Here is a 72,089-nt window from a genome sequence, read left to right as displayed (position 1 = left end):
AATTATATACATTTATTATTTTACAGTTGAGGAAGCCAAAACTTTTAAAGCAGTGTCAGCAGGGACATCCTCCATATAAAGTCTCTAGGGAGATAATGTTCCTGCCTCTTGTACTTCCATGTTCCAGTAGATGCATTCAATTCTTGGCTTGGGCTGCTTGACATAAAACTTTGGCACTGTCTTCATGCAGTCTTTCCCTATGTGTCCTCCTTTACTCTCTGTCTAAGGCCCCTGAGCCTCACTTTTGGAAGGATTCCTGGCACTAATTCTAAAGCACATGGGGGCAGTACTGAATGGTTTTATTTTGATGTTTTATTTTAATTATGCACACAGTTGACTCCTATTCAAAGTCACACTTAGGTACTAAGAGTCTGAAGTGAATATAAATTTTGGAAGTAATTATTTGTGTTACAGCATGTAAATAGAGGAATGCAATATATTAACACTTTTATGGATAAATTTTGAAAAAAGAGAGAAATGCATCAAGATTTCTCTGGCATTTTTGTCAAAAAGAGATTTACTTTGTATGTCAGATTCAAACACAGAACAGAAATCATAATTTTTAAAAAATTGGTGTATAAAATTATTAACTATTACAGTAGATATCGGTAATAGAAGATTGGGTTATACAAAAGTTAAGGGGAATGGTTATTGTTGCAGAAAAGGCAACAATGTAAGAAAACTCATTTGGGGGGTTGATAGGGAGCACACAAGGAAAAAACCCTTCCCTACAACATGATGGATGTGGCCCTCCTTCAAATGATAAAGAGGGCAAATTAAAGATTTCTAAATAGTGAAGGATTGGTCTAGTACAATACATGATGCCAGAATTGACTACAAAATTTCCTACAGGCATATGACCAAGAGCCAACTAGGGAATGGAGTAGGTACTGAGGAGAAGTGGTCTGCAGGGATCCCAGGAGGTTGCTGTGTGCATAATGAATTTGATCTTAAAATGAAACCATCCATTACAACCCACTTACTAAGGAATCTACATGGAGACTGAACTGTCTATGGCTATATCTGAGCAGGAGGTCTAGGTCCTCTCTATGCATTGTCTTCGGTTGATGCATCAGCCTCTGCAGTCCCCTCTGGGCCCAGCGTGTTTGGTTTTGTGGTTCTCTTCTGGGGCTCCTGTCCCCTCCTGTTCCTTCTATCTTTCCTTTATTTATACCTCATTTCACTAACTGTTCATTATCCTATGAAACAGAAAAGATTGTTGCCCTTCAATTCCCACGGGCCAGCATAAGGTCACTGAAGCCTATGGAGTCAAGTGTAACTTCTTATTTTCTAACATAAATATTGAAACCCAAATTCTAGCATCAAATGTCATCATTTTAGGTGAATTCAACACGGTAGTATATAAAAATTTAAGTTAATATCAAACACTAGGAATTTATTGTTATTATGGCTGATACACATTCAAAATTACGAATGTAGAATTTTGTTACTTGCCCCCAAACTATATTTTTACTTAAACAGAGTATCATGTGCATACTTTTATGGAATATGTGCCTGAAATTTAATTGGGACTTCACATTATATACTTAAGGAAAAACATGAGTAAGTGAGCTAAAGCTTGTGGTTTTAATATTTGTTTCCCATAATCAAAGCAGAAAATTTGGCCACTTCTCTGTGGAAACTATACATGTTCGTCACAGTATATAATGTTATAGATAGCCTCCAGAGTTCAAGAATTTGCATGTAAGTCTCTCTTCCTGATATGTTTGTCTCTAGAAGCTCTTATTTAATCTTTTTTACTTTTTTTTTCATTTTTCTAGAATCAGAATATGTAGTAAAAGGGATAGCTGGTTTATACCGAACTCACTGAATGCAAATCCACGTTCATATTTATAAGATAGAGAACTGTAGCAGAAGCAGTAAAACCTGATTCAAGATACATGATTAGCTTTAGTAATCTTAGAGCAAACTTCATGAAAGAATTAAACATACTTTTCAGTTATTTCTTCCACAGAGCCACGGAGCCTCACCTTTAGAAGGATCCTGGAGAACATGGGGGCAGTACTGGCTGGTTTCACTTTGAGACCAAGTTAATTACACACACAGTGACCTCCTGGGGTCCCCGCAGACCTCTTCGTCCTCAGAACCTTCTTCCTTCCCTAGTTAGCTCTTTGTCATATGCCTGTAGGAAATTTTTTAGTAGTTCTGGCATCATGTATTGTACTAGATCAATCCTTCACTCTTTAGAAATCTTTGATGTATCCTCTTTATCATTTGAAGGAGGTCCACATCCATCATGATGTAAAGAAGTTGTTTTTTTTTTTTCTTGTGTGCTCTATATCAACTGCCCTCTGATGGGTGTTCTTATATTGCTGTACACTCTTTATAATTTGAAGGGCTAAGTATAAAATTAGGAATATCCAAGAAAGCACAAAAGGGGAGACAAGACAGTCTTTAACATGCACTCGATTGCTTGTTTCTTGATCACTTCTCCCTGATGGGGGCACCTAGCCAGTCCACAGAGAAAGAGGATCCAGAAATTACTTAATAAAATCCTCTTTAAAAGGGTACACAGGATATTGAAGGCCCACAACAATCTATACCAATATAGTTTTAGGTGGCAAAGGAGGGGATTAGTAATATCCAAGGTAGCAAAAAGGAGTCCTATTACTTGAATCAAATATCTCAGACTAGAATAATAATGTCCAGTATAGTAATAGGGATAAGAGACACTATAATCTCTAGCCCTCCAGAATCCACACAAATTCTCCATGAGCTCTCTTCATTCAGTGACACTGAATGAAGTATTCATTGTACATTCAATGTACATCTCTCTATCTGCAATGGTCTCTGTGAAGCCAGCTTGCTCTTGGCAGCCTTGCTTAGGGTGGAAAAAGGTCATGGCCATAGAACAGCTTTCCATGTATGCCGCTGGCACATGCTTTCTGGCTGTTATAATTTGTTATAATTTATCAGCACTGAAGCCTTTGTCTCTCCATTATCCACATCTAGCTACTGATAGGGTCCTATGATGAGCAAGCGATCAAATATATATATATATATATATATATATATATATATATATATATATATATGACAGTAATTTACACCATATACTCCAAGGTTATAGGTAGAGTATAATTTCCCACTTCTAATAAAAACAGCCCTTAAAGCTATACTATATTTTAAAAATATATAATTTTTTTTCATATGTCTTCTGCAAACTATCACTAAATGTTTAAGTTCTTCCAGAAACTCACCACCACAACATTTGGCTTTCATTTAATTGTTCTGAAGGGACTCTTATTAGACACAAATTTTCCAACATTCACCTTTTCATCCTGAACAGACTTCTTTGTTTGCTTTGCCCTTCTTTCATGCCCTCTTGACCCTTAAAAAAAAAAAAAAAAAAAAACCTTATAAGCCTACTTGACATGCTTGTTTAAATCATTCATATCTGACAGAACATCTCCTACCTCTCAATGAGCACATCCCACCATTGTGCTCAACAAAGCCACTAAAACCAACACCAGCCCAATGAGCCTTTCTCCTAGCTTTCCCCCGTGCACAGCTCTACCTAGCCCAATCTGGTAAGCATGAGACCCTGCCTCTCTCTTTTAAACCCAGTTTTCTTTTAATGTCTGTATTCTTTTTATTGCCTTCCAGTCCCAGCTATTGATGACCTCAGCTGTACATAACTACGCGCCCTCATCTTCTTTTAATCAATCTATCATGAACTGGTGTCCTTTCTGTCGCCTCGTATCACGGAGCCTTTTTCTTAAGAAGTAGAAAGTACAGGAGTAAACAGCACCTTATGGGTCCCATGGTTCTATGTGTTGCTTCACCAGTGTTTAGACAGTACAGACCCAGGGACTCCTCTTTGTTCCCATCCAGCGGCCTTACAGTCTTTCCAGTTGCTGCCTGCAGGATTGGCTCCTCAGTACCTTCGGCTCCCAGGACCAGGACTTTGCAATTAGCTCCGTACTACCAATCAGCCATGACCTCCAATATTTGTCAGAACTATTTCACCAAAGTGGAAGCTGCGAAGAGCCATCTGATCACCTTGCACTTGTGGGCTGCTATTTTAATCTGGATGATGTGGCTCTGGAGCCGCCTCCCCCAAGAATTGGCCTAGAAGAAGCAAGGTTGTCCTCAAGTTACAGGTAGTCATGGAGGTACAGTCACAGGATTGTGGGGTGGGGTGGAGTGGCGGCGCACTCTTCCACAATTTGCCGAAGCCATCTCAAGATGAGTAGGGTAAAACCTAGGAGGCTGCCCTGGCCCCAGAGAAGAATCTGAATCAGACCCTCTTGGATCTTTATTGCCTAGGTTCTGCCCACAAAGACCCTCCTCCTTGTGACTTCCTGGAAAACCTGGAGGTGAAGTTTAGCAAGAAGATTGACAACCACCTGACCAACTTCTGTAGGCTTTTGGGCCGCAGCCAGCGCAATCCACCCTGTGCCAGCCATCTACAGGCAAGTTTATCTTTGAGCTCAGTGTCAGCCACCACGAGGAGGGCTCCTTGCTTCCCAAGGGCTTCCCTCCTCTGCTCTGCAACAGGCAGCTTCAGGACCTCCACTAAATGATCCTTTCAAGTCACTAGGCACATCTGTAACTGCCCTGCAACTGCTCGCAAGTCGTGGAACAAGTAAAAAAATAAAGCTTTTGAAATAGTGAGGGAGGGAGAGACAGAAAGAGCAAGAGAGACACAAAGGGAGAGGCAGAGACAGGTGAATAATAGATACGTTGTTTACTTTTTCTAATTTATTATTATAAATAAGATTTTCTAGTTTCTTGTATAACATGTATTTCCCCCTCCCTTGTGGTAAAGATCTGACTGAAGAACAATCTTCCATCACTTCTACCATGCTGTCCAGCTACTTCTGTCTGATTCCTACAAGATACCCTGCTGAGCACATTAGCACAGATCTAACTTGCATTTTCGTTCTTTCCCATCTTTTCAGGTGTAAAGCAAGGCTAGCCAAAGCTTCATCCAAAATCCTCCCCCCCTTTTATGCTTCCGTTGACAAATCAGGATCTATTGTAAAAGAAAGCATTCATATATCCTTTTTCTTCTGCAATTCCTCCCTTAAGCTTGCAATTTGATGGGTATACCACTAAGCTTCAAATGCATATTTTATCACCCACAGTAAGGTGGGCAATAGATAGCAAAAGACTGTCACAAACTGCTTATTGTGTCCCACGTATGGTACTAATTGAAAGGGGGACTGCTATGCATTCTCTTCCACATCAGACATTTTGGTGGCATCCCGATATTTTCAAGGCAGGGAGGTAGGATGCTACCTTACACCACATAAAGAAAACATCCACCTCGGAATTCTTTCAATAAAATACTGTACAGTGGGTAAACTGATTCGTTGCCACTGGTCACATATCCTTTTTTTTTTCTTTTTTTATCTCATATATTACATCCTGACCACAGTTTCCTCTCCCTCTGCTCCTCCCAGATCCACCCCCTCACTCCTTTCTTTCTCCTATTGACCTGGCAAGCCTCCCAAGGATATCATCAATATCTTATTTTCCCCATCTACGAGGATTGAGAGCTTTGTTGAATATAGAAGTCTGGGTTGGTATCTGTGGTCTCTTAGAGGCTGCAAGACATCTGTTCAGGCCCTTCTAGTTTTTAGAGTCTCTGTAGAGAAGTGAGGTACATCTGCTTTTGTATATTACTTGGCCTTTTCCCTTGCAGCTTTTATTATTATTTCTAGAGATTTAGTGTTTTGATTACCATGTGGTAGAAGGCATTTTTTTTTAATCTGGTCCCATCTATTTGGTGTTCTGTAGGTATTTGTTTTGTTTTGTTTTTGCATTTTTAAAATTTATTTATTATTAATTATAATTTATTCATTCTGTATCCCAGCTGTAGCCCCCTCTCTTGTCCCCTCCCAATCCTACCCTCCTTTCTCTTCTCCTCCCATGGCCTTCTCTCAGTCCACTGATAGGGAGGCCCTACTCCCTTCCATCTGACCCTAGCCTCTCAGGTCTCATCAGGACTGGGTACAATGTCTTCCTCTGTGGCCTGGTAAGGCTGCTCTCCTATTAGGGTGAGGTGATCAAAGAGGCAGCCACTGAATTCATGTCAGAGACATGCTTCCATTACTTGGGAACCCACTTGGAGACTAAGCTGCCATGGGCTACATCTGTGTAGGGGTTCTAGGTAATCTCCATGCATGGTCCTTGGTTGGAGTATCAGTATCAGGAAAGACCCATGTGCCCAGATGTTCTGTTGGTTCTGTTGCTCTTCCTGTGGATCTCCTGTCCTCTCCAAGTCTTTCAATCTCCCCCTTCTTTCATAAGATTCTCTGCATTATACTCAAATTTTAGCTATGAGTCTCAGCATCTGCTTCAATACCCTGCTGGGTAGAGTCTTTCAGAGGCCCTCTGTTGAAGGGACAAGGACTGCCCATGCTGTAGGTGTCTTGTATGCTTATAGGCATCTCTTTTTTCAGGTTAGGAAAATTTTCTTTCATGATTTTTTTTTTCACTTAAAAAATTTAAACTGATAAAATATTCTACAACAGGTTCCATTTCAATACACATAGACACTACATATTTAAAGCAGGTTAGATAGTTCTATCTTTTCAACATTGCCTTATGGTAAGACCTAAAAAATCCTTTCTAGAGCTTTGGAATATTTAAGAAAATTTTATTTTAATAATTTGTCCTACATATATACTTTTTAATAGTATCCTAGTGGTTTCTGTGGTTGTGTTAAAACACTGACCAAAATCAACTTGGTAATAAACAAGAGAGGAAAGGTTATGGATTAACACTGCTGTGTTTATGTGTCAAGTTGACAAAGGATCAACTGTTTGATGGTGAAGACTATTCTCAGTTGTCATCTTGATTGCTCCTGGAATTAACTAAACCCCAAACTGCAGAGTACACTTATGAGAGATTTTCTTGATTGTATCATTGGAGTTGGAAAACTCCATCTTGAATCTAGGCCACACCTTCTAGTGGCAGCCTATATAAAGAACATGAAAGAAAGAAGCTTTTGGTTGTTGCCTGCTTACCCTTGCTCTCACTAGCAAGTTCATTCTTTCAACAGCATTAGAGCTTTCTTTGTATTTTCAGCATACACTTAAGATCAGCTGAGACATGCAGACTTGTGGACTAAACACTAGATTCTTGGACAATCATAACCTATGACTTATAAATTCTGTTACACACACATACACAGACACACACACACACACACACACACACACATACACACATTTCCCCCTCCCCCCATTCTATCAATTCCTAGAACCCTAGTACATTGCTGGTCAAGATGGAATAAACTAGTGTAATCATCTGGAAAGATGGAACATCAGTTGAGTAAATGGTGTTAGATTACGGACAAGCACAATTGTGGATGGTACTACCCCTGGGCAGGTGGTCCTGAGCTATGTAAGAAAGCAGGTTGAGTAAGCCATGGAGGAAAGAAATCCAGTAAGCAGTTTCTCCATGGCCTCTGCATCACTTCCTGCCCTTTGATCTGAGAATTATAGGGTAAAATAAACCATTTTCTTCCTGAAGTAGTTGCCATGCCTTATCAGAGAAAGAAAACCTTAACCAGACAGATGGGTAAATGCTGTAAGAGGTTAAAATGTCCACCTGAGTCTGGGTGGTACCTCATGGCTGAGGCTCTGGGTTCTGCTCGCAGGAGTGATGTCCATCAGAACTGTTTGCTAGCCATAGCTGTAAGGGAGTTGTCCCTGAACATGGTGTAGCTGTCACCCCCCCATTCAGATTTCAGAGCAAGGTAAGGGAGCTTTGATGAGCAATGTTTGCAGAACAGGTACTTGCTCTAGTCTATGTTGGCCTGAAGCTCATGAAGAACTGGACTCAAACATGTGTCCCTTCTCCTTCTGTGCTAGGACACAGGCATGGGCCACAATACCTGGATTGGACAGACAGAACTGTGAGTTGCTGCTCAGCAACATCATGAAACCTCCCGTCTCAAAAGTAAACTCAGCAGTGCTAGGGCTGAGAGTGGTGGGTGCGGGTCCATGGCTGTCCTCTGATACAGGTGAGTCCCTAGGGCGTGAGGTTGAAGAACAGAGGGCACTGGTGCCTCACAGCTTCCTCTGTTTAGAGGTGGGCAATGTCAGTTTAACCTGTTAAGGGGAGGAGGGAAGGGTGGTGACCTCACTGCTTGAGAAGCAAAGGCAGAGTTATCCCTGCACATCCCAGGCCAGGCTTCTCCACAGCGACTACCAAACCCAACAAGGCCACAAAAGGATATTCTCAGTAATGTCTTGCTGTATTTAATGAAATGTTTTTCTTGGCCTTCTCTCTATAAATTTAAGCAAATATTATCTTTTAGTACCTAGTACCTTTGATGGATGAGTAATATGAGTGATTAAAATGATCTATTTATCTAATCAACAACAACATAACTTACAACTGATGAAATGAAGATATATTACCATTCAATTCCTCTAATTTTACTAATATTTAAATTCTGATCTATATGCTAAAGGTAACTTATAATTCTCCCTTTTCAAATATCATCTGCTGCCTTTAAAAATACTACAGTTTTTCAATAAAAATTTTAAATCTAATAAATTACCAAACTCTGAATACTGATATTGTGAAATGATATTAAGTTGGAAATTACTTGGATATGATGTTGATTCCTTTGGATTTCTCTTACTCCTGTGTCTAGATACTTGCATATTAGAAAGTAGAGCTTTGGAATACTAACATTCAGAGACTTTAGTGATTGCTCGATTTTTAGAAACAATCATTTGAAAATAGTTGAATGCATCGATATCGTGGACTCTTTGAGTCATTTATCTGCAAAAAAGAATGTCTAGTGAGGTTATAAGCCCTTTGTGAAATAGGGTCCTAATTACACATAAACCCCAACATTACCCAGAAACTCAAGCTTATGCTTCTGCAAATAATTTTCTACCTAATGAGTTCTGATAACTATTTGACCTCTCTTATTACTGTTTTCTGTTAGATTTTTTCCTAGATTCTCTTTGCTCTGAAGCTTTATTTATTGTGTGTGGATACCTAATCAAACAAACAAACTAAAAAAAACAAATCACCATTTCTGAAACAATCAATCAAAACATCTGCTTCCTCTCTGATAACAGAACACAGATGTTGGCAAGAAAATAAGCCATGGTCACCATCCTTATCAGGATTCTCAGCAAATGCAGGACATGGGCATATTTTCTAGCCACTTCTCTTTCAAAGAAAAACTGTTTGCTCCTTTTTCAGCTGGGATTATTAAATTAGGGAGGAAATACTGCTTCTTTTATCAAAGGCCATTTGTCCACCTGTCCTTGGAGTCATGTCCCCTTCCAGTCTTTCCCTCTTCCTGCTGCTCCATCCTTCATTTGAAGGAGACCCCACTTCTGCATCTATACTAAAGTCTAGCCTATCAGATCAGGTTCATTCTCTTCCTTTTACCCTACCTTATTCGCTTGTCCATTTGTTCCAGCCATATCTTTCCTAGGTGCCAAGCTCTATGTAAACTGGCCTTGATGTACTCATCAATATGTTTCCTTAAGTTTTATTTTATATTAGGAATATCTGAGTTGGCCTCAGTTTACCTGTCTGCCCAGTACTCATGGAAGTGCCTGCAGAGGCCAGGAGAAGCATCCCACTACTCTGGCCCTGGAGTGAGCAGTAGTTGTGATCTGCCAGATGGGCGCTGGGAACCCAACCATGTTTCTCTATGAGAGAAGAGGGAGGGAAGGTAGGATTGGGAAGGGATGAGGGAGGAGGCTACAGCTGGGATACAAAGTGAATAAATTGTAATAAATAAAAAGTACCAAGCTGTGTCAAAGCAGATACTAAGACTCATAACCAAACTTTCAGTAGAGTGCAGGGAATCATATGAAAGAAGGGGGAGTTAATATGACCTGGGGAGGACAGCAGCTCCACAAGAACCAAATGTATCTGGGCACAGGGGTCTTTTATGAGACTGTTTCTACAACCAAGGACCATGCATGGATATAACCTAGAACCTCTGCTCAGATGTAGCCCATGGTAGGTCAGTATCCAAGTGGGTACCCTAGTAAGGAGAACAGGGACTATTTCTGACATGAACTTAATGGCAGGCTCTTTGACCTCCCCTATCCCTGAGGGAGGAGCAGCCCTACTAGGCCACAGAGGAGAATACTGCAGCCAGTCCTGAAGACACCTGATAAGCTATGGTCAGATGAAAAGGGAGGAGGTCCTCCCCTATCAGTGGACTTGGAAAGGTGCAAGGAGGAGATTAGGGAGGGAGGATGGGATTGGGAGTGAATTCGGGAGTGGGATATAGCTGGGATTACAAAGTTAATAAACTGTAACTAATATTAAAAAATAAAAATATATAATAAAAATGAATAAAAAATAAATTAATTAATTTAAAAATGAAAAAAGCAAATGACATATCCTTCCAGACCCTTCCTTAGTTACTTCCATCAAATGTGTCATCTTGTCAGTTCCATTCTTGTCAGTTCATCCCTTGTTGGGCATCCCTTCTTGCCCTCCCACATGATAAACTCCTCTGGTTTTATTTTTACCTTTCTTGGTGTTTCATATCCTTCTCTCTCATATTGTGTTCCACTCAAGGTCCCATCCTCTTCTAATCACTTTCACCGTCCTCATATGATCTAATTTAGGTGGCTTTAGATGCACTCTGCCTGCTGGTAACTCCTAAGTTTCTGTTACCAAATCAGTCTTCTCAAGACGTTAAGTAATGTTAATTTCTTGAGTATACGCCAAACTAATGTAGTTAGATATCTTGGCATTTTTTTCATGTTATTAATACATTCGTTCCCCGTGTAGCAGTGTTTAGAACTGGAGTCTGTGTAGATGACCGGAGAATGAGAGCTTTAGCTTTACCAATTGATTAACCCATTCACAAATTCTCACCACAATTTCCTCTAAGGGGGCAATGGAAGTGTTAGAAGGTAGAGCTGAGGCAGGGATGGCAGTTTACTGTGGACATACTCATGGAGCATATTTGATGTCTTTCCTCTGCTTCTGCTTCCTGATCATCACAAGTGTCCAGCTTTCCTCCACCATGTACTTCCATCAAATTATACTCCTGTACCCTAAAACCGAAAAAGTAACTTCTTTTCCATGAACTGAAACCTCTTAAACCAAGAATCAAGAAGTTCCTTTACTCCTTTAAGGTAAGTCCCCTTGGTATTTGGGCACAGAGTGGAAAGTTGAGTACACAGTCATTTAGACATATAATTAACTGATGGATTAAAACTGATCATATGTTATAACTGATTACCCAAAGAGATGCTTGGAATGATTTCAAAGCAAAGTAGATTGCCAAATAACTGAGCTTGTTTACAGATCAGTGTACTGCAAGGCAAGGAGGCAAAATGAATTACCTTCCAAACTTCCTTTGAAGCCTGCAAGTCTTCATATTTCTGGAGACCTTTACTGGACATTAGTTTTTGAAGGGGCTTTCAACACTTTCTTTTTCTGTGTATTTTCTCTGTTTTCCACTTTCTGACTAATGTCTAACTTTAGTAATCATTGCCCTAGACTGTTATTTTTTTAATTTAATAAATACAACTTTGTTTCAAATAAGTCAAAAGGCACTAATAAGGTGTCAAATATGTGCAGAGAAATGAAATCCAGGCGTTAAGGCATCAAAGAGAAAACAAAGGACTGGAGTATGATAAAAAACAGAATTAGTTTACATTCAAAGAACATAATTTTCTCATTAAGATTAAGATGTATTAGGTTGTTGGTTACACATAATATTCCTTTCTAAGAAACTGTCTTAGATGTCACTCATTTCAAATGCTATTAGACACAGGGAGTTAAATTCCCCCAAACATATGAATATGTCTCAAAGATCATTCACTAGTGTAGATAGCAGGCACCTGGCCCTGGTTGCCTTCCTAGAACCAGATGATAAACACAGAAAACAAGCATGCAAACACGTGTACACACACACACATACACACACACACACACACACACACACCTCTCATGATACAGTTTTAAAAGCATATATTCATTACCACCTATGGTATTCCTAAATATTAAGCTAAGACTTTATAGACATTTGCTTTTAATCTAATTTCACATCTTACAACATTAACAATTTTAATTCATTAAGCTGTTGCAGCTAGCGAGGAGTAGCCCAGGAGTTAACAAAGTCTCCATGATTTCCACCTGTGGATTCTGTCAAATGTTAGCATTTGAAGGCTTTTCTTTTCTTGGATTTATATACCGTTTTTTGTTTGTTTTGTGTGTATATAACATTTAAAAAAACTAAAATTCCTGTGATTAGGGAGACTGTAACTTCTACATCATGATAATGTTGATTGAGAAATACATTGCATTAAAGTTTTAATATGGAAATTAAGCTGTGTATTTTTTATCATGCCCTGTTATTATTATGGTGAATTATCAAGCAATGGAAGAACCCTCCCCCTTCATTTTGTAAAAAAGACTTTTCTATTTCAGTTTGGCCTTAGGCAAATTGTTATATCATCACTACAGTAGAAATTAAGCTGTGTCTGTGATGACAATTACTTGTGCAATTTCCTGAAATCACGGTCTAAAACTGAGGCCATGCTATGATTAAAGACAGTACAATGGAAATGAAGGGCTTTGTGAAATAAAGAATAAATATTTATTGCAAAAAAATAATAGGAATTTTCCTCATACATCAGAAAAAAAAAAAACTTTAGAGTAGAGCTTTTAAATTAAAAAAATGCATGCTTACTGTCCAGGGATTAAATCTCTTCTTTTTCATGTTGTTAGGCTGTCTGTAAGACTTAGTATTCAGTCTGAGATCCAGTCCACATAACAGATTATGCGTTGAGCCATGTTTTAGCTCTCTATATAGTGACTAGAATTGCTTTGTGATAAAACCTCTGATTTTCACATGTAAAATATTCATATACTTTTACACTTGCTTATTGATTTCAATTGAAACAGGTAAAGAAAGAAACAAAACCTTTAAAAGTTTTTCCCAGAGTCTGGGGTGGGGTGGGGTAGGGCTTACAACATCTCAGATCTCTGGAAAAGAGTTTGATTTAACTATAAAAAGAAAATGAATGTTAGATGTTTTCTGGTGAGCTGCAGCTCAGTGTCTTGATGAGCCACATCTGTCTTGTAGAGGACAGGCATCCCTTGCCTTAAGCGCAGGGCAGATAATGGCCCTGGGCATGGTCTCAGCACACAGAATCTTGACTTCAAAGCTCCAGGACCCGTTGTACAACTTACAGTGGCTGTAACATAGACACGTTAATAAGCAGGTTTGTTTTTCTGTTCCAAATCCAAATGCTACCATCCAGGCTGTAAAATGATCCTAATCTAGAAGGTCTGAGTTATCTTTTTGAAGGCAGTCAGAATACGGGGCTACCATACGGAAACAATCTTTTATTTTCCATTGGCTGCATCTGTGGCATGTCTAATGAAATGCATTTTACGTATTTACTTTAAATACGTGATAGAATTACAACATTGACAACTTTCATGATTGTCAAAAATATGTGATGCATTTTAAACATGTAGTGATACCTAGCCCTACCACAAAAATGCTCAAGTGTAATTTATTTAATTTGCATATGAGCAAAAATAAATATGAGAAATTAAATACATATTTTATTTGTATATATACTTATATAAATGTTAAATGTATTTGACATTTAACAAAATAAATATAACTGCAAGACAACTTGGATTTTTAAAAATTTCACTCAAAGAAATTTTAGTAAATACACTGCAGAATAAAATGTTAATGATATCATAGTTTTGGTGCCTATCTACTTGGTATTTTCTAGCTACAGAAAGATGGAGAAAGTGTCTATATCCAAACACATATAACTGCTACTTCGGCCAATGAAAATTTTTCTCATTTTCCCTTCTCCCTATGTAAAGATTTCCCAATTTTCCCCAATCCTCCACATTTTGTTAATTATATGCATATCACCACATTCTTTCATGGAACATGTGTTATCTCAGAGTTACATAATTACATCATCATTCCTATAAATCAGAAGTTAGTTTAATGCAGGATTAATGCATCAAATTTGAAAAAGTAGCATATTTCTTAGAAAAAAAAACAGTAAAATTTTCTCTCCTTTCCTATTTGTTTTGTTTTGATATTTATATTAACATCAACATACATTTACATTTAATTTCCCAGTGTTTGTAGAGAGATTCTTATAAACAGATAATATAGTTCACGTGTTTCTAAGTCAAACTCAGCTTTTCTGTTAAAGCCGTGATATAATCTTAGATGATCCCATTAACTCCATGAAAAATATAATAACATTGTGCGAAAGAAAGTGTAAAATATTAAAATATAAAATAACTTATTGTAGGTTCTTTTTAAAGATCTTCTCGTCCGACATTACAGTTCTCCTCACACTATCCTGTCTTAGGTCAAATGTGTCTCTTGTCTGCTTGCTTATTCCTCATCACCTACTTTTTGAAGGGAATATCAGGACTAAAATAAATGGGAAACAAGCCTTTTGTGTTTTACATTATAGAAAGGATTGTATGTTTTGCACAACTGCTCTTAATTTCTGTTTCACTGACACCTAGGAGTTGTAAGGAGAGGATTCAGAGAGTTCAGGAACTACCTGTGACTGCATGCAGTACTATCATGTTTACACGTATATAAATTTCTGGAAGAAGTTCCACAGCCTTATCACGTTCACAGAAGTTTAGGAGCCACTGTGTGCAACCAGAGATTCTGGTTCTTTTTCTTTGGAGTCCTGGAGTTCAGTCTACATGACACTCAACCATTCTATGCACCCTAATACTGTGCCAGCAGTTAGTAGAATCAGTTTACATTATCAAATGGAAACATTATTGTAAATACTTGAAACGGCCCCCACGGATTGGAGAGCCAATTTGGAAGAAGCTTGAATTGGCACAGCATCATGATTTCACAGAAGGGCATATAACAAATGTCATTCACAGTAACTACTGAGAATAAATAGGGGCTAGCTAAATATTTTCACCCTTTCTTGATCATTCTAATTGCTCAAAATCCAAGACACTTGTTGGGGTCTTCCTTGGTTACATAAATTCATTAGTGTGACTGATATTTTCTGATATGATAATAAGGAAATTCCATAAAAAATGTTGAGAAATTGATCGAGAGAAGAAAGGGAGATGATATGGAATACTATAAGCTATTCAAAGACTTTAGATGTAACAGCAACTGGGAGCAGTCACTTTAAACCCAAATTTAGTGAAGATGCTTCACTGTCAAATGATTCAGCTTTCTTTGGTGCCTATACATGACTTGCTTCCAGTAACATATTGCCTATCCTATGACTTTAAAGGTCACTAGCATGTCTTTGATTATGATTTTCCTGCAACATCACAAGAGCATGACAAAGCATCTTCATGTGGCCATGCTTTTCCTTCTGGTTGATTTTCCCCTTTCAGCTTACGCATAAGAGTTTATTAAAGTTCAGATCATGTCAATTCAACCTCTGTGAAAGTCTTTCTAAGTGTACGCGTCAGGTTTTAAAATAAGGAGCAAAATGATGGTGCAGTCCACAGAGTTCTGCATGACATGACACTTACCTACACTCTAGGTCCCATTCAAATCATTCCACCTCTCCACTTCAGGAATGTGGCTTTGTTTTGTTTCTTTTGTTTGAATCATAATGTACCTTCCCTCAGCAGAGATTCTCTGGTGTTGTCTTCACAGTTTCTTCTTCCCTTAGTTGATGGATCCTTGTTTTCCTCTCAGCTCCTTGCCTCACTGTTATCAAAGACATCTTTTCCTCAATGCTAAGGTCAAGCCCCCATACTTTGCATTCTGTATTTACATTTGAATAACATTCCATGGTTTGATAATTCTGTTTTTAATTCTCTCTGTGAGAATAAGGACTCTGAAATACTCATCATCACTACAGAATATTTCGAACACACAGAACCTAGTACATACAAAGGAAATAAAGAAATGACAATGTCGATTCTGAAGGAACACCAACAAAGACTCTGCCACCATTTTGACTGTCCATTTGATCCCTACCTTAGAACACATAGCATGGCACTTAATAATTCCATGGAAGATGGCTGGTTTTTTGTTGTTTTGTTTTGTGGATAAAATTGTAGGGAGTGGAGGAAGCTATGAATGATTGAAGTCCTGAATGTGTCCTGTTGACACTCATGTTAAAGATCCCAGAGCCTCAGAACCATGGAGGAATGGCAAAGCTTTCTTCCCGCCATGAGGCTCAGAGGCTAACGTCAAAGCTTTTCTCAGAGCACTGAGTGCCAGTCTTGACAGTGTATGCAAGAAGTGGGCACCATAGTTTTCTCTTCCCAGAAAATTACCAACTAAAGACTACTCCCCCAGACAGACTGATCCAACTCCATACCATAAACCCTCCCCCACTGTATATCTGCCTCTAATAACACCATCCCTCTATTCAATTCTATAATCAACACTCGAGCTTCTGGAGTGGGAGCAGGGGCATCTGAGGCTTCTACAGCCCAGAACAAAGACCAGCCCTTCCTACTATCTGTTTTCTGTCCTTGTGTCATTTGTCCATCCTTTCTTCATTTGCCCACTGTCCTAGTCAAGTCAATATCTAGAGCCATGAATGAATCCCAGATAAAATAATATTATCCTGCAATTATGGCACAGCTCATATATGCCAGGAAATATTAGAGACAGAAAACATTGCAATTACACAAGTTTTATTGTCATTCTCATTGCACATATTTAAAAATTTAAAGAAGGGAATCTTATGAAAGAAGGGGAGATAGAAAGACCTGGAGCAACAGATCCAAGAAATCTGAGCCCAGAGGTCTTTTCTGAGACTGATACCCCAACCAAGGACCATGCATGGAGAGGACCTAAAACCCCGGCTCAGATGTAGCCTGTAGCAGCTCAGTATCCAAGTGGAGTCCCTAGTAAGAGGAGCAGGGACTGTCTGTGACATGAACTCAGTGGCTGGCTCTTTGATCACCTCCCCCAATGGGGGAACAGCCTTATCAGGCCGCAGAGGAGGACAATGCAGACAGTTCCTGATGAGACCTGATAGGCTAGGGTCACATGAAAGGGGAGGAGGTCCTCCCCTATTAATGGACTTGGAGAGGGGCATGGAGAAGATGAGGGAGGGAGGGTGGGCTTGGGAGGGAATGAGGGAGGAGGCTACAGCTGGGCTACAAAGTGAATAAACTGTAATTAATACAAAAAAATTAAAATTAAAATAACAAAAATTAAAAAAAGAATGGATACTGTGACATTAGTTTTTACTAGGGTTGTCCAGAACTAAAGTTATGGAATGCAACATCATGCTGACCTAAGACGGCATTGTGGTAGGTTATATGCTCTTGTCCTACAGTTCCTCATAATCTACTACAATACTTTATGGAATGATAATCTACCTTTCTGAGGATTTTGAAAGACTTGTACATACTAAGGTTTAGTATTTTCTGAGTTTAGTTTAAGGAGGACACAGACCGTGTGAACACGCACATATTCTGTTTGTGCTTCACACGCTGTTCTTGTGCCATGATTATGTTTAATGAATGATGTTGAGGATGACAGTTTGTGTTATCTGAAAGTTGACATGCCAAGAAATATTGTATCCTTGTGCGTGGAAGATGAAATACAATGATCTCCATCTTTACGGTTGTGTTTTTAATTCCTCTCTATTCTGGGGAAATACTATTAAAATATTAATGGAACACAGTGGATGGGAGTTTGGATGGGGGCAGAGTCTGTGATTTAGAGGTTTGCTTTAGCCTCATTTGTATATCTGCGCTTATTCCAGAAGGCATGCTGATTGATCATAACTTTTGTGTGTGCGCTTGTGTGGTGTGTGTGCATATGTGCATGAATATTTACATGTGTGTAGGCATGTGTACTGGTAGACACACTTGTATGCTTGTATTTGTGTATGAACCTTTGGTATGGAAGCATAATGCTGGGCAGAAGTTAACATAAAGCATCTTCGAGTGGACTGCAGTCTATTTATTTAGGCAGAGTCTCTTATGTAAACTCAGAGATGGAATATTTGGCTATTCTATTCAGCAGACTTGCTGTAAGAACCCCTGTTCTGAGTATCCCAGGTCCCTTCTTTCTACATGCTGAGACACAGATGGACTGTCATGCCTACCCAGTTCTTATATGGGTCTGGGGGATATGCTTTTGGAACAAGCACTTTTAACTACTGAACTATATTTCCAGCCCCTCACCATGATATTGTGATGAAAATTTCAGCTTCTACAGTTAACAGTGGAGAGGACTCTTCTTTTGCTTCAAATCTCTACACGTTTCAGAAATTAGAGACAATGAAACTTTCTTTAAGTGAAGGATTGATGCAGTATTGCGCCCATAATTTTACTTTCTAGAAACTGGAAGAACATTTGTTCAGAACCATACCTAGTGATGCATTAGCTGATGGGAGGGAGAAGAGCGGAGAGGAGTCTGTGATAAAGAACAGAGGGAAAAGATTAGCTTAACATTTTGATAAAGACAATTTCTGCGTACAAACCTTAACCTGCTACTATTAGGATCTGCCAAGAGCAACACTGTTCTGGCTGCCTGGGCATTGTTCAATACTGGAACTCTTGAATCTGTGACATGAAGCAATGCACAGGAGATGGCTCAACGCTGAAGTGTTGCACTGAAAACATAGGGACAGTGTGTTTATTGAACATGCCAAGTCCCCTTTCTAATCTGTTCTTAGAATGTTTGAGGCAAGCAAATGTCTCAAGGAGTTCTTTTAGTAGCTACCTAGAAATGTATAGACAGCTATGGATGGTAGCTGGTTTAGGCTTAGTGGATGTCTCTGCAATAACAACCAGAAGCTTATACATATATACACATATACACACACACACACACACACACACACACACACACATATATATATATATATATATATATATATATATATACATATACATGCACATATATCTCTTTCCCACTCCTTTTATCATGTCAGTTTCAGGGATTGGATAACTCAGTGGCAAGTTTAGTAGATGTCTCTATGATAACAATCTGAAGCATATAATTATACATATATACACATATACACCTATACATATATATATATACATCTATATGCACAAATTTTCTCTTTCTCTCACCTTGTATTATGTCATTTTCAAGGGCTGAATTCAGGTTGTCAGTTTCAGTGACAAATGCCTTAATCTGTTGTCCCATCTGACCAGCTCTAAAACATTGTTTTAAGGAGAAAAACCAAAAGACTATAAGAAAAAAAAAAAAAAAAAAAACTTCAATAATTCAGAGAGGGAAACCAAGAACAGAATAGTAACTTAGAAACATCCAGAGGAAAAAATGAGCTCTGAAATGAATAATCTAATAAAACATCATTAAGACAAGTTAGTAAATACTTCAGAAGATGGGAAAAAGAAATGAATGTATTTATGTTTATGAGGATATATTTAAAAAGAGGTCATAAATTTAAAAGAAAACAAGGATGTGTGTATGGGAGGGTTTAGAAAAAAGAAGGGAAAGAGAAAGTGAAAATGATATAATTACATTATAATCTCAAAAAATAAATAATAAAGATATAAAATCAAAATAAAGAAATGGTGCAATTCAGTGCTCTGCTCTCCATGGAAATGACCACTGGTGAAGACATTGTAACTAAAGAAAGAGGTAGTGAAAATGGTATTTTCATGTGGAGAATTGATAATTCTTTGGTTACCAAATTGCCTCCATACAAAACAAAAGATGAGCGAAAGCTCAGTATTTTGAGAGTTAGTTCAAAGATTAGTAATTGGGTAATGCAATCACAGTCTTGTGTATCAAAGAATGTTTGCTTCAAGGCTCTCTATTTTATGCATTGGTTTCCTTTTGGTTGCTGTTTGTTTGTTTGTTTGTTTTGCTTTGCAGAGTGTTTTGAAATCAGGTATGAGGTAGAACTGAATACCCTGCTATATTTCCTCCAAGACTGCTTTTGCGAGTCTATACAAATTTAAAGATTGTTATTTAAAGTTCCTTCAATGCCCTATTAAATTAAAAATTGCATTGAAAATTGAGGTTACCTTGCCTAATATAAAGAATTAACAACACTGAGTGCTTCAATACATGAAAATACCCTCTGTCATTGATATTTTATGTTTTTTATTATAATGGTCTTTCATATCCAACTGAACTTATTTCTAGATACATTTTTTGTAGATATTGTCCTCTTGGTTTATATTTTATGTATTTGATATGGGTAGTACTATATTAGGTCTTGCAAGGAAAGTTTAAGATTATTTTCCTAATAAGTAGAAATCTATTGACATTATATTTTTTTTCATTGTTGACAATTATTATGTATTCCTTCTTATGCATTCCCTTTGTATCAAATTTCTTTGACATTTTTATTATGAATTGATGCAGACTTTTATCAAGTGCCATTTCTATAATCTATTGAGATGATCATTTGGCTTTTGTCCAACACCCTAGATGTGGAGAATCACAATAATTGATTCACAGATTTTGAAACCTTTTTGCAAGCTGGAATAAAGCTTCCTGCATCTCAGTGAATAATCTTTACAAAGTGCTATGTGGTTTGCTTTGTCATTATTTTATTGAGGAATTAATTAGACACTGTGTTCATTAAGCATATTAGCCTATATTTGTTTTCTTTTCTGTTGTGTTCCTCTTATCTGTTTTTAATATAAAGGCAATTCTGGTCTCATTGAACATGTGGAGATGTGATTTTTTTGGCTTTTCTATTTAAATTAACCAAAAAAATAGGTATTAATTTTATAATATTTGCTACAATTCATAAGTGGACTTGTTTGTACGAATTTTCTTTTCAGAAGACTAAAATATCTTCTGATTTGACTTTGTTATTTGTTATTAGTTTGTTCAGTTTTTCAATGTATTCTAAATTGGATCTTGTAAGGTATTTATGCCAGGAATTTTCCGTTTATTCTAGATCATTAGAGTTGTCAGTTTATATTTATTTGGAATAATTGTTAATGATTCCTCATGCATCTATGACATCATTTGTAGCATTTATTTGAATTCTTTGTCTTGTTTTTAGTCTAGTTAACCAGCTATTTATTTTTATTATTTTCCCATTCATCACTAGTTTGTTTTATTAGTCTGGAGCTCATACATTTCTGCTGTGATCTTTGTTATTTCTTTGTGCATTGTTTGAGTTTAGTTTGTTCATGTTTATGTAGTTCCTAGGAATGATGTATTGTTTACTCGAATCTCTGCTTTCTTGTTGTCAGTGTTGATTGCTATAATATTTTCTCTTAATCATGTCTTTATTATGTCTCGTAGGATTTTTGATAAACTTGCCCACATTTTTAATATTGATTAAATAAACAAATTAATTTTATGAATAGCATGCTACTATTTCTTTATGCTATATTATCTCTTTCAATATGCTCTGAGTTGTTGGCAACAAGGAGTCTTTTTCATTGTTTTAATATCTTTTACTCTGAGTAACACTTGATTCACAGCTGCTCTGTGTGCTCCTGTGGAATGTATAAGATCTAAGAGATGGCTGTGTCCTTGCCTCCTCTATTATTTCAATCACTCCAATAATTTAGAAATTCAACACACATTTTGATCTTGGTGCTGTGGATCCTGGCTTTATTCTCACAGGTCAGATGGTGAGATTTGAGAGTTCAATGTGTTCATTGGTTTTAAAGCTAACTGAATGCCTAGGATACCTGAAACTCTGTCTCAGGGAGCCAAGAGCTACAGATAAAGTGCAGTCAGTAAAGTCATTGCTCAACAATTACTAGGACTGGAGTTCAAGTGCTAGCATTCATCTAAAACTCTGAGTGTGCTAACAACACTTGAACTCTCAGAGCTGGGAAGACATAGAAAGTCCTGGGATGTGCTGATCATACATAGCTTAGTCTAATCAGTGGGCTCTAGCAGAATGGTCCCAGATTGACATCTGGATTCCATGATGTTTACACACAAACACACACACACACACACACACACACACACACACAATCACACACATGAGAGAGTGAGAGACAGAGAGAGAGAGACAGAAACAGAGACAAAGAAACAGATACAGAGAGCTAAATGTATAGCTTTTTCTATATGCTTGCCCTTGCTCCAAGACATATTTATTAAGAGCTTCAGGGTCTGTAGTTGAACAGATACTCGGCTATTGTAGCCCAGCTATGCTGTCTTGGCCTACTTCCCAGGCATGTGGCACATTACCTACTATCACAGTCTTGCCTTGACACTTGCTTCTTTATCTGGCTGCTGACTTCCTCCTGTGGTCCCCACCTGGGACCTCCTCACTGGGATGATCTTATTCTCTGCCTTATCCTCTCCTGACCAGCTATTGAATGTTCAGCTCTTTATTTGATCAGTAGGTGATGGAGAACAATGTTTGCAGAATATTGACTCAGGAAATGCTTCAAAATAATGACAATGCTAATATCCAGCTGTAAGTAGATCTATGGGTACAGAAATCAGTGTTTTTATACACAGTGCACAAAAACGTCCTCTAAGGGGATGGGGGGTGGGAGGAAGAGAGAAAGAGAGAGAGAACAAAACTAAAGTATATAAATAGCTATGAAACCCTAGAAATATCCAGTCCTAATATTGTAAGTTCTAATATTTTAGCCTGTATCCATTTACTGCATATGAGACTTTTCACATCATAAATTTGACTATAGTGATCAAAATTGCTTCAAATGTTAGGGAATGTATTTGAATTTACTGTTTATAGAGTCTATATTTCTCAATAGACTACATTAAATTCGATGCTATAATTAGCTGCTGAATATATCCTTGTTTATTATAATAACACTGATCACTTTTTAAAATTGAATTTTTAATAATCACAGGCATTGGTCCAGATGACCATGCTAATAAATCAATCATTCATATGGTTTCGTGGTAAATAATTTATTCACATTTTTATCCTTCATCTATCCTCAGAGGATTCCTTTCTCTGTAGTCCCATATTTATAACTTTACTCAGAATCTCTTGTCCCATGAATAACTCTAGAATGACTGCTCCCTTTTTCTTATAGTACTCAGCTGAATATAAGTAATATCATACATGATAGAATTCCTGTTGAAAATTTTTTCCATACCTGCTTGTCTAAATTTTAATATTTTAAATTTTAAATACTTGTAGACTTGTGGCTGATTTGATTTGACTTGATCTTTTTTAATTTACTTATTTTATTTATTACAATTTATTCACTTTGTATTCCAGCTAAGGCGCCATCCCACCCTCCTAATAGCTAGAACCTGGAAACAGCCCAGATACCCCTCAACTAAGGAATGGATACAGAAATTGTGACACATTTACATAATGGAATACTAATCAGCAATTAAAAACAAAAAAATCATGAAATTTGCAGGCAAATAGGGGAGCTAGAAAAGATCATCCTCAGGGATGTTTTGATTTTCATTTCCCTGATGACTAAGGACGTTGAGCATTTCTTTTTTATCAATTTTTAATTAATTACAGTTTATTCACTTAGTATCCCACCTGTAGCTCCCTCCTTCTTTCCCTCCCAATCCCACCCTCCCTCCCTCTTCTCCACCCATGCCCCTCCCCCAGTCCACGGATAGAGCAGGTCCACCTTTCCCTCTTTCTGATCCTAGTCTATCAGATCTCATCAGGAGTGGCTGCATTGTCTTCCTCTGAGGCCTGGTGTAAGGTTGCACTCCCCCCCCCCCGAGGGAGAGGTCATCAAAGAGCAGGCCAATCAGTTCATATCAGAGACAGTCGCTGTTCCCATTACTAGGGCACCCACTTGGACACTAAATTGCCATGGGCTACATCTGTGCAGAGGTTCTAGGTTATATCCATGAATGGTCCTTTGTTACAGTATCAGTTTCAGAAACAATCCCTGTGCCCAGATTTTTGGTTGCTTTTCTTGTGGAGCTCCTGTCCTCTCCAGGTCTTACTATCTCCCACTTCTTTCATAAGATTCTCTGCACTGTGCTCAAAGTTTGTCTGTAAGGCTCAGCATCTGCTTTGATACCCTACAGGGTAGAGTATTTCTTTAAGTGTTTCTCTGCTTTTTTATATTCCTCTATTGGGAATTCTCTGTTTAGCTCTGTTCCCCATTTTTAAATTAGATTACTTGATTTGTTGCTTTTTTACTTCTTGAGTTCTTTATATATTCTGGATATTAGCCCTCTGTCAAATACAGGGTTGGTGAAGATCCCTTCCCAGTCTGTAGGCTTTTGTTTTGTTCTGATGACAGTGTCCTTTGCTTTAGAGAAGCTTTTCAGTTTCATGAGATCCCATTTATTGATTGTTGATCTTAGAGTCTGTGCTGTTGGTGTTTTGTTCAGGAAATTGTCTCCTGTACCAATGAGTTCCAGGCTTTTCCCCCCTTTTTCTTCTAAGAGGTTTAGTATGTCTGTTTTTATGTTGACAGCTTTGATCCACTTGGACTTTAGTTTTGTGCAGGCTGATAAATATGGATCTATTTGCATCATTCTACATGTAGACTTCCAGTTAGTCTAGCACCATTTGTTGAAATATTGTCTTTTCTTTACATTGTATGGTTTTGGCTTCTTTGTCAAAAATCAAGTATCCATAGGCATGTGAGTTTATTTTTGGGTCTTTTATTCAATTCCACTGATCCACCATTCTGTTTCTATGCCAGGACCATGCTGTTTTTATTACTATTGCTCTGTAGTACAGCTTGAGATCAGGGATGGAGATACCTCCAGACAATCTGTTGTACAGGATTATGTTATCAATTCTGTTTTTTTTTTCTTTTTTTCTTGTTGCTTATTTTTGATATACCTACTTAAGAATATTTAATGATATGTAAACAAATGGTAAATTTAAGACAATATAGCAACTTTTATAGAAACCAAGGCCCTCTTTCTAAAAGAAATTCCAAATCAGTAAGTAGAGTCTTTTTTAAATAAATGCCAAAAGCGAATTCAAATATTTTTCTATTTTTTTATTTAAACTATAACATTTCTTAGCAGTTATGCAATGATAAACAATTATAAACACTATAGAATTATTTTCACTTTTTTATGAAAGAATCAGATTTTAATTTGTGATGTGCATCTATACAGATGAAAATATTCACAGAGGCTTGTTTGATTCTTGCTCCTACATAAAGAGATTAAAAAAAAATGTTCTTTTATCTACTCAGCTCCCTGCCAGGGATAGAAAAGTGCTTGTATATTCCATTCTCGGCATTCAATCTTTGTGAATATTAAAGAATTTGATTACTGCATTGAGATCTTCATGATGTTCACTGTCCCTAATGATCTTTCTTGCAACTGGCATTTGGTTAAAGACATTCCATAGCCCAATTCCCACCTTGACTTTGTCCCTGAGGTAGAAGATGATACCTTTTGCCATAATCCTCCCCTTTAGTCCTTCTTGTGGGACTGTAAGAGTGCTGGGGGGAACTGTGATTTCAAAGGCTTCTGACTTGACTCGCTCTCAGAGCAGATACCCGTTCCTGACTGCTCTGAAGCAGATTTTGGGTTGTCTTGTGCAGTTGTTTTTTGCAAAAACATCGACTGTGGGCAAAGTACTATTTGCAAGACCAATAGCTTCATAGTCAATATCAGAACCCAAATCGCTCCAGATCACGGACTGATGCCAGTATGGTTTAGCAGCTCCAGTCATGGTTTCTCCAGCCAGTCTTTGACTCACAACAGTCTGATCATGATGATCTACTCGCCTTCAACCCACCTTTGTATCATAGAAGCATGCATCATCTCCTGCCATCCAGATGATACAATGTGCTTGTAGCTTTGCATTTCCCCAGAAGCTAACAAAATCTGAGTCTATTTCCAATCCACCAGTCTTGGCTAACTCAACAATGGGCTCCAGGCCCACAACTGCCGCTATGTGATCAGTTTCCACCTTCCTTTCATCTTTCAGCTTCATGAGTAACTTGCCACTGCTGACTCCAACTGATTGCACAATTGCATTGGGTCCAGTTGCTGAGGTATTCAGGAAGGATCTTCCCCATATTTCCTTTCTCAGGGAACAGCTGAATCACTTCTATGCCTGATGCTTGAGACTTTTTGCCAAGAGCACAAGCCAGTTCATTCCCAAGGAAGCCTCCACCAATAATTGTAATTGACTTGACTTCCCGGGAGATCTTCTTAAGGCTCTAAAACATCCAATCTTTCTGAAAAAGTGTTACTCTATTCTTCACTCTGCTCCAGCCTTATCTATGGCAGACAAACTTCTTGGAGTGCCTCAGGTTACAATCAAGCATTTTTCAAAGGTTATCTGAGAACCATCATTTAAGTTTCACCATGTGCCTCTTACATCCAGCTGCACTACTTTTTTTTTTTTTTTTTTCCAGTGAGGATAGCCACACCTCCATTCTCAGTATGAGGCAGGTCCTGAGCAGGGACATAGAAAGGGCTGGAAATATATGTTTCTCTCTTTTCCATTCCACTGTCTGAATTGCAACGCCTTTGTGACAATTGGATCATCTGGAAACCCCAATTCTTTTGAAAGAGGAGGTCGCATGTATGGGCAGCTCAGGGTCTTCGGATACAATCAGGACCCTGGCCTCAGGACCTCGAACCTGGATGGATCTGGCTGCAGTAAAAGTGGAAGTACCTCCCCCTGTCAGCAAAAAAGCGGCCTGACTTGGTGCCCTGATTTGAGGAGCTGACTCTCCCTGTGTGGCAGCGGCAATGATCCTTCTCTGTTTCTCTTCTGGTGTCAGTCCTAAGCTCAACATTCTTTCATTATATCCTTCTTGATCTTCCTTTATAGTCTTGTAGGCATGTGCGCCAGCTCCTATTGTTGATAAGCCCACAATAAGGACTAACGCAGAATTATCGACTTTTGCTCCCTGATGAAACAGAGCTGGCCCTTTGTCTTGCTATCTGGAGTTCTGGAGGGACAAACCGTCGCTGGAACTAGTTGCCTGGAAGCCGGTTCCTCTGTTTTGGCCTCTGGACTCAAACACTGTCCTCACAAAGAGCACCAGTTTCTGCTTGAAAGCACCTGCCAGTCTTCTGCACCAGAACTTTTTTTTTTTTTTTCTGCTTGTCTAGTGATTGAAATTGGATTGACTTCTGGAACTATCTAAATTCTCGGCTCATAACTACAAGTACATTGATTTAGGACACTTCGCCAAACATTCCTTTTACTTACTTTAGTCCGTACTAAGTGCAAGTTGTAATTTCAAAGCTGCTTTTTGCATAATTTGTAATTTTAATTCATATACATGTAAATAGTGTTTGAGCAGTGGAACTTATTCCATTTTTCACTAAGATTGTGGTAGATTGGAATTTGTTTTACAGTTAGTGGACACAGTGATATGCACTCTAATTTCCATGGGTTTATAGATAGTCAAACATCCTCTGTACCATGAGGTCAGTGCTATCTATGCACTGGAGATAGATAAAGTAAGTAAAAGGAATGTTTGGTGATGTGTACTAAGTCAATGTACTTGTAGTTATGACCTGAGAATTTAGATAGTTCCAGAAGTTAGTCCAATTTCAATCACTAGACAAGCAGTGAAAAAAGAGAGAGAGAGAGAGAAAGAAAGAGAGAGAGAGAGAAAGAGAGAGAGAGAGAAACTCCCTTCCTTCCTAAAGGTTATGGTCCCATGAATTCTAGGGAAGAAGAAAATGTGGTCATAGACTGGATATTACAGTAGAGAGTTATTTTATTTAGAGATGTAGATACGGAGCTAAACTAGAAAAAATTATGAAGAAACAACTGAGAATACTGGATGTAGAAATTTTAAATGAGTAGGCATCATTTGCAAAAAGGACAGATAGGGGGAAACAACAATGAGGCAGAGAAATTGCTCCAAGAAATAGAAGTTCACTATGTAGTGATGAACAGAAACAAATTTTCTGATTAAATGATAGCCACTTAATATAGTTAAAATTCAGTGCAGGGGACTGGCCTTTGCGTGGTGAAGAAGATGAAGGTATTGAAATCGTGAGAAGGACAGATAGACAGTGTCAAGCATCTTTTATTTAATGGTGTGCATTTTATGAGTAGATTAATAAAAAAGTCTATCTTTTAAAATAAATCTCACGGTCCTTTGTATTTTATAATTAAATAATTGGGTGTGTTCATACAGACACACACACACATAAACACACACAAACATACATACAAGTACACACACATCATGTATGGGTGCCCACATATTCCAGGAAAGAGTTTTGGATTTCCTGAAGCCAGAGTTACAGGCTTTTATGAGCAAACCCTCACAATGTGGATGCTAAGTACAAAACTCTGGTTCTCTGCAACAGCAAGCACTCTTAACTTCATAAGAATCTCTAGAGCTCCTCAGTCTGGTAGTTTTGGTTTATTTTTTAAGGAATAATTAAATGTGGATAGTAAAATAATATTGATCTGCATGCAACATGTCATGAGGATAAGTGAAAACTAGAAACGTTTCAGGATTCAGGGATATTCTAGAGAAATTTAGTGCAAGAAGCAGGACTAATAATGACAATGTGAGTGTGTGTGCATTTGTGAGAGGCATAAAATGTACCGATGAGTAAAGAATAAAGAATTTCGCTGAAGCACTTGGATGGGTGGAGAACTCATGGAAGGAGCGAGAAAGTAGAAGAATGGGTTGATGAATAAGGGCAGTGTATTTAAATTTAGAAACGGTAGTTGACAGGATATTTGAAAACACCACCTTAAGCTTTGGATGTGCTGGCCTTGCAGCACAGGCCTGTGCATAGAAGAAGATCTGAGTTGTCCAGTTTTGGTGGTTACCCATTCAGTGAATACAGTGGAATAGTCTCGTGAAGGTAACGGTAATAGTCGTACTCAATGCACATAACTATGAAGCTGGAGAGGAGAGGATTCCTGTTTTCTTGGAGAGTGAACAATAGTTAAAGAAATGGGGACATAAAATTGGAGAGTGATTTATGTAAACCAGAGCAACAAGACAACCTAGATGACAACAGGAGACGGTTGTTTTCTTTTCGGTGCCTTGTCTCATCACTTTTTAATTTTTAATAATGGTTCTGGAGCTGATTTGGCTGGTTGACAGACTGGCCTTTTTGTTTCTACTTTATGATTAAACTTGAGTTCATTTCCATAGGAAATGGTTAGTGTTGGCTAATAAGACCTAGATACATGACATAATGTGGTGTTAGGGACCTTTTGAGATTATCCACGTCACTGCAGCATCTACATATCATTATATCAAATGCAATATAACTTTCTCCATTGGCAATATCTAAAGATCAAAGAAGATCTACTGACTAAAAATTTTTCCCAAAAATTTATGGGTATTTGAGTTTTAGTCCTGCTTTCCACAATATCATCTACTATCTATCATCTACTCATTCTGATGACTTGTCATTGTGTTGATTTATGTTCTTCAAATGTACAGAAAGATCTCATGCCTGTATCATCCTCTCAGATCAAGTAAAATTATTATTTTAAAAAATTTGCACAAGTGATGTAACCATTTATTAATATGTAAAGTCTTTCCAGAGAGAAAAAGATAATGTAATGCTTACAGCATGCTACTCATTTTACTGAAAATGACTCTAGAAACAAACAAACAAAAATGCAATTTATTAAAAATTTGTACTTTCAGATGTAGCCCATGGCAGCTCAGTCTCCAAGTGGGTACCTAGTAAGGGGAACAGGGACTGCCTCTGACATAAACTTGGCGGCTGGCTCTTTTATCATGTCACCATGAGGGAGGAAGAGCCTTACCAGGCCACAGAGGAAGACAATGCAGCCAGTACTGATGAGACCTGATAGACTAGGATCAGACCAGACGGAAGGAGAAGAGGACCTCCCTATCAGTAGACTTGGAGAGGGGCATGGAAGAAGATGAGGGAGGGAGGTGTGATTAAGAGGGGATCAGAGAGAGGGCTACAGCTGGGATACAAAATGAATAAACTCTAATTAATAAAAAAATAAATAAATTTTAAAAAGAAAAAAAAAAGTACCATAAAAAATTTTTGTTTTTTGTAAGCAGCCAAAAGTGTCTTTTAAAAACTATTGTATTTCAATGGACATGAAATATTTTAGAATAAAAAGCTTTCACGAACAAAAATCTCAACCCTGGCATTTTAATCAAATGCACACCAATTGAACTTTTTACTCAGCAGACCATTGCCAAACATGGGCTTAGATTTTCTTCTGTGTGTATCTTTATCACCCAAACACATCGAGCTGTTTGGCAGTTGGATTTGGCATGGAAAAAAAAGAATTCCAAATGCATTCTTCATGCCTTTTTAATACATCTATAACTGTTTATCTAGAAGAAAAAAACATATTACACATTCTTGTTCACGATCTGGTACAAGCAGAAGTGTATAAGGTACCCCATGCTCCCTTAGGTTCTACCAAATAGTATAAAAACCAAAGCTAAAAGTTTATCAACAAATTAATCAAATGAAAAATTTCCTACCACAGGGGTATTTATATGTAAAATGTCTATCAACTAAAATATTTCTATTTTACATAACAAAATATCAAATTATTATTTTATAAAAATGAAATAGAAACTTAGATATTTGCAAAATGCAGTCAGATAAAATATTCAGGAAAAAAACATTTGTATATACATCTAAGAAATAAATATTTTTCATTTCAATTGATATATTTAATTCTAATAAATAGCATTACCTAGGAATATTTTATGTTATCAGTGGTAATGTCAAGTCTAATGTCAGTTTTCAGCAAAATTAATAATGGGCTTAACCTGTTCCCATTGACATGTAAGGCATGTGTAAGTCATTAGATATGAAAACCTGTACCATCTTCTAATCGTGAGGCTGATTTATATGGCTTATCGAGAAAGTATATCAACATTCTCAATGCTGAGTGATCTCTTGAACTGCATTACTATATAGGAAACAACCATTTACAATAACCAGTATAGTGGTCAACATTGTTTGATGTTGTTACATACGTTCTGTTTGTTCATCATTTATGTCATCCTCATGAATTCAGTTCTAATTTACACAGTTTTAAATAACTTATTTAATTTTATTCTCTGTGTATTGGCATGAAGATGTCAGAATCCATGGAACTGGAGTTACAGACAATTGTGAGCAGCCATGTGGGTGCTAGGAATTGAACCCGGGTCCTTTAAAAGAGCAGACAGTGCTCTGAACCACAGAGCCATCTCTCCAGTCCTAATTTACACATTTTTTAAGTGAGCTAACTCGCTTTCTGTTCTTCCAGAGAAGCCCTATCTCCAGCACCCACGTGGCAACTCATAACCTTTTGTAACTTCAATTCTAGGTGACCTGATGACCACTTCTGGACTGTTCAAACATCAGGGATTACATGCTACACATATAAGCATGCAAATAAGATACGCATACACATAAACTAAAAATAAATAATTCTTTGAAAAAGAATGTGATATCTTCTAAATCGTTGTCTTCTCTTCTAAAATTCTCTGTTTAATGTTTTGGTACATTTATATTGTATATTAAACACATAATTTCCTTCCTTCCTTTTTCTTAGCCCTCTCTACTTTTTTATTCTTCTTTGTTTCTCTACATGGGTTATTTCTTATTTCATGTTGTATATGCATACATTATTTTGTGTACCTAAATAATATTTTAGGAAAAATTAGAGAAGATAGAAGATAATTGTCTCAATTTTTTTAATATCGACTATCTCCAATTTCATATAACTTTTTCCCCCAACGACCATATTCAGATAGATCATTGCCAAGTATTTGGAAATATGTTTAAGTTGAGTTAGAGCTGAGATAAGTCCATAAGAGGCAAAGCACTTGAAGACAGAGAAATTTATAAAATAATAATAATAATAATAATAATAATAATAATAATAATAATAATAATAACAATAAAACTGTGGGAAGTTCCAGGCCTTTTAGCTGTAAGCCTTAGTGGATTTGGTATGTGGATATATCAGACTGGGTGCTATACCAGATAAATGAAATATTATCTGTTGTGTTCAGTCTGAATTTACTTACTTTTATCTTACCAGAATCTAACATCTGTGCCATTTAACAGTGAGAAATTTCATTATTGCTGCCTTTTTGTGTGGCATCTTTTATTCACCATGATTGCACTGAATTTTAATTTCAGCTGCCTATCCATATCTCTTTAAGTTAAATGATGACAGAACTCAGGGATGCTTCTGCATTATTTTCAGTTAACATATGAGTTACTAACAGTATTTTCTTATCTATCCTATTTTGTATGACGCCATAATTATTTACATATGTAATACCAAGACATTCATAATCATTTATCTGTTCATAAGCACCTTTGGAGTTCAATGGAAGTATCAACATTAGTAATGTCTTTCTATGTGTTTTACTAAAGAAGAAGGATCAAATGATTACCAGGTGAGGTAACTGAATAAATGAAAAAATCTTTTTTTTTTTTTTTTTATGAAATGAGAGAATGAGATTGGCAGTTATTTTTTGTGCTATTAGAGATTTGAATTTCATCAAAAATCTATAATGAATAGTCTGGGTTTGTCAATTTCAAGAAACCAAACTGGAAAACAAAAACAAAAACAAAACAAAACAAAAAGTATAGTACTTTATATTGTAAAACTAACAACCATGCTACTTATTTACTAAGTGCCTATAATAGAACCCATTTGGAATTGAAAATAAATAAGTTGTTAAGATCATAGTAGAAAAAAATGTGAACTATGATAGACTGAAAGCAGGGACCAGGTAGTTGAGTGAAATGTGAGAAAACATAGGCCAAGTCCCAATTCACACAAGTGAGATCCTTTTAGCTGCAGAATTAAGGCTCCATTCAATGATTCTTCAGGATCCTTTGAGACCATTACCAGCATTCAAGGCTAAACTTTAAGTTGTCAGGTCTTAAAACTCTTACTAAACATGGAGATAATAAACAAGATGCAAAACATATAAACATTTGCCCAGGAGACATAATAAATCAGTAGTTCACAAAATGGCTTCACTTAACTCTAAGAGAATGTACACCCCAGAGAACTGAGTTTGGTGACAAAGTGTCACGCAGCACTGCTTGTGTGCTTCCTTGCCTCCTGGTAATTGGTCAAGAACTCACCCAGAGGACTGATCAGCACCTACTGTATCACCCACACACTTCCTAAAGCACCTGTGTTTTTCTTGGAAGGCTGCCAAGCAAATGTAGGTTTTCTCTGAAGCTGATGATTTGCCAGAGCTGATAAGAACTCAGGGTGCAGTGAGGGTTCGTGAGCCACCTATCCGGTGGACGCAAGTTGTTGTTATTTCTAATAGCTACGTAAAGAGTGACTTCATCACCAACTGGTAACGAACACATGACCAAATAAAAGTTCTTGAAATAGAATTTCATTAATAGTTTCCTGGTCGCAAGTGAATACACCAATTTCCCATTAGGACTGACTTTCGACACAAGCCATAGCATTAAATGTTCTCATTTTTTTTAATGTCCTGTGAAAGAGTGGAAAGTTACAAATTGTCCAAATTATGTGTGCAGGAAGTACAAGTAAAAAAAAATGTACAGGACAGAGGAAATACGTTGACCAGAATTCAGCAAAATGTATTATTCCTGTAATATTGCTGATGCTTTGACAGGCAAATGCAAGAATCATGATGAGAAATCTGTTTCTTTCTGGGAGATACTATCAGCACACTTCATGTTGACCAGTTTGCTCAGCAGTGTTTTTATTAAGCTAGACAACATCGAAATTCTTAATGCACAGAATCAGAAATAAAATAATGAAGACAGCATAAAATGTTCTTTACAACAATACAGCTTTTAATTGGTTTTAAATTTGAGGGTTCACTGATTACAACAACATTAAAATGTTACAGATAATTATTTAAAAAAAAAACTCAACAAACTTCTTATGGAAGAGTCAATTAAAAACTAAAAACAATGATTTCACCAAATTATTAGTTTCTTTTGTTTAAACAGGGAGAAAAATTATCCCCCATATCTTTTTGAAAACCTGAGAGGACCCAGAAAAAGAAATGGCAGTGGTCCTCAATCAGAGATCACTGGCAGACATGTTGAACACATTGAATTTACTACCTTATGCAGTAGGGAGGGCAGATACCTTGGGATGAGGCCCAACTACATCATGGAGACTAATCTGGTTTTCCAAAGTCTACTCATTTAAATGCTAATCATATCTAAAAAGATGCCTTCATAGCAATATCCACACTGGTGTGAGACCAAACAATCAGGCTCCTAGCCAAGCATAAAATTAACCACCACAATGGGTAATCATGGGGTGTCTCAGTTAAAAGTATGTTAGTAGAGTGACTTGGCAAAGGTTTAAACAAGCAGTCAAGCAGTCATGGTAGAGAGAATGTGCTTTACACAGAATGCCATGAGAAAGTACAGCAGTTTTGTGACTGGTCTCTCGATACATTTTAGATATAGGAAGATACTAGAATTGGGATAAATCTGATTGCTAGAGAATCATAAGCAATCAATCATTTCCAATAAAAGACATGGTGTTTGGAATTTGTGATTGGCACAGTGACCTTGTTTGTGTCTGGCTTAGACAAAATTGTGAACTCCTATAGTTTTGTCTCACTTCATCATAGCCTTGGAATACCCTTGTCTGAGGTTGACAGTGTAACAGATTGTTTTCTTGCCTTGCCTGGTTTAGTGGTGAGCACCAGGCTGGAAGCCTGATGCCAGAAGTTAATGAGCTTCCTTCCCTCTATTTCTCAACAGTAATTTAACTTTCTCTGCTCATTACCAAAAGAATGTATGAAGGAGATTTTTGCTTTTGTTTTTTGTATGTTTGTTTCTTTTGGCTGTACCCTTAAAATTGGCCTTAATTTAAAGGTAGGAATATTTCATATGCAATATGTATATATAAAGAAATAGTTTTGGTTTGTGTCCTCTCCCTCACTAGCTTTTCCCAATTGATCATTGCTCTGTAGATCTGTCCTGTCATTATGGAGTCCCACAAATACCTTTGGAAACAAGCTTACAACCACAGGACTTGCTGGAACAAACAGCCTGTCTAATGTATGTGGACTCACTTCTGCTAACTCAGATCACCTCTTGCAAATCCCTCTGTATTGTGGCACAAATTCTCTCTTTGTTGTTCTAAATAAATGTTTAGTATTCAAATGTGCATAAAGCATGATTCAGAAGGCAGGGGAAGTATACTGTGTGGCTATACTGTGGAAATAGGTGCATATTCACAGAAGATATGTACAAGTGTATGCAGTCTACGCACTTCACATGAGAGGCTAGTTCTTGTATTATTGAGAATGAGAAAGTTTTTTCCTAAGATTTTGACGACTACCCACTTTTGCACTTCAAGCAGAGACTCTCAGTGTCTCTTTCTTAATGTTCTAGCTACAGATTCCTGAGCTTTCTCTCCTCCAGCTCTCCTAACATTTCTTCTAGCCCAGATTCTATATTACACTCTCTGTTCCCTAAATTCTTAAGTTGATTCCGTTTGCTTGAGAGAGCTCAAGTGGATGCATACTTCTACCTTGCTTCATACTACATATGTGTGTTGATAGCATAATGCCTACATCATTAAAAGAAAATTTCTGCAGGTAACATCCAATACAATTTTACCTGATGATCCTTAAAATGAAAATTATGATAAAAGCATAAAATTTGGCTCTGAAATGTTCATATTTAAAATTCATAGATAGGAAACTCTGAAACTATTGGGTTGAACATACCTATTTATTATTAAGATGTCACAGAAACATGAAGGGTCAGATTTACATCCATGAAACAGAACAGACAGAAAATAGCAGACTTGAGAAAATGACATAATGGATTCAAGAAAGTCGAATCTGTGAGCAACTCTCTAGGCACAATGCTAGACTCATGCCTCTTATCCCACCACTATAGAGACCGAGGCAGGGGGATTACAGTCATTTCAGGTAATGTCAGGGATAAAGAATGTATTTTAGCTTTGTGTAGGTTACACTGTGAAACCTTCTATCACACTAAAGAAATTAAGACTCATAAAACTAAGTCTTCAAATAAGTAAGTAAGTAATAGCAACAAAGCACAAAGAGAAGTCTAATTCTGTTTCTATTGTAGAAGACCCCAAGCTGTGGAATTGGGTTTCTACAGGTATCTTTGGAAGTTGACTTAATGAAAAGACTGTGTCAGAAGGGGAAGAATTGGGTAAAAGTTTATTTTAAAAGCATGTAACTCCAAAGAAATATTGCCAAAGAGTGGATACCTGTTCCCTGAAGACAATAAAGCAGTTGAGTTCATGCACATCCAAGTAGTTTCAAATACACCTTCACTTTTATACACCTTCACTTTCTATTCTCATATATAAACAGATCACCGACAATGAAAAGATCCAGAAGATAATTTTCCAATATGGGATTGAGAGAGTGAAACAATGAAAAAGAAAACAGGCTCAAAAATCAATAAAATATTGCGAGAACATAAATTAAAGCAAAAAAGAAAATCTCATGGATGTAGTCTTTCCCCATTCCTTGGATGTTCAGGAAAATGGCGCAATCACAAGAAGAGAGCCTGTGTGTGAACAGAAGACATGCTCACTGGCTCCAATGGCACAACATTCATGCAGCAGACAGAAGCAGAGCACATGAGCTTCACCTTGGTCCAGCCCTGTCGGTGCTCAAGGCCACTAAAACCAAACTGCAGCTGACATGAGTGATGGAGCCAAAAACAAACAACACACTTCATACTCTAGTAGAAAGAATGGAACCCTCAACCCATGAAGTCACATGTGTAGAAAGCGAGGGAACCTTTATTTTCACACGAGCTTAAGCAGAACAAAGGAGCGCGTATTGAGTCAAAGAAAGTAAAATAAAAATCGTGGAGAATGGTTTATACCACCTTACTCACCACGGCTTTTTCAGACTTCTTTATACAGCCCAGCATTGTGTTCGTTCAGGTGCTCCCGCCCACAATGGGCGGGGCAGTCCAAGCCAATGACATGCCCTGCAGACATGTTCAACTGGAAGCCTGGTGGGGCATTGTGTCAGTTGAGGTTCTCTCACTAAACTCCTGCCTTACTTAACTTCTCTTAATGACTGGCTGTGACCTGAGAGTTGAAAGATTTATAAATTCAATTTCTCCGAACTGGTTTCTTTTTTTTTTTTTTTCAGTGTTTAGTCACATTAATAAAAAAGAAAACTAACATATCTGGATATAAAAATTTACATTTTAAAATGTTAGTTTGTATGACTGTGTGTGTGTGTGTGTGTGTGTGTCTGTCTGTCTGTGCTCTTGTGTACCTGATAAGAGATGTCTTCTGGTTCCAGAACTGGGCATCTGATCCACATGATCTGAAGTCACAGATGGTGGTGAAGTATGCGGTGTGGCTGCTAGGAACTGAACTCCAGGCCTTAGGAAGAGCTGTATGTACTCTTGATCATAAGTTAACACTCTATTCCAAATAATTTTGTGTTTTCAGTATCTAATTTTGAATAAAGTATTTACCTTATAAGAAAACAAAGAGGAAAAAAAATCTCCTACAAGATGATAAGCAACTGCAAGGGCCATGAGGTCTCTTTATCTTTTGGGAAATGAATTTTCAAAGCCCAAGGACCATTTTTTAACTTACTAAGTGGAGCTTAAAAGATGGTGCTAGAGACAGCCCCTGCTCTCCTTACCCTTGACGGGGAGTGCAGTAGTACCAGGCTACAGAGGAAGACAGTCCTGATGTGACCTGATAGGCTAGGGTCAGATGGAAGGGGAGGAGGTCCTCCCCTATCAGAGGACTGGGGGAGGGGCATGGGAGGAGAACAGGGAGGGGACAAGGGAAGGGTCTACAGCTGGGATACAAAATGAATAAATTATAATAATCAAGAAATAAATTAAAAATTAAATAAAGATTATGTGAATTCGCTTGCTTTTCTCAACAGAAATAAAATGCTGTGGGTTAAAAAGAACTCAAGGTACTATTTAGAAGGATCAGGGAAATGGGGAGGAGGGCAGAAGAAAGAGGAGGAAGATAAGAGGAGCATTCTTTAAAATTCACCATTGAAATAAAACATAAACATAGTTGAAAATATTTTTAATTCTCAGTTACTAAAACTTTTTATATCCAAATAAAAGCTCCAGGCAGGTGTTAAATTTCAATGTTCTCACTCAAAATACAATTGTATTAATGTATACAATTGTAAATTTCTTAGCACCTAAGACAGTTCTGAATTTCTGCATTTAGGCTAAACAGCATAGAGGAAAAGAATCAGGACAATGGCTTCTGGCTGCTCTGTAGCAAATCTAGAAGATGATACTCTGAAGTTTAGTACTTTAAAGCATAGTCTACATTCTTTGTATTAATCTATCTATAAAATGATATAGAGAGATGTTGTGTGTGTATGAGTCTTCATATGACTGCACATATGCAAAGTTCAGACAACTTTTTGGAGTCAGTTCTCTCCTTCTGCCACACGTGAGTCCAGTTAATGAATCTCAGGTCATCAGGGTGGGACTCAGGATCTCTCCCCACTGAGCCATGTTGCAAGGCCTCAAAATTACATTTATATAAACATATGCATAATATATGGGCTTATTAACTAAACGTATTTTACATAAATAACATAAATATGTAATGAAACAACCAACACGGAATACAAGAAGCACCTAAGCCATGCCTGGGGATGCAAACCTGTAACTCCCAGCACTAGAGAGGTGAAGACAGGAACATGGTAGTTTGATGCCAGCATGAGTCTATATCACAATGAATTCTAGCCCTGACTTCATAGAGGGCTCCAGAGTCAAAAGGCAAAATTAAGCCAAAGAATTATCAAAAGATAGAACTGTACAAGCCGATCCCCATGTTATGTGCATTTATCCCCCACTGATGCTCATTCTCAAATATGCTGACAATGCCTACCCATGCCCCAACCTAAAGTCTGTGGAAAACCATTAATATATATTTATGCTTGCTTGAAGATGTGTGCCAGTAATTCATGTGCTTTCGGCTCTTCCTAGTCTAAGCAGAGTGTTGATCATTTGACAATGGTGGTCATCATTATGAAGAACTTGAAATCTCCAATACACACATGTAAAACATGTATTATGGAAAAGACGGGATGGGGATAAACATTAACCTGAGCTCTTCTTTAGTGCACAGTTCTTCTGTTTTCCCAGAGATTTTCTTTCTATTTTTTTTTGTCTTTTTCTTTTTTTCTTTTTCTTTTTCTTTTTCTTTTTAGTTACATTTTGTTAACTCTGTATCCCAGCTGTATCCTGCTCCCTCATTCCCTCCCAACCCCACCCTCCCTCATCTCCTCCCTGCCCCTTTCCAAGTCCACTGATTGGGGAGGACCTCCTCCCCTTTCATCTGACCCTGTTTTATCAGGTGTCTTCAGGACTGGCTACAAAGTCCTCCTCTGTGGCCTAACAGGACTGCTCCTCCCTTGGGAGGTGGGGAGGTCAAAGAGCCTGCCATTGAGTTCCTGTCAGAAATAGTCCCTGTTCCCCTTACTAAAGAAAACCAATAGGTTTTCTAAAGGGGCATTTGTCCTGCCCTGCTGGGAATACCTTCTGGATCTCACACTCGTGTTTTCAAAAAGAGCTTTTGTTGGCTAAACAATCCAGAGCTCTTGATTGGTTTTGTCTGCTCTGTTAGTTAAAGAGTTAAAAGGTAGGGAGAACCTGAACCTCAAAGCAGAGAAATCTCAAGCACCAAAGAAGACAGAATCTGCAGTTGAAAAGTGTTTTGGGGGCTAAGGAAGCAACCGTGCAGCAGCCACAAAGACAAAAAGATCCTCTACACAGCAGACTGGGGACTCAGAACCCTGAAAATCCACTCTCGGGCTTTTAAAGCATCTGGAGAGTATCTGCCCTCCACCCCTGCTCCTTGCCCAGTTCAGGCTTAGTCATTTTGAAGCTAGCATGTTTGGCTGGCTGGAACTGTGGTCGTGACAAGCCCTAATTCAGTCTGGAACTTGATGAACAGGTCCATCAGCAGGGGGGCTGCTGGTAGGAGACAAACACTGCCAGAGGCTGAGGAAGAAGATGGCTATCTTGGAGATTCACCACCTTTATTACATAGCTCTGCTTCTCTTCCTGTCTGCGAGCCTACCATGGAGTCTGTCTAACTTCTAGTCTCTAATTGGAATTGTAGTTCCTTGGCTCTTTAGCTGTACTACTTTTTTTGTACATTTTTCTTTCTCCAAAAGTGCTATGATTTTTTTTTAGAGTCACAGGTAATAAGCCAAACAGCCCATATAGAAACAAACATCACTCCAAATAACTGAAGATATTCTTCCTATTATAGACTGTTATTCTTCTGTTCAAACACACACTGTGTGAGGTATAATGTTGGAAATTTCACATGGTCATACTTGTTATAACCAGCTGTCATTCAGCATCTGGACTTTGAGAAAGTGCTGCTGGTAATTTATAGATAATTATGAAGAGCTTTCTTCTTTTGCTTTGCACTGATCAAGTGGTCCTTACAAAGCTCATGAACCCCACATTCTTATTTGCACAGTTATTATAAACAGTGACACATACATGCAAGGAATCATAGGAATAGAAGATACTTCCCTAGGAAAAAAAATCCACTTTTATATAGTGAATCTTTATGCTGATCAAGATTGTAATGAATATTATAATTTATGACTCAAAAAAAACCAGATTAGAGACTTTCTAATCTTAATATAACACAAGCTAAACATATTGATGCGTACCTATTATCTAAGCCCTTAGGAGAATAAGGGACCATCCCAAAGTCTAGGTCATCTTGAGCTGCATATCAGAATAAAAATAAAGCAAAAATCTTTAATTGAATGACAATTAACAATAATAGAGGAAAAGACACACTTTTAACAGGAAGCCTAACAAAATGTTTACTAACAGAAGGCCGGAACAACAGAACCCTGTGAAGGTACTTAACAAGGGAGGGTATAAGTGACGGGATATGGGAAGAGGGTCTTCTTCTGACAATAACAAACATTTCATTAGAACAGATCTAACAGTGACCCATGCTTGCACATTATTAGGAGCTGGCCAGCTTTTATTTATTCAACCTTGCTGGCACAGACTGAGACTCACTCCCACGGTTTTTTAATTGTTTGTTTGATTTTGATACACACCCGGCACCTTTGACTTGAATATTTGGACAAACTTGATACTGCTCAGCTGACTAATAAAGGCAGAGAAGGATGTGTTGCCACCTACATTGACTGTCTTCCTAGTGGTACTCTATAAAATCCATCCTTTCCCCCCCCTCTCCGCCACAGACATGTACAGGTTTGTTCAAATATTACAAAAGGTCTCTGAATTAGTCATTCAGAAACATTTGATTCTGAAGGCTCAGAGACTTACACAAAGAGTATATCATTTTCTGTCCTGTAGTGTGATGGTGTCGTCTCGGAGACCTTAAGCTTTGTGATCTGGGAAATTACACCACACCCATTCTTAGATACGCTTTGCCAGCCCCCATGCTGTTACAGCAATAAGCAACCCACAAGCGCAGACCTGTGCGGAATTCACGAGTTTTAAATGATGAACCGGAACTACCACTTCTCACAGCTTTTAAGGGGCCTTTCCGACACCTGTCATTCAGGTGCATTTTGATGATATTCAAACTGCTCTTAAGCTGTTTGCTGGCCAATTTCACACTGCCAGACAGACAAATGTTAAGGTCCAACCAGCTGTGGTGATTCACACGTATATACTTCCGGGGTACCCGTCAGTCTTTTGCAAAACTCAGCGTCTGTGTGCCCTCCGGGCTTGCTTTCTCCCTGACCTCACCCCGCTGTTCTTCCCACACTCTGAGGCCCAGGAACAGCCTTCGGTGCTCCCTGCTCGCGGTGTTCCGTTGACCGCCTTCTGGGAAATACTGCATTCCTTTGGCATCAGCGAAATAGTGAACACGAAGCTGACCACATGATAGATAGTTCTGCAGTTAATGACATGTCTTACATGAAGGGTTAGACATTATTTTCTGTTGTTTTGAGGGCAAATCTCAAGGGAAATTGCCACTCTCCTGGAAGGGCGGTTAATAAATATGGATACGCCGTTGCCTTCGGCATGAAATTTACAACATTGCTCCAGGATATCTGTGACCATCGCTGAGAAAAGATACCCAGGGAGGTAATGAAAGGGAACATAGTAGTGGAACTTTTTCCAGGAAGCTTGATAAGATTGCCATTTCCTATTGAACTGTCATGACGAATTTAAGGCGATACCATCCCGGATGCAGGTGTCCGGGTCAAAGGAAATAATGGGAAGTTCAAAAGCACTCCTCCCATGGTTACTGATCTTGTGTCTTGATTGCTATGTCATGGGAAGCATGGAGATGAGCATGTGCTGGAAATGGGGCAAGCCCTAAATTGCCTGTCAGGCAAATGAAAGCTTTAAAGAATGAAGGAAAAGTGACAGTATTTCTTCTTAACAATTCTGTGTGTCATGCTTAAAAAGTTTTAAAGATTGTAGATTTCAAAAATTTGCCTTAACTTTTCTTAGCATGAAGCTTCAAAAGGGTGATAGGTCTGTTTATTCTCTTGTTTGCGAGTGATAGTTGTATGGGTGTATACAAGTCTAAGCTTATAAAAGAGTGTTCCATTTAGCATGTGAGTTATACTTCAATGACAGCTTTTAAAAGCATTTGGTAACGTAAACAAACATACCATTTTCATTTTTTAATGTGCTTGATATAATTCCAAACCTACTGAAAAGTAGCTGGACTACTGCAAAGTAATGCTGTGTAGGAAGCACTCAGAGCTCTTCTGAAACGTTTATCTTAATGGGTGCCTCAGCCCAGGAACATAGATGTAGTCACTGACATTTTCACATCTCCTTCATTGGGAGCCATCCTCAATCTTTCTTCAGTTTTGTAACATTTGTGGTTGTCAATATTAAAGGCAATTATTTTCCAGACTTTTCTCTGATTGAGTTTTTCAGATTATTTCTCATAAATAGACTCGTGTCACATATTTTGGCCTGAGATATCAAGGAAGCTAGTGTGTGTGTGTGTGTGTGTGTGTGTGTGTGTGTGTGTGTGTGGTGTGGCATATGTGTGTGTGCTTGTGCATGCATGTGGTATGGTGGTGTGCGTGTGTGTAGTGTGTGTGTGGTATGGCTTTTGTGTGTTTGCTGTGATGGTGTGTATGTGTGTGTGTGTATATGTGTGTTAGTTCTGTTATTTCATCCTATCAGGAAACATACAGTTTCTGTGCCAGCACTTGTAATGCCTTTGTTCATACAATAACTTGTGAGAACTTTGCACAGTGGTAAGTTGACACTATGTGAATATGCTGTTCCTCATTTGTGCTGTCATTTGTTTCATAGCGTCTGGGTCTCTTTACTTCACCGCGACTTTTGTGCGAGCGAGCGGCTTGGCACAGCAAGTCTTTCCCCCATGCATTCTGTCCTGTTGCATCAGTCATGGCTCCGACAGTCCCTGGTTCTCTTTAGTATTTGAAAGTTGAGAAGTCAAAGGAACACGAGGTGTAATCCTTATTAATGAGTGTTCCAGTTCCACAGCCTCAACATTTGTACCTCGTCTGTGAGAAATCTGGCTTGTGTTAGCTTTAATATATTTACATATTTGCTAAAGCCTTTATGGGTGGCTAATCCCAGAAAACTGTTCTCCACTTTTCACTGACACACAGCCGTTTCATGGCTTCCATTCACCATCTGCCCATCATCAGTGAAAACCCTGCCTAATGTCTTTCAAAGAAGAAATAAGATGAGGGGAGAAGACAGATTTGATGTAAGAGGTGTGGGATAGGATGAGAGTAGTGGGATGAGGACAGAAATAATGATCATATTTTAATGTCTGTTGTCTGTTAAGATAGACTGTTTGAAGCTTAGGTTGCATGTTTGCAGGTATTTTATAATTATTTTTTTTTCTGTGCATTTTTTAATTGAAATACTGCCATGTTAAAAAATGACCTAAAATCCCAGCAAGTTCTTTTTAATGTAAATTTCTTTACTGAACATCTTTTCACCTTCAATTCTAAAGGGAAGTAGACTCATTCATTCAAAAGATATACCTCATACGTCAAAATAAAATTTTCTAAATGTACTGTTTTAAAGTTAGACCATATAAAACTATTTTGTCTCTTACTTTTCCAAATAATACACAACATTAAGTCCTCTTTTCTCAGTAAATACATCCATCCATTAGCTACCACTGGTGAGAACATAGAGTTAATGGCACCTCTACCAGTCTTTAACAGACATACGAGGAGCCCAAGTTCCAGTGTGATCAGACGGTGAACTAAATATAAAAGGAATGCTTTACAAAGTGCCATTTAGATTCCGGGGTAATAGAGATGTAATGCATATGTCAAGTTATTGAGTTGTCAACTTAAATAGAAACCAGTATGTCATCCAGTAATTATTGCTATTTAGGCCTGAGGCATTAGTGCTAATATTAGCATGTGAGTGTTAAGTATGCCGAGAACAAAAGGGAAAAGAAGAGATTATGGGAGGAAATCCTAAAGAACTCATTATGTTACTAAATACCCCAATTTTACCTTTCGAGATATACTGACACTTTAAAATCAGAAAATAGGTAAAAGAATATAGAACCATTCTGGAGTGCGAGGAGGATAAACAGGTACAGTGCTCACCTGCCATTATGGGGAAGGTTTGGTGTGTTCTCCAGGAAGACATGGTGAAAAGTACTGAAATCCTTAAAAAACTCTGTTGAGAAATTAAATTTGGTGGCTCAGTATTTTGGTAATTACAGTTCATTCATCTCTTTTGTCCCTTCCTTTCCTCTCCCCTCCTTTCCTCCTTCCCTTCTTACTACTCTCTCTCTCTCTCTCTCTTTCTCTCTCAGAGGGAGAGGTGACTTTGGTGACCTCAGCCTCAAATTTGTAATCGTGTCTAAGCATGTAGGTGTTAGAATTACAGATTTGTGCCCTTTGTATTATTACAATGAGATTTTTGTGACAGATATTTTGGACTGTGCTGAATTCTTTAAAAACTTTGGAATAGAAGTATACACTTAACAAGCAATTTACTATATAGAACTCTCATGCCATCTTCCACCTGTGAATCAGGTTCATGTTTTACATGTACATGTCTGGTAAGTCCACCTTACTTGCCGGTTTTGGTGTAATCACTTTTACAATACTAGCAATTTTCTATTAAACTTGAGAAATAAAAAGAGGCTTTTGAGATCCCACGTGCAGAGATTTGTGGAGTACACACAATCATAAATAGCAGACCCTTCTTAGGGGTAATATATCTAACTTTAAAGTGAAGTTTATGTTTAAGGTCACTTCTTCGAAAATATAATAAATTGGAACCTGATGCTTGCTGGGCTCTCTGTGTGCAAAGCCAAAGGAGGGGAAAAAAATGCAGAGTGGTGGGGAGATTGCTCGGAACAGAACAGAAAAAAGAAACAGACACTCTGGCATCCTGTGTTGGTCCATTCTTCAGGAACATTAGGTAATAAAAGAATCCATCTGAAGATTAAGATAAAATCTAGCAAGACCAACACTGTCTTTCCTAATTCACTATGCAGACAACAGAGTCAGCAAAAGAACATTGAACTGCTTCCAACTCCTTTTAAAAGCATATACTTAGGAAAGCAGAAGGCATCTTTATGTGGACAACCCCCCACACATGCTGCCACCACACTGGCTGGAATTTTATATGAATGAACTAAAGCCACACTGTGCAAACCCACATTCTTTTAAAGGAAAAAATCTCTGCATTTAACGGGTATCACAAGGCAATGAAGAAGAAAGCAGCCCTAACCTTCCATATTGCTGTTTGATAGCCTCTTTGGATCTTTGCCTTTCTCCTTGTATAAATGAGTCCACATCACAGGTCTGGGATATCTCTTTGTTCCCGGTTAAATTCACTGACATTCTTCTTGAGTAAACCACTCCTTCCTGCACCTCCCCTGGAGGCGCAAAGCACCCAGCTCTTCTCTTCCCCTAGAATTTGCTTCATTGGAAATTCCACTTCTTTTTAAGCTTAAGCAGAGACAGACTGTATGTTACAGAGATGCAGATTTCGCATTTAAATTTTATGTAAATTCCTGTTTGCATTCCCAGTGTCCATCACATTGAGGATGACTATGTTGAAAACCGGACAAATTCAAGACCTTGCTTCTTTGCCTCGTCTTTATTGGGCAAAGGCCTTTGCACTCCAAAACAAGTCAGGTTTGTTTTACCTCCCAGAGAAGTAGAGGAGAATTAAAATCAATCCTTGTTTTTATTGCCATCGCTCCTCAACTGTTAAATCCTAAATATTAAACCACATGAAAGGAATTAAAAAAAAGTTGTAAATGCTAGTTTGGTCTTAATAGGGGAGTATAATTTGTAGATTAAAAAAATACAAAGCTTACCTTAAATAATTCTCCATCTACTGCCTTCTTGATATTTTAGCTCATTCTTGTAGCAATGGGTACATCTATTTATTCTAAAACCATAAAAGAGATGTTCGAATTATAAAATCTTACAATGTAAATTGCCTTGAATTACAAATCAAGTTTTGGTTACTATTATTCTGCTGGAAGTATCATTGACTGACAGTACCTTCCTCCTCTATTAATTAGCATCAGCAGGGGATTGACGTCAGGACCTTTCCTGCAAATACTCAAATCCTTATGAAAAGGATTTTTGTTCGCTTCAAGTACATTTATTAATATACCTCAAATTATCTTTGCATTATTTACTTCATATGCTGCAAACACTGTATAGGTAGATATCACAGTGTTTATGTCATTGTTTAAGGAAGGATGACAAGGAGAAAGTGTGCATGTGTAGTAATAATGAAAAATATTTAGTACTTTCAATCCATGTTTTGTAGAATCCACAGATGTCAAGGCAATGGTTACAGATGACCAGCTGCCTGGAAGTTGTGTATAGGAATCCAGGAATTACAATGGATATGATAGAGGAGATACAGGTTTATGTGTTTGAAATAGGAAACTATATCCACAGAGAGTAATTTAAAATGACTACTACAAACATGTATACTTGTATTTGATTGCAACTGAGGCAGAACAAATCAGCTCTCTTCTCAGAGATCTTTTTATTTTTCAGTAGTTTCAAGGTCCACTTTTCAGGGGGGCAGGGAAATGAGGATTTAGTATGCCCTCATTACTTTCCATGTAAATTTTTCTCTAACGTTACTTTATCCTGCCATTATAACATATTTATTTATGTGTAAAATCCTATGTATAGATTGTAGACACCATTTCTTCTCTCAGAACAGAATAGATAATGTCATTTTATCCTCTATTAATATTACTTTGATGTGAAAATTTCCTTTATAGTTCAGAGCTGTAAACTTAGCTAATAAAAGCTTCAGAATTTTATGTATATATAGTCATTAGGGAACTTGATTTATAATTAACTTCTGGGTATAGCACACAATTATTTTGTTATTAAAAACAAGCTTATCTATATTATAAAGTAAAATGAGCTTTTAATATCTCAATCATGTCTGATTGAGATACTTTCTTTAAACAATCATTAATATGACAACACAGGAACTTTTCTTATATATTAATAAATATTTGTTTGAATAGTGTTCTCATATTGATTGGCATACTTTACTCAAACCAAATCATTTTCAAATGCTGACATGATGTCATTTGATGATCACTTAGGATTCAAAAGCATGTCTGTATGGATAGTGACAGAGTTCAGGCTAACAATGCATCTCAGTGCTGTCTCCTAACCCCTCCCTCTATTGCTGTATTCTAACTTCCAAATATAGCTGCCCTTGTCAGAGAACATGCAATCCTAGGTCATCAAATGCATCTGACCATGTCACAGTGCATGCAATCCTGGGTCATCAAATCCAGCTGTCCTGATGCCCATTGCCTGAGTCACAGTGCTTTCCATACAGCTTTTTTTTTTTTCAAGAATTATGATTAAAGTTATGCTGATTTTTGTAATTTCACTGACGCAGTATAATTTACATATAAAATCCACTCACTTTAATCATTTAATTTAATTTAAATTTTCTACAATTGTTATATCATCAAACTCAAATTTTGAAAAATTTTCTTAACTGCAATAAATTCAATCACATTATTGTTTATTGTGCAATCCTCTTATATTTCCCATTTCAGGAAAATTTATGACTTATTCTATAATATCCTTATAAATTTGACTTTTTATTTAACATAATGCCACCTATAATTTTCTTCATCATCTGTGTAGGTATGTACAGCATATGTGACTGTTCATGGGGAGTGAGTCCATGTGGACATGTGGGCAAATGCATGCGCATCAGTGTGGCTGCTCAAGTTTGATGTCACATGTCTTTCTTGATCACTCTCCACACAATAAATTGAGTCAAGATTCTCACTAGAAGTAAGATTTTCACAGCTTCATTCTTGCTCTTGGGACTCTGTCGTTGCCAGCCATGAGCTGGGATCATTAAACGTTGCTTTGCCTACTCCACTGTTCTAAAGGAGAAGGGATTCAACCCTCCTGTTTCTCACACTTGTGTAGCAATTGTTTTATCCCCTGAATTGTCTCTCTAGATACACAAATAGGTTCTTTTGTGTAAATATGTCATTGAGGTTTATCAATGTTGTAACATTTAAAAATTTTTGATGTTGTATATTACTGCCTTATATAGATGTATCATGTATCATTGTTTTCCATTCTTCAGCTGATATACATTTAGAATATGTCCATTTGAGTAATTAAGAATAATTCTCCTGTTTATGTTCACCAACGAATCTTTGCATGGATGAGTTCTTCTTCTTCCTCTTCTTCATTATCTTTTTTCTTCTTTATTTTTCTTTCTCTTCTTTTTTATTTCCTTCTTTATTCCTTTCTTCCTCCCCTTTTTCTTCCTTGCTCTCTCTCTTTCCTTCTTTCTTTCCTTCCTTCCTTCTTTCTTTCTTTCTTTCTCCTTCCTTCCTTCCTTCCTTTCTTTCTTTCTTTCTTTCTTTCTTTCTTTCTTTCTTTCGTTCTTTCTTTCTTGTTATTTGTTTTTTTTTTTCTTTTTAGTTACATTTTGTTAACTCTGTGTCCCAGCTGTATCCCGCTCCCTCATTCCCTCCCCAACCCCACACTCCCTCCTGGTCTCCTCCCTGCCCCTTTCCAAGTCCACTGATAAGGGAGGACCTCCTCCCCTTTCATTTGACTCTGTTTTATCAGGTATCTTCAGGGCTGGCTGCAAAGTCCTCCTCTGTGGCCTAACAGACTGCTCCTCCCCTGGGGGGGGGGTGTCAAACAGCCTGCCCTTGAGATCCTGTTAGAAATAGTCCGTGTACCCCTTAGTTTGGAAAACTACTTGGTTACTGAGCTACCACAGGCCACATCCGAGCAGAAGTTCTAGTTATTTGTTTAGAAGCAGGGTCCCATCATATAGCTCTGGCTGTCATGCCAGGCTGGCCTCAAAGACTCACATATTTGCCTGACTGCTTCCCAAGTGCTTGTATTAAGGCATGTGTCACAGTATATTCTTAGAAATGTAGTTGCTAGATTCATACATATGCATATATATAATCTATATCTATCTACCATCTAATCTATTTTTATTGAAAATTCATATAATATATTTTGATCATGGTTTCCCGTCTCCAAATTTTCTCAGATCCTCCCCTCCTACATACACATCCTATTCCATGCTTTCTTTTTCTTTCTTTCTAAAATAAACAAATTTTAAAAAATAAACAGAATTTTCTGAAAAGTTAGTTACACATAAAACCCATAAAAACCCCCACAAAACTCTGAACCCATATATTCAAGCAAAAGACAAATAAAATAGTAAAATGCTCAAACACAGCAAGCAGTTGTCAATTGGAAGCAACTTATTTTTTAGGGCCAAAAGTTCATGGCCACTTCTTCCTCCCAGCACAGGCAACCAATCTTGCTTGAACCTGAGGAAGCTCTGTGCATGCTGCTAGAATCTCTTTGAGTTTGTATGTTAGTCGGTCCTTCTGTATCTGGCAGGCATGGTTTGGTGTTATCCTCTATGGCTCTTACAATAAATCTTCCCCCCTACCCCCGGCCACATAGCTCCCTAAGCCACAAATGGAAGGGTTGTGAAGACATCCCATTTAGGACTGATTTTTCCAAAGTTTTTTTTACTCCCTCCACATTGTTCAGTTGTGGGTCTCTGTATTAGTTTCTGTCTATTTTCATGGCAGATCTAATCTCAGGTTCTTGAACACCCAAACAGTGTCAGGCATGGGTTCCATCTTGTGGAGTGGGTCTTAAATCCAGTCAGATAGTGGTTGGCTATTCTTGTACCACTATAGCATCATCATATCATGCAGGTATGTCACAACTGTAGATAGAAAATTCTATAGATGAGTTGTTGTGGACCTTTGTCTTCTGTTAGCATGTAGAGTACCTTCCAGTACTATGAACACTAGACAGTAGAGCTAAAGGCTATAGTTAGGCACCAACTTCTTCATCAACATCTTCATATTTAATAGGATATGTACATGTGGTCTTCAACAAGAGAGTTTTACCATTGGTTTGTAGAGAGCAACCAATAGCCTCAAAAAAGCCTAGATTATTTGGAGGTTTCCATGGAGATACTTTGGGTAAACACTGCGTTAGGTTTTCATACAACCTCTCAAAGTGGTCCTGGGCATTATCTCTCTCTCCCAGTATTCCTTTTCTTATACCTCTATTCTTTAACCTTCACCATTTAGTCCTCTTGTTCCAAGCTCCCCCGGTCTCTCCATAGCTATACATTCTCCCGCCCCGTTTTTTGGAAGATTCCTTCACCCAATTCCCTTCCTCTTTATCTAACCTCTGAGATAATATGAATTGTAGTATGCCTACAGGCTTAAAAGCTAACTAAAAAACAACTGAATAACAGTCCTTTGCGTAAATGTATGGCACTTTCACTATCCATTCATTTGTTGATTCTTGAGGCTGTTCCTAATTTCTGGCTATTAATATAACAGCAATGAACATGGACAAACAAGTGTCTCTGCAGTAAGATTTAGAGTCTTTTGGTTATATGTCTGAGAATGTAAATGCTCTAACTTGAGATAGAACCATTCTCAGGTTCCTGAGTAACTGCCACCCTTATTTCCATAGCAGCTCTACAAGTTTGCATTCCCACTAGCAATCAATAAGCGTTCACCTTTCCCACATCTTTACCAACAAGAGCTGTCATCATTTGTTTTATTAGCCAAGGCCATTCTCACTGGTGAAAACTGAGATCTCAAAATAGTTTTGATCTGCATATCCCTGACTACTCAGGATGTAGAGCATTTCTTTAAGTGTTTTTAAGCCCTTGGGTTTCCTCTTTTGAGAATCCTGTTTATTTCTATGCCCTATTTTCAACTGGGTTATTTGTTTTCCCGATGTTCAGAGCTTTCTTGTTCGTTTTTTTGTTCTTGTCATTGATGGTTGTTGTTCTTTATTAAATATATATATTAATATGCTATCTGATGTATAATTGGTAAATATCTTTTCCTATTCTGTAACCTGCTTCTTTGTTGAACAATTGTCCTTTGCCATCTAGAAGCGTTTCCGTTTCATGAGGTCACACTTTTTAATTGTTGATCTTAGTGCCTGTGTTATTGGTGTTCTGTTCAGAAAGTCTTTTACTGTGTCAATAATCTCAAGCTTATTTTTTCAGGCTCAATGTATCTGACCTTATGCTAATATCTTTGGTCCATTGGGAGTTGAGTTTTGTGCAGGGTGATTTGTATGGATTCATTTACATTTCTTCTATATGCAGCCATCCAATTTGACCAGTACCATTTGTTGAAGATGCTATCTTTTTTTTGGTGTTTATGTTTGGCTTCTTCATCAAAAGTCAGGTGTCCATAGGTATATGATTTATGTATGATTCTTCAATTCAATTCCATTGATTAGTACATATTTTATGCCAATACCATGAACTATATATTACTATATTTCTGCAGTATAACTTTAAAAAAGGATGATAATACTTCCAGCAATTCTTTTATTATTCATGATGTTATAGTTATCCTTAGTTCTTATAAAGAAACTTTTGTTCTTCTGAAAGAAAGCAGTCATAGGAATTTATTTCTCTACACTAAATTCTGTTTCAATGACCTACAGATGCTTTCTTCAGCTAACACTTTCTTGCCAAGAACTGTATAGTTTTAGAGTATGTCTTGAAAGTAGATTGAGTCTTTCTGTTGTTTTGAATGAATATAGTCCCCATTGTCAGATAGGGAATAGCACTATTATGAGGTATGGCCTTGTTGGAGTAGGTGTGGCTTGTTGGAGTAAATTTGTCACTGAGGGTGGACTTTGAGGTTTCACATGCGCAAGCCAGATACAGTGTTGCTCTCTATCTTTCTGTTGCCTGCCAATCTAGATGCAAAACTCTCAGCTACCTCTCTAGCACCATGCCAGCTTGAATGCCTTTATGCTTCCTGCCGTAAATATAATGGATTAATCCTCTAAATTGTAAAACAACCTCAATTAAGTGCTTTCCATTGTAAGTGTTGCTGTGGTCATGGTGTCTCTTCACAGCAATAGAAATCCCAGCTAAGACAAAAGTTGGTACCAGGAGTAGGATATTATTGTGATAGGTCAGACCATGTTTTTATTTGGAATGATATGGGCTTTGGAACTTTGGTTTGAGGAAGAAGTAGAGTGCTTCAAGGTCATGCTAATAGGAGTATGGAAGGAGTGTGCTGTCAGTGACTTGAACTGTGGGAGTCCAGCTCAAGAAATGAAGAAAATAATAATATGTGACCTGGAGACTCTTCGTATCATTTTTGTGTGTTATTTTGGTGACATATATGGCTACTTTCTGTCCTTGTCCAAGAAATTTACCTGAGGTCAAGTTGAAGAGTTATTGGTTAATTGCTTTGGCAGAGAACATTTCAAAAGAATACAGTATTTACTGTGTTGTTTGATTATTAATGGCCAGTATTATAAAGATCTATAGTGAAAAAGAGCAAGGTGAATAAGAGAAAAAGTAGAAAATATGCAGTCTGAGGAGAAAAGAAAGCATGGGGAAAAAACTGAAAAACAAAACAAAACAAAAAAACAAAAAACAAAACCTGTTAAATGAAATAAAGGGAGTAGTGACCTCAGGAAAAGACACCACCCAGCTAAGCTTCCAACTTTTGAAAAGGAATTAAAGAACAGCTTATGTCTGGGTGTGGTAGTACACCTCTTTAATTCCAGTATTCAGGAGACAGAAACAAGCAGATCTCTGTGTTCAAGGCCAGCCCAGTTTACAGAGGAAGTTCTGTTTTGTAAAGCCAAGCTTAAACAGTGAAGGAAACCTTGAAAAAGGAAACCTAGTGGAAATATAATTGAAAGAGGGAACCACAGTCTAGCTCCAGAATGCCATAGAACTTAGCACCTTCAACATGTAGTTCTGCTTCTAGAGTCAAGGATACAGCAAAGGAGTTATGGTATCTCTCCATGACTAAGGAAAGTGTTGAGGTCATGCTTGTGGCAGAGATGTCCCTACGTGGCGGCCTAGAGAGGCCATTGTGTGAAGCTGTGACAGTGAACCCTGGATTGCCTTTGAGACCCCTAGGTGTTGGAGTTACCACATCTGTTGGATACCTGCCTAGGAGAGCTGCTAACAGGGAGTGGAAACAACCCAAGAGAGAAAACTGTGTTGCAGTCAACAAAGCTGAAAGGAGTTGGATATTTGAAGAATACTTTGACATCAGACTTAAAGATGCAGAGTTTTGAGTTCTCTCAGCTGGTTTTTCTCTCTTACTTTGGTCCAGAATTTTTTCATTGTGCTCGTTTTTCTCCCTTTTGGAATGGTAATGTATATCCTATGCCATTAAATGCTGGAATTATATGGTCTGTTTTTTGTTTTTTTGTTTGTTTGTTTTGATTTTACAGGGGATTGCTATTACAGTTATTTTTATAAAACTGTTTGTGTTTCTCTCTTAACCCAGCTACCATACAAATAACGGAAACCCTTTTTTATTTGTTTAATAATAAGCTTCACATCACAAGAACTGACAGTTAAGCTAAGCTAATTTGGATTCCTCCCAATGTACATCCCAGAGATACTTGCACTTTGTAGTTTCCTTGTTGTGCTCTCTCTCCTAGTCTTGCTGCACATCTGCCCATACATGAATCACCAGACTGACAGGAAGTTCAGCCCTATTTTCTCTCCTGCTCAGCAATTGGTAGTAAGCTGCTTTATTGTCATATCAAGAGACAGTTGGGAACAGTGTTTACACACCATTGAAACAGGAAATTCTCAGAACAAAGATTGCAACCAGATATTGGGGGGGACGGGTATAGAAATTGGCATTTGAATTACAAAATAACCTTATTCTCCTACAGATTACAGTTAAAGATTGCACGAGTCTCAGAAAAGACTTTGACCTGTGGAATTTTAAGCACTATTGATACTGTGATAGAATATTGGCACTTTTGAAGTTGTGCTATGAAATGACTACAAGCCTATAGGGACCAGGGAGTGGAATGCAGTGGTTCAAATAAAGAAGTAGATCACAGGTGGGTTGGCTTTGAGGTTTCAGATGCTCAAGCCAGGCCCTTACTCTTCCTTACTCTTTCTGATGCCTGCCAATCTAGATGTAGAACTCTCAGCAACCTCTCCAACACCATGTCTGCCTGTGTGTGCCCGTGATTTCCATCATGACTGTACTGGACTAAACAACTGAACTGTAAGGCAGTTCAGCTTTGATAGGAATTGCCTTTGTCTTGGTGTCTCTTCGCAGAAACAGACACCCTAAGTATGACAGTCTTCCATCTTTAAAAAAAAAAATGTTTGTGTTAATCTATGTCTTCTTCATTCTGCATGAAGCTTAGGATTTGTCCCCTTTCTGTGACTTAAGAATATATACTGGCTATTACAAATAAAGCTGCTACAAACATGGTTGAGCAAATGTCCTTATTGTGTACTTGATCCTCTTTGGGATATATGCCTAGGAGTGGTATGGCCGGATCTTGAGGACTCACTATTCCTAGTTGTCTGAGAAAGCACCAGATTGATTTCCAGAGTAGTTGTACAAGTTTACATCCCCACCAGCAATGGAGGAGGGTTCCCCTTTCTCCACAACCTCTCCAGCATGTGTTGTCACTTGAGTTTTGATCTTGGCCATTCTAATGGCTGTAAGGTGAAATCTCAGGGTCTTTTTGAATTGCATTTCCCTAATGGCTAATGAGGTTGAGCATTTCTTTAAGTGTTTCTCTGCCATTCGATATTACTCTATCGAGAATTCTCTGTTTAGCACTGTTCCCAATTTTTTAATTGGATTACTTGGTTTGTTGCTTTTCAGCTTCTTTAGTTCTTTATATATACTGGATATTAGCCCTCTGTCAGATAGAAGGTTGGTGAAGATTCTTTCCCAATCTGTAGGCAGTCGTTTTGTTTTGGTGATGGTGTCCTTAGCTTTACAGAACCTTTTCACTTTCATGAGGTCCCATTTATTGATTGTTGCTCTCAGAGCCTGTGCTGTTGGTGTTCTGTTCAGGAAGTTGTCTCCTGTACCAATGAGTTCTAGGGTATTCCCCACTTTTTCTTCTAACCAATTTAATGTGTCTGGTTTTATGTTGAGGTCTTTCATCCACTTGGACTTTAGTTTTGTGCAGGGTGATAAGAATGGATCTATTTTCATTTTTCTACATGTAGATCTCCAGTTAGACCAGCACCATTTGTTTAAGATGCTATCTTTTTTCCATTGTATGGTTTTGACTCATACTCCAAACAAGTACCATGCATGGAGATAACCTAGTACCCCTGCACAGATGTAGCCCATGGGAGTTCAGTGTCCAAGTGGGTTCCCTAGTAATGGGAAGAGGGACTGCCTCTGATGTAAACTGATTGGCCTGCTCTTTGATCAACCCCTCCCCCCCGAGGGGGAAGCAGCCTTTCCAGGGCACAGAAGATGACAATGCAGCCACTCCTGATCCTGATGAGATCTGATAGACTAAGATCAGAAGGAAGGAGAAGGGGACCTTCCCTATCAGTGGACTTGGGGAGGGGCATGCGTGAAGAAGGGGGAGGGAAGGTGGGATTAGGAGGGGAAGAGGGAAGGGTTTATGGGGGGATACAAAGTGAGTAAAGTGTGATTAATAAAAGTTTAATAAAAAGAATATATATTGGGATTGCACAGTATTTATTAAATATTGATCTTCTGAAAAATGTCAATAGCCTATGGGGCAAATTTACAGTGAAGACATATTCAAAAACATTTGATGTAGAAAAAAATGTTCTTTTCAATTTAAAGAAAAATCTAATGAAAATTAAAAATAAAAATAAAATTGCTCTGTCATACACTCTAAAACTTTACATTTTTATAATTTCCATCTATCTACCTATATATTGAAAATAGAACACAATCATATTCAAAGACTACTAATCTGAATATTTGAGTTCAGTTATAGTCCAAACTCTACAAGCATTCTTATGCAATTTGGAACAAAACAATTACATTTTCAAACCTAAATTTTCTTTAAAAAAAAAAAAAACACCTATCTTTACATTTTTAAAGTAGAATTTCTTTTATATTTTTATTCTTTGTTATTATCATTTATTACAGTTTATTCAATTTGTATCCTGGCTCTGTCCTCCAACCTCATCTCCTCCCAATCTCACCCTCCCTCCCTCTTCTCTACCTATGCCCCACCCAAGTCCACTAATAAGGGAGGTCCTCCTTTTTTATTTGACCCTAACCTATCAGGTCTCATAGGACTGGCTGCATTGTCTTCCTCTGTGGCCTGACAAGGCTGTACCCTTCCCCAGGGGGAGGAGATCAGAGAACCTGCCACTGAGTTCATGCCAGAAAATTTCCCTGCTCCCCTTACTAGAGACCCCACTTGGAGACTGAATCTATGTGCTACATCTGAGCCAAGGTTTTATTTTTTTAATTTTTTATATTAATTACAGTTTATTTACTTTGTATCTCAGCTGTAGTGCCCTCCCTCATTCCCTCCCAATCCCACCCTCCCTTCCCCATCTCCTCCCTGCCCCTCTCTAAGTTCACTGATAGGGGAGGTCCTCCTCCCCTTCCATCTTATCCTAGCTTATCAGGTTTCCCCAAGACTGGTTGCAATGTCCTCCTCTGTGGCCTAGCTAGGATGCTATTCCCTCTGGGGGTGTAGGGGGTGAAGAGGTCAAAGAGCCAGCCACAGAGTTTGTGCCAAAGACAATCTCTGTTCCCATTACTAGGGAACCCACTTAGATACTGAGCTGCCATGGGCTATGTCTGAGCAGGGTTCTATCTAGGTTATATCCATGAGCCAGGTATTGGGTCCTCTCTTATTCAGAGTTCTTTTATAACTTCTTTTGTGCTGGATTTAAGACCATAACAAAGCACATTGAGCTAAATCACATAATTTCATCTTCTATTTAATTAAAGAAATCATTAACATATTATTGTGAACTTAGCTCGCATTTCTATGATAGGAATTAACTGCTTTATCAAAAGCATTATAGGGAATCTATCTTTAAAGATGTAGAAATGAAAAAAAAAGTTTCGAATTTTGCTTTGTTAAGATAAAACTTGTATTTCATTTTAGGCATACTTTATAGTTTGATTTTAATATTTACTTATAATAACTTCTTATGCTAATTAAAAAACCCTACCACTTAATTGGCTGATTTTAACTTATTAAAACTTATTCTAATTCAGCTCCTCAGAATTAGCTACTGATAAGACCGTGATAATTTATTTTCATATTATGCCGTAATATATCATTGAGCAGGAGGCCAAATGTTAAAAATTTTACTTATGTACTACTGGCTCTCTTTAGTTAGGGTTACTATTGCTAAGATAAAACACCATGACCACATCAACCTGGGAGTCAAAAGGTTTATTTGATTTACTCTTCCACATTACTGTTCATCACAGAAAGAAGTCAGGACCTGACACGATGGCCTTGGAGGGGTGCTGCTTACTAGATAGCTTGTTTAGCCTGATTTCTCATAGATCCTAGGATAACCTGACCAGGGGTGGTCTCACTACAATGGGCAGGGCAGCCCACATCAATCACTAACTAAGAAAATACCCAACAAGCTTTCCTATTGTCCAGTCTGGTGGAAGCATTTTCTCAACTGAGGCTTTTCCTTCTCCATTGACTTTAGCTTTTGTCAAGTTGACACAATTTAGCCAGCACAGTGACCATACTGATTACTGTAGCTATGAGAGATTAGCTCTTTTATTTATGTAATGTGGTTAGCTCGTACACTGCATACAACGTGGTTGTTATAAGCAAAATTAGACGTCATTGTAAAACAATTTCTAAAGTTATAGGCATAATGATTACTCACCAGAATTTATTTGGGCCAGTTTTTGAATTACTTTGTGCCCCAGTTTCCTAATATGACAACGATAGTTGTAACAATCTTTTCTCAGGGTCTATTCCATATTATTAACTTAGCAAAAGGCCTAGCATGTTGCTAACATTCAATAGACACAATATAACTATAAATGCAAAGAAATAGTCAAACAGGAACAATATGGGACTACGTTGGAGAATGTTTGTATTTTGGTTTAGATTTCACTAAAATTAACTGAGAATTTTAAAGCAAATGCTTTAGCCTTTCCATGCCTAAATATGACTATGTGATTCAACAATAATGAACAAAATCATTTTGTTGTTGTCTTTCCTGAAATTCAATGAACCTATAATTGAGATAAAATTTTAAAATGAGTATAACTTTTATTTAATTTAAATATACTACTATTTCAGCTTTTTCATCTTGATCATTTAATGATCTACATAGACACAATACTTTTATATTTTAGAAAACGAGCATAGCATTGACCCCTGGAATTATACCCAAATCATGTCTTAGCTTCTTTGTTTATTTGCTCATTCAGCAAATTTTCCTTAGACATAGAAGTATGTTTCCAATTTTAATGAATACCATATTGATATTCTAATGATAACTCTAGTTCAATTGAAAAAATTGAAAATATCTGTAAAGATGAAGGCTGTTGAAGACATGAAGAAGTTTTTCAAGGCAGGGGAAACAGCACAGTGGATAAACTTGCTTATTGCACAAGAATGCAAATATTAATTCTGATATCCAAAACCCACATTTAATCCCAGAAGCATGGAGAATATATCTGTAACCCCATCATTTCTACAGGGAAATAGAAGATTCCCAGAATCTCCTGACCAGTTAGCTAGCCACATGCCATAGAGGAGAAAAATAATAAACAAATTAGAAGGCAAGAACTGACATCTGAGATTGTTCTCCAAAGTCCACATGTGTTCAATGGATTATACACATGTACACACACAGAGAGAGAGACAAAAAAACACACAAACACACACATATATAATTGTCTAATAGAGTTTCAAATTTTAATAATATGCTTATTCTCATAGAAATGGATAATACATATACATAAGAAAAGGCCACTGACCATTTTTATTAAATGTGTCAGTATTTTATCAACTTCAGAAGCTGAGTAAAAATTACTTTTCTCTTTTTTGTTTGTTTATGGGTTTGTTTCTTTGTTTGTTTGGTTTGGTTTTTTTTACAGAATGTAGTCTTTGAGTTGTAAAAGCTGAGGTTAGTACAAGAACAAGAGGTTGTAACTGAGAGGAGAATTGTAATAAACCCAGTCATTAAAACATTGCTGTGGGAGAAATAACCTAGGAGAATTGTCAAGTATAGAACTAAAGTCAAGTATGACTTGTAATATTTATTTATTTCTTCCTTTAAAAAGTAAAGTCAGGTTGTTTTTACCATCTAAAAACAACATTAATCCAAGCTTGTACAACTGCTTTCTAATCATAGTTAGCAAATTACAAAGGCAGTCATAGATGGATGTTTTCATCTGATGGCACCTTCTGGGGACAGGAGATAAATAAAGGAAAAGCAACACCTTAAGAGGCTGCTCTGATTAGTGTTGACATTTTCCTTTGGGTTTGACAGCTGCTAATGAGTTTAATTTAAACCTGAAACAAAAGATCAAAGATATCTTTGAAACAAAATTTTGCTGATCATAAAGAATAACAGGAAGTAAATCTCATTTGCATATTCCCGCATCACCATTATCAAACCACTCATAATTTTATTCTCCTTTGTTTAAGAATAGCTTAAGTCAAATTCAGAAAGTGTGGGAAGTTACAGAAAGTACAGAATATTAAATTGACATAATTTTATGTAAATAAGTAATCCAACTCATTTTAAAATAATTACTAATAAAAACTTGATGCTATAGATAATGACATGAACATATTTTCATTATTTTTATATGTTATCTTTGTTCCTAAATCCTTTTGAAAGATGATACTTTAATGTGCCTGTCTTTTTTCTTTTGGGCATGGATTTATGGTCAGACTTCTTCAATCCTTTTCCCTAGTCCCCTGTAATTATCTTGTCTTTAGTAGAACATGAAATCCTGGGTAGCCCTTGTTTGTGACATAGATATTCTTGAGTTTCTAGTTTCAGTCATTGAATGAAAATGAAGTACATGAAAATACTGTGATAAACTAGTACAAATGCTCTCAATAAACAAAAAAGCGTGTCTACACACTGATCAGGATAGTAGTTTCAGTCACAGTGCTAAAAGGAAGTACATGAAAGCAGTTTGAAAAATTAGGACAAATGCTCTCAATAAATAAAAAAAGAGTATCTATAGATCAGGCTTTGCAAAACACACTACTCAAGCAGATAGGAACCCAACAGACACATTGAAACACTCCTGGAAAGAGTAAGACCGGGCCATGTGCTATCAAGATGAAGCAAGAAAAGAAAGAGTAGAGACAGAGATCTAAGGAAATTCAGAAGCAGCTGGGAAGGATGATAACTCAGTAAGCTCTGTATGATAAGCAGAGAGCTGCACTAGTTTAAGATAAAGTTCAAGCCCTTATGAGCCAATGTGTGTTGAAGATGAAGGATGCATAACAGAATGCTTGGGAGACACAGGGTGCTAGGTTCCTGAGTGTGAGCTTAATGCTGCTCTCCTAAAAGCACAAGCATATATAGTTCTGTCTGAGTGGTTGATTGAGGTTGAGAAGTACCTTATTTTCATCCTATGATTGCATTAACATGAATATTTCTTGTTTTGTTTTTTTTTTTTTCTTGTCCAGAATGGAGTTACTTAAAACATGAGCCATTCAGACCCCTGTATGTGGCAGTTGCTATCACAATCCTTCATCTGTTTTTTGGTTTTTTACATGTTGAATAATGTTAGTTACCTATGATCTTACTAAAATTACCTTGGAATTAATGTTCTTTGCTACTATTATAAACTTGATAGTTTAATTTAATTTACATTTATGCATTTTATGCTTGCATATTTGTACTTTTATGTAAAATTCACACAAAAACATCTTTACAAAGTTTGTTCATTCATTATGGAACTATTCAAATTTACTTGATTTAAAATTTAGAAATTTAGTTGCAACCAACCAGGGGTGCATAGTAGCCAGACAAAACTGGATTTACATTTTTCTTTACTGAGTGCCTTATTAAAAAATTAAAATGCAAGTGACTAAACTCATACCCTTTACTAGGCATGTTAGATTCGAATTTGTTTGTCTGTTTGTATCAACTGCTAGTACACAACTTTTCCTAGATGTTGTTTTGGTTTGTTTTGTCTTCCTGTTCTGGATAGATTCATGTCAACCTGACACAAGATAAAGTAATCTCAGTGTAGGAGACCTCAATTAGGAAAATGCCTCTATAAAAATCTGGCAGTAAGCAAACCAATAGGACATTTTCTCAATGAGTGATTGATGGGGGAGTGATCAACCCTCATCTCTGGGTTGCTTAAGAAATGATGCTGAGAAAGTCATACGCAACAATCCAGTAAGCAGCAGCCCTCTGAGGCCTCTGCATCAGCTCTTACTGCCGGGTTCCTGCCCTGTGGTAAGCCCTTGCCCTAGGTTCTTTGGATAATGAGCTATTACATGGTACTGTGAGTGAAATAAGCACTTTGCTCTGCAAGTTGCTTTTGTCATGCTGTTTCATCACCTCGATAGTGACCCTAACTAAGACAGTTTCAAAACCACAATCCTTTGGTTATCACCATGAAGAAACTGATTGGAAACCATAGAATGTATCATAAAGGAGTTATGTATCATAAACCAGTTCTCTGGTTGTGTTCTTGTTATAATTTTCTTTGTTCATAGTCCAGGGTACTATTATTCATGTATCTCATGCTTTGAATTATATTCACCCATGTAAATTGTAGCTTATAAGTCAGTAGGGCAAAAATTTCCATGTCTACCTCTCATGCATGTAGCAGGTAGAGATACATTTCTACCTTTTGTTAGATGGGACCCTTTTGTTAGATGGAGACAAGGGATTAGTTTATGTTGATAGAATGGGAGATAAACAATGGCACAACATTTTTATAATCTCCAAGGGAAGTTTAAGGAACCATCTTCTCACTTTTCACTTTCTTCTCCTCTTCCTTTTGCTTTTGTCTTCTCTCCTTATTCCCTCTTTGAATTTAGTAGATATTTCCATGTGCCTTTTTATCACACTGAATTTTCCTCTGTAGCAGCTTGTAGAGCATGTATTTTTTTGCTAAGGGAAGACCATTGTACTATAAGAAGGCTTTGGTATTTCAAGAGACATTTTCTGCTCTTGAGTGATCATCTGTTTTACTTTATAACAGTGTCTGCTAGCAAGTATTTGATGACAATGCTGCTATCCGCTTATTAGTACTTTGAGAAGGAATAGAATAGCATCTTATTTTCAGAATCTTAAAATTGGATATTGTATTTTATTAGTTAGTTTCTTTAAGACCATGAGGCCAGCAGGATACAATAGTGTGCAACTATAATCCTATTACCCATGATGTAAAGACAGTAGAATTACAATTAAATATAGGCTGAAATGTGTGTGGGGTGTATGTGTGTGTGTGTGTGTGTGTCAAGACCACAGCTCCAAGAAGAAAGGAGAAAACATGGATAGTTGCTTAGGGGTGGTCTTTAGAATTATACCCTTAAGTAGAATATATCACTGCTGCCCACGGTCAATAACTCAGTCACATGACCATACTAATTGCAGTGACAACCGGAAAAGTGATACAGTGAGAAGAGGAAGGCAGCCAATCTGGGTTCTATACTTTGGTAACTGTAATTACTTTAATTATTTATGAATCTCATCGCATCTACAATGTCCTTAAAATAGTCAGGATCAAGATTCATTATAATGTTTATGATACTTTCTGTTTTCATTATGATTTAATTACAACTATCTTTTTATTCTTAATACATCAAAGTTTCATGACTTTAGTTACTTAATATCATGTATTCAATAACACATGGCATTATCTCAATAACTTTTCAATAAAAATACTTTAATAGCAACAACAAATGAGGGTGCTAATAAATTGATAATTTCAAAGTATTAACCAAGCTAAGTGATAGTTATGAATTATTTAATTTTTTCATGTTTCTCAGAAAACACAACTAATTCTTTTAAAAGCAGTAAACGAAATCACTAAAAAATGAATTGAGAGGATAAAAATCTGGGAAATTTTCAGAAATCAGGTTGTCATAAAAATATAAGATTGTTGTACTTTAAAATATGCATGTGGCCGATATTATGAAAAATATTTGTAAAATTCAGCCAGTGATGAGACCGGGTAAGCTAGGGTCAGATGGAAAGAGAGGAGGACCTCTTCTATCAGTGGACTTGGAGAGGGGCATGGGAGGAGATGAGGGAGGGAGAGGAGAACTCGGATGGGAAGAGGGAGGGGGCTACAGCTGGGATACAAAGTGAATAAACTATAATTAATATAAAAATAAAAATTTCATTAAAATGTTTAACACGTGTAACAAATGACATAACTGTACATGTGGGAGTCTCCTTATCAAATGAAGTTATACTGAAAATCTGACAACCCAATGATGTTACCTAAATAGTTTGGAAACCTCCAAACATGCAGTGTATGTTATGGCATGTCAAAAATACAGCCTTATAAGCCCATTTTAAAGCCTATGACTTCTGTTTACACCATCATTTAAACAATGTTGACAATTAGTGCTAAAAACATCTACAGGAGTGTAGCAATGTTCATTGATATCAAATGTTCCCACTTATTATTATAAATGAAGGTATATGTTAATTGAGGTAGAGAATTCATTTCCTAAAAAAAAATGCTCTGATTTGTAATATCATGACTATATTTCCTCAGTGAATCCTCCAATGTTTTATTCTTGAAATAGTGAAGAAGAACAAACATTCCCTTCTTTATTAATGTTTAGGACTTTTTCTTTTGCCAGGGTTATTCATAATACATTCTTTTACCTCAAATCACGACATTTTATGTAATCTATTCTAAGTAATGTTTAAATATTTAAAAGAATACAAGCAGTATTATTTTCATGACAGCTTTGTAACTTAAAATAGAAGTTCTAAATCTGGGAAACATTCATGATATAAAGTATTTACTTTCTGCTTTCTTTTTCCACATGAAAAGAATTGCCAGAATTTTAAATTGAAATAAATATTACTGATAAGAATTTCAAGGAGAAATACTTCTGTGTTGTCTCTGCACATAGAGACTATACCTAGACTCGTCTGTCTCACGTAGAAACTTCTAATCTTCATTTTTTCCCAAGCATGCTCTTGAGAGCAGCTACACAATTTATTCAGTTATATTGTATTTATTCAAAACTATTAGTAGACATGAAATTGACCAATGTAGTTTATGTCTTAAAAAAGGACAACTGTAGAATGAATTAAGAAATCTCTGAAGTAGATAACCAAACGTAAATGCTGCTGTCCCTTCGTTCCTGATACAAGTAGTTGATGGAGATACTTTCTGCATAAAGCAGACTGTGAATACCAGTGTACTCATTGCTAACCCAGAGCCAGCTACTCATGCAAACCTCCAGCGACACTTTTCATTGCTGACGTTTTTGCTTTGTTGCTATTCTTCCCCCCCCAACTCTGAATCTGTTGAAGGAATTCCTGACGCTTGAAATAAAGTAGTCACTCAAATGTCTGTCAGACTGAATACAAGCTAAGTGAGTAGAACTGTAATTACGATTCTGAAGGAACTGTTTTGGGGACTGTCGCATGCTTTTGTTTACGGGTGACAACTTTTCCTTTAGAAATTGGACAACAGTCTGGTGTGTTAAGGGTGCTGTGTTGTAATAGGTGCCATTACAGAAAGCACAAATGCACGGTCTACATAGCAAGTTCCAGGACAGCATGACTACAGAAGGAGACACTGTATTGAAAAAACAAACAAAACAATGAAACAAATCTGATAGTATCAAAAGATATGTGAAAGGACACTGAATTTATTTGCAGCTATAGCAAGTCAAACTAAATCCTGGTTCTAATTTTTACTACCAATATTACAGCATAGAAGCAAAGTCTTCTTGCCATGACCCTTAAGAAGGTACACCTGGGAAATCAGTGACAAAAACCAGAATTCTGTATGCAGTAGTCAAAAGCAAGCAGCACTCTCTCAGGGTCGCCAACAGTGAATGTGGCATCTCCAAAACAAAAAGGTTTCCCTAACATTCTCTAAGACATTCACATGTCACTGGTCTTACATATTCTAATCAGTTTGTGTGTGTGTGTGTGTGTGTGTGTGTGTGTGTGTGTGTGTGTGTGTGGTTAAAGGGGTTTAAAAAATTTCAAGACCTTTTAAGTCCAATGTCAACAGTAAAAGAAATTAAGAGCAGTTTGTTGTAAAATTACTATATTTAAGATCAACTACATTCAAAGCTGTCTTTAATTTCCCTCAAATGTAACAATAAAAAAGTTTCTTGTATCGTTATAATCCTTACAAATATGTACAACATATGAGTTTTCAATATGTTCAGGGGAAGCCATGAGATGAAAGCAGCTTAATAAATACAATAGGCCTCTATGATGTATTTAAAAAAAAAAAAAAAAAAAAAAACAACCTGGGATTAGAGGGTTTAGAGTAGGATAATTCTCTATGTGGGAGCTGTTCTTGTTCGGCGACTCAGGTTGAACTCCTCATGTGTGTTCTGGCACTCGTTGCAGGAAGTCATGTCACAGATTTCAGTTCCAGCCCATCTCCACTTATTATCACTAGACCTGTCAACCATATGAAATGACCCTCTCACCCATACTGTGTAACATAAGCGAGGAATGTGCTAAAGCGACTCAAAAACTACCACCTCAAAGAGATGGTTTCAATTTCAACTCAGCTCTCTCCCTGCTGAATCGTTACATCAAGACTTCTCTGGGCTTGTTGTCTTTAAAATCGCATGCCGAGTTCATTTCTCTTCTTCATGGGTCATTTGGAAAGATGTGTTGCACCTTGTAACATGCCCTTTGTTCTTTGGTTGAAAAGCTGTCGTCACTTGGTTCTGTCCTCCTCTGTCTTTTATGCAAAAGAAAGCAAGCAGAGGTTTAAACTGAGTTAAGTAGTTACATATTTGTATCCTTTTATTTCCTTTATGCTAAGCTTTTAGCATAAAATAAAAAAAATTCTGTGTCATTACTATTTGCACGATTTTTCTCATTTTGTAAGGGAATGATTCCTGTTTTCTTTTGTCAGACAAAGCAAAGAACTCCCAAAGATTAGAGAGGCAAGAAGATCCTGAATTGAAAAGGAAGCTCATCAAGCAAATAAACACACATAAGCAACTTAATCTGTCACCTTATTACTTTCCTAAGAATAAATCCTGAGGGCTCTATAATGTTTAGTGGAGAAAAAAAGGCTTGTAATTGCCATATCCCTCTTTCTTGAAGAAATTCATTTACTTCTAGAGTCAAATATTTCTGATTTTAACCTAAACTATCCAGTTTTAAGACATTACATGCCTCTTTCTCTTTCTCTCTCTTTCTCTCCAGTGCTGGATGTGGAAAGGTTTAGTGCTAATCATTATTTCTGACCTCATCCACTCTCCACTGAGCTCATATACACTCATATCCTTAAGTACATTTATAGGCTGGTGACTCCCAAGTTTACAGTCCTGGTGGAGTCTTGACCCTGCTGTTTAGACTTAAAATTTCTAGTTTAATGGACATAATTGCTTGGGTACTAAACATTTGAAATTTAGTATGAGATTATCTAGAATCCCATAATTGGTCTACAAACCTGCTAACCTTTCCCAAATCTATCCACCCTTGTTGTTTAGGCCAAAACCATTGCATTTTTTTTCTCTTTTATTCACTCAACTCTCCATGTTTTCAAGATGTGCAGAGCAGGCATAGAAACAGGATGTTTCGATCATATATAGTGTAGCAGCAATACATGTAGGTAAAATGAGTAACTGAATACACACGATCTATCTGCGCATTTTGTCTACAATTGCCCCTTTGGCTGATCATTACATTTGTTTCCATTCTAGTGTCACTGATTTCAGTGATGTGTCGATATGAGTTTTACCCTAAACAATAGCCATGATGCCTGATATTTTGAAAATATCACCAGATCCAGCCACTTTTGTCATAAAGCTTCCATCCAAGCCAATGCCAAACACCTTCTTATCAACATGCCGCACAGATCCTAGCTTCCCCAGCCCCTGTGACCTCTTACACTGCATCAAAACCATGCTAGTCCCACACTGGGCTGCATTGAGGCCGTGTCCTGGATTTTCCATGTTTACCTCACCTTGGACTACTCTTCTCTGACACAATCATAGCCTTCTTCCTTTTTTTACTCCATCCAGTCTTTGTCTAAATTATGAATTTTCAGGAAATGTTTCTTTGACAGGATGATAACTAGAAAAGTGGTCAGTTCAGTATGGTAGCATGTCTAGAAGTCTAGTCCTCCATGGGCTGACAGAGGAAATTCTAGTCCAGACTGGGATACACAGTGGTTTCCAGTCCACCCTGAGATATAGGGTCAGACCCTGTTTCAAAACAAAGCAAAACAAAACCAAAAAAAAAAAAAAAAAAAAACCAAATATGCAAAAAGAAAGCAGTATTTGTTCTTGTGCTCTATATCCAGGAAGCCTGAGCAGCTTTCTCTCACCTGTAAATTTTAGGCTTTGTCACGTGGATTATAGAGCTTGGTACTCTTTACATAATCAATCTTTCTCCTTCATTCTCACACAGAAAGCCGTATCTGGGGTAGTCCAGTATTTCTGGATGATTCACCAGAAGTCTGAAAGCTTCCTTCAGGCTGAAATGTGAGCAACATGGGATTTTACTGCTTTAAGGGATTTACTGTCTTTTTGTTTATACCTAGCACCCGTGTGACAATAATAAACCAACACCTCTCTTGGGGTGACCTGATAAAGCGCAATGTGCATAAAATGTGAAGCCTAGACAGGAAGATGTTTTGCATCGGGTCATCCATAATATGCATTAGTTCTTTGGTCAGAAGTGGACTTGGCCTGCATGTTCCTGTGTCCAATGAGGACAAGGCTAAGAGCTGATTCTGTGAATCTGGTTTCCATTCATCGGAGAATTTTCTTCCAAACAGTTAATTCTTACAGTTTCTGGAATGATTTCAGGAAGAGATTCATTGTGTAAGTTTTGATTCAGGAATTTTAACATTTTAGAATAAACAAATACACACAGATTTTTACTACGGAATATGCTTAGGGACCAGAAGTTAGACTCCTTGGACCATCTTCTTGCCATTTTCTGTTATTTGGAACCTAATAAATAAGCTCTCTTTAGACATTCCTTGCATTTCTTTGCCTTTCATTCACCAGCTTCATTCACTGTTCTCTTGAGTATTCTCTTTAGAACTTATTACTTAAACATGGATAAGAAAACAATGCAACATGCGAATTAGCTGCGTAAAACATATTGTCTTTTTTTTTTTTCCGTATGGTTCATAGAGTTCAAGCCATTTTAGTGATGGCCTGTTACAGCCTGAAGTGAATCATCCAGGAAGTTCAGATCTTATATTTCACTCATGTGAGGATCTAATTTTTACTCCTTGTATCCTGAGTAATTTAAATCAACAAGCTTTAAATAGTTGTTCCAATAGCATACTGCAATTCTTTCTGATTAAAAAAAAAAAAAGCTTCAATTTCAGAAATATTCCACTACTGCTCCAATTCTTTCCAAAAGAGGCAACAAATAATATGGTCACATATTTCTTTGATTAAGAATACCACTCATTAATATATAAGCCATTTTAAATCATCCAGTGCCAAATGTAGCCAGTATTCTTATACAGTTTGGATGTTACTCTTATATTTTAAGGAAATTTAAATTGCTTTAATTCATACAATCAAATATATAGGTATTTGATTATACAGATGCATATCATATACAATGTAGAACATTCTAATACACTGTACAATTTATCCAATAATTTATTTAATGTATTTGCCATAAAATGTAAAAGCAGAGAAGATATTTTTTTTTAATTTCAAGAAAAATGAAGATCGTTTTATTATTTCCTCAAGAGAATGAAGTTTCATACTAATACACACATTGTTATTCATCAGACATACATAAAAGAAGGAATTTTGATCTGGATTTAGTGGTTCATGACTTTAATCACAATATGGGGAGCCTGATCTCATGAATTCATGACCAGCCTGGACTACACAGGAATAAGCAAACAGTAGAATTTTATTTTACTGAGACAAAATCTTCAGGTGTTTCTTTGGTGAATATTCTCTGAATAGTGCGTTGAAAACATTATTATATTGAAAACATTATTTTTAAGTCATTGAGGAAGAAAACATTCAATCAATTTTTGTTTTGCTTGTTCGTCTGATGATACGTTTTTCCTCCTATCACTAGAGCAGTGGGTTTTGTTCTGAGTCCTAGAGCTGAGGATGGTTCGCCCTCATCCTGTCCTTCTGATGCTGCAGGAACTGTGCTTAGTGAAAGGCAACATGCAGTCTAATAAATCACCTTATCAGCAGCTTCAGCAGTCCTGCAACGCACCACAGCAGGGGGCTTTCCCACGGCTGATGCTTCTGTCCTATACCTAGGCTTCCTAACCAGCCCTTGCTGTCACGTTCAGGTCCTGAGCCCTGTTAACACTCACAAAGAGAATAAGCATACAGCTCTATCTCTTCTGGACTTGTTTATTCCCAGAGGCTCACATGTGTGTCTACACATAACAGATTTTTTTTTTCTGTCCAAAAGTAATTACTCAATTTGAAAACAGTTTTTAATTGATAATAAAATAATCTCAGATGAAGGAGCACGAACACTGTACACAAATGATTAGTGATCGTGACAAGAAATAAATTAATGAATGAAAATTTTAATAATGTTGTGAAAGGATTTTCTTGTAACACCGAGTAATTAAGCAGCAGCATCTCATCTGTCTTTCACTATTTTTGTGTGCAGCAACACTTTTGAAGCTTTTCACTCATTTTCCTCTGTATACAAAGTCATATATATGGCTTACGGGTTTGGGGAGGTGATTGGCTGGAATGACGGCTAAGAACTATCTGCGAGGCAAAGAACATGTGCGTGGTGGAAGTCAACTAGATAATTGTCTCTATCCTGAAACACGCAACACCTTGGGCATTGATTTGTTGAGAAGTCTTCTGAAGAATATACACATTTTTGTGTATATCAGGACAGTATATATATATATTTTAAAAAGGTATAACATTTGGTGCAATGGTGTACGCTTTTAATTACAGATGTTTCAAAAAGTTAGTAACTATGACTTTATGTGTGTCTTAGTAAGGGTTCATCACTATTGCTGTGATGAAACGCCATGACCAAAGCAACCTGGGGAGTAAAGGAGTTATAAAGCTCATGCTTACACACCAGAGTTCATCATCAAAGGAAGTTGGGACGGGGAACATGACAGGGCAAGAACCCGGAGGAAGCTAATGCAGAGGTCTTGGAGGGGTGCTCTTAATGATTTGCTTCCCTGTCGCTTGCTCAACCCGCTTTCTTATAGACCTCAAGACCACCAGCCCAGTATGATGCCATCAACAGTGGCCTAGGCTCTTCCCCATTAATTAAGAAAATGCCTTACATGCTTGCTTAGAGCCTAACTTTAGGGGAACATTTTCTGAATTGTGGCTCCCTCTTCTCCATTGACTCTAGCTTGTGTCAAGTATCCAAGTTGGCCAGTACAGTATTCTAATGGGACAAGGCAGTGCTTTTTTCTGTTATTAGTGGAGTTCTATATGTCAAAGTGGATAAAAGAGGAACAAAATACAACCAAAGGTTATATGCTCTTTTAAATAAAACGCTACAATGCAAAAAAAAAAAAATCATGCTTTAGTTTTACAATTTCTTACCTACACATAAAGCATGTTGTATATTCTCACAGATCATTACACAATGTCAAGTTATTAGAGTCCAGAATTCTGGCTTATCCTAAACTGATTGATGGTGGAGGCATCAACCCTTTTATTAGCTAATAACAACTTGATTGAGGTTACTTAAAAACAGGTTTGCCTTGGTAAGTAAGACACATAATATATCAAACAATAATTAAAATATTTTAATGAGCATAGAATCATAATATGAGTGTAGGTATATGTGACAATATATGACAGATAGTAGTGTGATTGTATGTATTTTGTGATACAATAGCCAGCTGGACTTACCAATTTCCTTGATTGATATAAACCACATGTGAAGCAAAGTACTATCTCTATTACACAGGTTTATGACTTGTCTAATTCTATCAGCTAGACTATGTCATCACAGTTTAACTTCCAATGACTTATAAAGTTCAGAGAATATACTCGCTTACCAGGAATTAAGACTTGAATAAAAGTCTGTATCACAGACAATATTTCTCATGGCTAGAGAGAGAATTATTAATGCCCCTGTAATCACAGCCACGTATATAATGTGCATTAGAAAGTTTGCACATTTTGAATCAAAAATATTTCAACTCCCAGTGCTATAAACATTATTACTATTCTCCTAGTGAATAAGAAATTAGGACTTAGGAATATTAATTCAGTTTTTTCCATTCATCTCCCAGAGAGAACCTGTTAAGGAAGAATTAAAAATAATAGCCACATAGAAACCAACCAGCTTTACAATGACATATCTCATCAAATCATTTGCCTTCTCTTAATTTCATTAAGGGGTACTTTGAACATAAATCAGTGTAATAATTCACATGCAATTCTCACCTTCTACAAACACCTCCAAAAATCCAAAGAAGCCATGACAATGTGGGTTTATCTTTATGAGGAATTATAATTTAGAGAGCTAAGATTCCTCCAATTAATTCTAAATTGATCTTCTGTCTTATGTATTGTTTATTGCTATAGAACTGTTCCTTCATTTAAGGGTCTCCTAATGCCTAACAGAATTTCTGATCCTCAGTGAGCATCTCATGTAGACATATCACAATTTCTTCCTGGATTGTAGTTTAGTTGTGGTATACACTTCTTTTAAAGGAGAATTCTAATTCCCACTTAATCTCAGCTGAACCTACCAATTCTGAAAGAAATCTTATTGACTAAGACATAGAAAGAATAAAAAATAAGTAAGTACCTGTAGCAATCATTTCCATCCATTTTCAGTGAATAAGAAAAAAAACGCTATGCAATAAACTCATTAAATGCCAATACATAGATCTCACCAAAATATAATGCAAACACTTTTCAACAAAAAAAGTCTAATATTT

At 37.3% G+C, this 72,089-nt stretch overlaps 1 pseudogene; it reads right to left on the bottom strand.

Moving 5' to 3' along the window:
* Positions 1 to 25,070: 25,070 nt before the first annotated feature.
* Positions 25,071 to 43,143, bottom strand: LOC129681023 (apoptosis-inducing factor 1, mitochondrial-like; annotated as a pseudogene).
* Positions 43,144 to 72,089: the final 28,946 nt, after the last annotated feature.

Source organism: Psammomys obesus, unplaced genomic scaffold (assembly GCF_907164565.1).
Source record: "Psammomys obesus unplaced genomic scaffold, mPsaObe1.curated_primary_1811, whole genome shotgun sequence".
Classification (NCBI taxonomy): Eukaryota; Metazoa; Chordata; class Mammalia; order Rodentia; family Muridae; genus Psammomys; species Psammomys obesus.
The sequence above is the reverse complement of the archived record's forward strand: the minus strand, read 5'-3'. Positions and strand labels throughout refer to the sequence as shown.